This window comes from Bactrocera oleae, chromosome 4 (genome assembly GCF_042242935.1).
Source record: "Bactrocera oleae isolate idBacOlea1 chromosome 4, idBacOlea1, whole genome shotgun sequence".
NCBI classification, from domain to species: domain Eukaryota; kingdom Metazoa; phylum Arthropoda; class Insecta; order Diptera; family Tephritidae; genus Bactrocera; species Bactrocera oleae.
In genome coordinates this window covers 49,013,702-49,085,790 of record NC_091538.1, presented here as the reverse complement: position 1 = coordinate 49,085,790, position 72,089 = coordinate 49,013,702, and the positions used below count along the sequence as shown (strand labels likewise).

Below are 72,089 nucleotides of genomic sequence, written 5' to 3'. Positions count from 1 at the left end.
AATAATAAAAATTTCAAAAAAATTTGCAATGTGTGTGAGCGCACGTACGTTGCACAATGTCACCTATACGCCATGTTGAGCTCTCAAATTATCTGATAATTTTACATAAGCCGCGGCTACAATTGGATTTATTGATCTAACCATGAAAGAAATTATGTGTGTATATATAACATAAGTATATATATACCAATCTATATAAATCGGAAATAAAATTTCTGATTTAGAAAATAACTAAATTTTGTGAAAATACATCGTCAAATAAAAAAGTTTCCCATACAAGTATTACTTAATTCCGATTCAATTCAGATCGATAGCTTAAAAACTGTATATATTTTATAAAGCTTTGTGCTTAGGATCAGACAAATTGAGCTTTAGACTTCGTAAAAGCAATTTGCTTTGATTCATGTATGTATGTGAGTGCACCCTGAGATGACAAACATATATTATATTTGTATACACATAAAAGTTAATTTTAAGATGAAGGAAGCACTGTAATGCCATGGAAATGGAAAAATATTCTAATATTTTCAATTAATCTCAGTGAGTTATTAAAATGAAAAAACATTTGTAGCGAACATATATAATCCGACACAAATGCATTTCAATGCTACCAACAATTATTTCAAGCATTCGCAGCATACTTGACACTGATGGAAAGCGAAAAAAACTGCAAAAAAATTAAAATATCAATGACATACAAACATGCATACCTTACACATATAAACGCTCAAGCAGGCTTATGCACATAGCTAACGCGCCAAGTAAAATCCAGTAAAATACTAAATAGTAAACAGTTTGCAATTTAAGATCAAGTATTGAAAGTACTTCCTGCGCCAAGTAACCCTCAAACGAAAGTCATTTCAGTGGGCAGCTGTTGCAACTTGCACTCTAGAACTGAATAGAACAATTTAGACTATGTGACGCTACTTAATGCTTAGTTAAAAACCATAACCATTACGTACATGTCTGCACTTCACATTTTTGGTAGTATGAGTGCACAAACTGTTCAATACAGACGCGTATATCTGCCTTTTCAACACCAGCTCTTGTCTGCGTCTTGTGATTTTAAAGGCCGTAGTCGCTCCATAGGTCGCCTTTATCCCGCTTGGTTAACTGTTTTAAAATTAAGCACAGTTTCGTCGACTCACTTGTTCTTCACTTACTCACTTTTACTTGTAACAGCTTTTCTTAAAGTGGCTCCACAATCAGGAGGGAGATAGTTCTCTGAAGTATTAAATTTTCTCTGGCTTAGCGTTTTCCTCTAATAGTAGATCTAAGTTGAATCATGACTTCGAGCAATAGTTTTAGACAGTGCTTCCTTTCTATATGTGCCCAATTAACCAGGAAGCTATACTGGCGTGATGCTCTAAATTTCTTTAAATGAAAGGGATGCGGTATTACTGGACTTAGAGACTGTTACCACCAACATTTCGTCAATCTCATTAAAAATTAGTGTATTATCTTAATGAACTCATGAACCGCAGTTGAATTTAGTTTAACATTCCAAACCTTTGGTTATAGTGTGAATTTAGAAGCATCTCTTTTTTTGCATGGATTTTGGAATAGTAGTGTCTTTTAAAATTCAGTACCGCAGTCTCATCAACAGAAGTATGAATGTATTGTTTCATGAATGAGTCAGAGCCAGAATGTAAGTTCACGCTTTTGATCTCTCAAGTGGTGTAAAAACGAAGAGGTTGGTGTGTAGTGTGGTTAGTTAGTTCTATGCTGTATTGGTGGGTGGTTTGTGTGCGGTGCGTGTTGTGATGAGGAAGGTGTGCTAAACTGAGAAATAGTCGGGAAATATCGCGACATTAGAGGTCACAAAAACAATAAATATAAATACTATAAATAAACAAATGAAGCAGCTATATATTATCAACAATGCCGAAGAAAGCGTAGAGAGGGAGACATATGGTCAATTGTATGGCTAAGCGTATTTCAACCCAATAACGAACATAACAGTATATACTTGTAGAAATGGCAAGACCAATAATCACTGGATAAAAGCCTCGTGATTACGTGAAGCCGAGTCATTTGAAGGTCTGCCATGCTGCGAGGAAGACAAATTCAGGAAGTAGATAAGAGTATGAGGGAAGAAGAAAGACAGATATAGAGACTTTAGAAAGCTTTCTAGTGCTGGTAATTAACATTGGCTTTGGAAATATTTCAATTGCGTGATATATGCTGATGAGTTTATTGCCACGACTTAGGAGCAGCAGCAGTTTTAGTGACGTTAAATACCATAAAAACCTAATTGAGACACCTGAGAATGCTGCGCGCAACCAAAAAGAATTGTATACAAAAGCGGTGATAAATATTATTACAGCAATGTGTGTGTACAAAAATGTTCAGAAAAGTAAGAAGTGGAATATTCTGTCACACTTTAATGTAAACATAAATAAATACAAGGAATTCTCTTATAATGCAACAAATTGGTATTTCAACTAAGAAGACTGTGTTCAGTATGCCTGGAGATTTCAACAGCTCTTTTATTCCTTTTTCCCTAGCAATCAAGGGATGAATGTGTAGGTAAAGGTTAGTAAGTTAATATGGAGTAATAACTATTTACAATACATGTACTAATTATATTAAATTTAGTCACGTTTCGATCAAACTGTTGGTACGGATTTTGTAAGAAATATAATACTTAGTTCAATATCTTTACATTTATGAAATATATATTATACATATGTATCTGGAGGCTGGCTCACCGTAGTGTGAGAAGATGCATTATCGTAGTGCAAGAGCTATGATTTTTTTTCCACGAATCCGGGCGTTCTTATTGCTTCACGCAATCGTCGTTGAACTTGCAGATAGTACTTCTTATTAACTGTTTGACTTTGAGATAAGAATTCGTAAGCACAACTTTCACGTTCGAACGCAATTGTCGAACCTTTTCCAGTATTGGCGAACCCCGATGCTTCCACGACTGAACCTTACTTTTTGTTCAAAATTGGTGTGCCAACATCCTCAGCGACTTCTCTGATTGTGATTCGGTGATCATTCATAATCATCGAGTTTAATTTTTCAAAATTTTTATCCGTGTTTCATGTGCTGGGGCGTCCGGAACGCTCGTCATGAGTCACTGAGAAGAGACTCACCATTGACCTTTGTTAACATCTCACAGATTTTGTTGTACTTTATTAAATTTTTAACCCATAATTTTATGGAAACTCTTTGATCCATTTCTTTTAACAAAAAAAAAATAAATATAAGTCTAACCTTAGCGGCTGCTACAGACAAAGTAAGGTGCACTCACTTGTATATCAACATAATAAAACAAATTGTCAAGTGGATTCTTCAAACCGCGAACTTTTAAAACTCCAGGTTTTCCTGAAGATATTTCGTATATTATTTGTACTAAAACTAAACTCTTTGACTTTCGGCACAATAGAACTTAGGTCGCGGTGCATACCTCATTTTCTTATAGAGACTTTAGTTGGGAAACGACTACACCATATCAAAGCTCTACCAAACCAATTGTCTGCTATTAGGGAGGTTTCCTTGACTCTCCATAAAGCCAGTAGTTATGTGGTTAACATTATCATGAGTTTCCGAATAAATAAGTATCTTAAAATTTAATCTTTTATTTTGATTCTTTCCAGAATTTGAATCTTCCACTGACCTCCATATGATATTATATATGCCTTTGGCACCAACACGCGCTCTTTATGGAATCACTTACCTTTTGTTTTGTTAATAATTCATCGGTGGATATATTTTTAGTAAATAATTGTATAAAGTAACAAACGCTTCAATCAAACTCAACAATATCAAAAAATTCACTAAAACTTTTTATAAAATTACGTTTTTATATGGCTGTTTTAGCTAAATCTAATTTGTAATGAGACAAATTATAAGATGCTGTAATTAGATCACAAATTAAACAACAAAATGTCTTTGTAATACAATTACTAACGAGCATTCAGTATCCAACAAATTAGCTATTTTTATTTAATAATAAGCAAATGCCGGCAAGTCAAAGCATTTATTAACGTATTATATAACCAATTTTTATACCCTGAACAGGATATATTCAGTTTGCCACGAAGTTTGTAGCACCCAGAAGGAAACCTCGGAGACACTATAAAATATATGCATAAATGATGAGATGTCCATCTGTTTGTATATATACAAATTAGTATATCTGTTTTTAAGCTATCGACCTGAAACTTAGCACCTGTCCTTTTCTCACTAAAATGCTGCTTATTTGGCAGAACGGCCGATATCGGACCACTATAACATATAGTAGCTGCCATATAAACAGAACCATCGGAGTTAATTGCTTGTATGGAAAACTATTTCATTTGACGAGGTATCTTCATGAAATTATTCACGAGTTTTTGGTTAAGCCAGCAATGTATTTTCCGCAGATATTGTTCCGATCAGATCACTATATCATAAAGCTACCATAAAAATTGAACGATCGGAATCAAGTTCTTGTAAGGAGCATTTATATTTGTGATTTATAGCTTCGGTGCAACCGATGTTTACGTTTTTTCTTGTGTTAAATAAAAATGCGAGCAATAAACTTTAAGTAATCCTGATCTTTGAAATCGTTTTCGCAGCTACCAAAGCCTCTATGCAACCACAAGCAGCATTCCAAATTGTTAGCTATTTACTATAAATATACAACAAAAAAGTATTTGTGTGGCAACAAAAACGTGACAAATATATTTTTTTTTTGTGTTGTTTTATATGTCAACAATCACAGTGCAGCTCTTTGACGCGAAAACTTCTTCTGGTGATTTTCAACATAGAATTAAACTACGAACTTCCATGAAATTTGTGTTCCCAATGGACTCACGGCAACGAAATCATTGAAAATATTCTAGAGGGCAGAGTCTGCTTTATCATGATCACAAGTAGTTAAGATAAAATTGAAAAAGTTAAAGAAGCAGTGCTTGAAATATCGTCAACATCTCTTATGGATCGATTCAACCATTTTGGTTAATGTTTTCGATAGAAAACGTGTCAATATTAACATGATTGCAACTGACCTTTTGGTCAACAAGATTTGGCTCCCTATAACTTTTTTCTGCTTTCAAAACTAAAAAATTCGCTTCGGGATGTCCATGGACTCAATATATAGAATTCGGAAACATTTTTAAAAACAATGGCATTGGAAAATTATGTGTAAAAATTAGTTCTTTAAAATATTTTTTAGTTTTTTCTGCATTTAGTTCAGCTCAACTCTTCTGTAATCATTTTCATGATAAATACAAATAAAGATGAGAGAAAGAATAAGAATGAGATAATTAATAACACCAAAACCAGCATGAGGACAGAGTATCAAAGCCGCAATGCTCTAGTTAAGTGATCCTTATATGAAAATGCCATATTTCACATATATTTGCATGCAAGCTGAAATGTTAGCTTACTTCATATTTGAACAATGCATCCAGAAAATAATTCGTACTTCTACATCAGTGGCGAAAAAAAACAAAAAAAAACTTATTATAAGCCGACAATAGTTGGTTGCAACCGATTTATGAAACCATTGTCTGAGCGACAAAAATTCATGAATTGACGAAATGTCCATTACATGCTTCGCTCCCAACAAAAAATAAACCAAGCAGGTTCAACATAAAAACTCTCTTGTAAAATCTAACACCAAGCAAACGGAAAAAATCAGCACATTTGGTATAAAGTATCTTTAACAGCAGCATCAAGTCTAAAAAGCCAGTCGCCAATTCATAACGAGACATCAGGGATTCTACATAAACTTTTATTCAACTCCATAAAATATTTAAGTAAAAATCAGCAAAATGGTAAATATAACTTTTGCTGAAGCTCATGCTGTGTCTTATGAGCTTTGTGGTGATAACTAAACCATGAAAACCATTTTGCGGTAAAGTCAGTGTGGTTGAGAAAAAATATTAAAATATTAATATTTCTGTAATAAAAATGAATTGTTGCAATAGACAAAAGAATACATATTTTTTACTGGATATCTCTTCATCTAAGGAGGGCCTAAATATATGGATATGGTCTAACTTTATTTAATATGCTCTATTTGATTCTATATATATAGCTTAATCGTTAACTTGTTACCGTAGGATACTTTCTTTTCAATACTTAGTCTAATTAGAAAAAGTCCAAAATCGCCAATCACCCTAGTACTAAAATTGCCAAAACAACAGTAACAAAGAAAACAGTTGCCTCATGGAAAATCTAGTATTGCAGATTGTAGTTAGTTCATGAACTCATTTCATTGTGATGTTGACATGAATGACAAAGCGCAACCTTCCACACACCATTACACGCCTCCATTTGCAATATTTGTTACACAAAAGAAATGCAACCTTCTTTTTGGATTATAAGACCCGTGGTAAAGCAAAGTATTGAATATTTTCTGCTATTAAAAATAACTGAACCAATATTCTCAGCGTAGTATGATGAGTCCAATACCTTTTAGAATTTGTAACTACAAAGATTGATTGGTAATTATATTTGACTTGACACCACCACGGCATCTGTGTATGCAGTGAAATATTTCCTATAACGATAATGGATCATTATGGCTAGATTACTAACATGAACCTGATAAAAGTTGGGGGCAAATTTAATATACTCGTCCGTCATTCGACATTTTTTTCTACTTAATTGGAGGTGGTGGTTTACAAAACGTCTGGATGTCAAGACCACAACTCAGTACAGCGGAGAATGAAAATGTGCGTGCTATAACATATGTGAGACGACATAGATAAACATCAAAATTTAGTAATTAAACTGATTCAGATAGGCACTAGTCAACAACCCTTTTCAAACTCTATTTAGAGGAAATATAAGAATAGTATAATAAACTTAAATTGAATGCTTAATATGGCTTGGATTTGAAGCAAAAGCCGAAATTCACAAGCTATTCTCCTTTTAATTATTTATTATAAAAAGGACTTTTCGTAATAATATCGATAAACTTAGTTTAGTTAGGATAGAAACAGATCTTTATTTGTGTCATATATAAATTGTATATTTCCGCACTCGGTGGTGTTTGTTACCATTCTATATATATCATACATCCAGCTTTATTTTCATATTGTGTTTGCTGAGAACTTTGCTAGCTTTCATAGCTTTCTGTGTATACATATTCTGTATATACACACGCAAGTAAAATCTCTTACTGTAAGCATCAATGTAAATCAATTTTGTTATATACAAACACTGCCACATGTGTGTTCTTGTTCTTCAATTTCAAACATTTTTTTTGTTTCAAATGCAAATTACTTAGCCATTATTCTTTGTCAAAATAACAAATCAAATTTCGGTGTATCGTTTATCATTGGAAATACATACATACAATGAGTGTCATCTGAACTTCGAAATTGATGTGTTCATTGTATTGTGCAAAAATTTGAAGTCACTCTAAACCATTTTATTTTCGACTTTAAATATTTATTTTAAGGTAAGGAGCAAAAGCAATTTCTAGGCTTCTTTTGAATTATTTCCCCTCGAAATTTTTGTAAAAACTGAAAATTAAATTTCGCTTCATTATCAATTCACTTCGATTCCGATTTTTGGTTAAACCGTAAGAAAAAAGTTTATATATTGGTGCAAAGGTAACAATAAGTATGTTACATTAAAAATTTGTCATCACTAAGGGATGTTGACCACTGCCATAAACCCTAAGTTCGCATCTTTGCATATGTTGATGAAGTCCCTCTGGTCTACTTCTTTATCAGAGTCCGCAACTTCCTTCTTCATAGCTGGCTTTGAAGCATATTACGGAAACAGTCTCAGACCTTAGATTTATGGCAGTAACACAATAATAACATCGTATTGCCTGAAGTGTGGAAAGTAAAGATCTATTTGGTGCAGCTGGAGTCGAGCCGATTGCGGTTGAACTATGTTTATCTGTTAACTTGGGCTTCTGATTGATCGCCAATGATAAAGTTTTGTCCAATTATTAATTAAAAGAGCTTGTCGCAAGCATGGAATAAATTCTTGCTTTATTTGAAATCTAACAGGTTAAATCTGTATCATATTACTAACTTACTATCTCAATCAATTTAATTTTACTTAACTGTTCTCATTTCATGGAATTTATATCCGGGGCAAGTAGTCAACATTGTTCCCGCCAATGATCGATGAGACGCTATCGTCGGAAAATAGTTCAGAATACTTCTTTGTTTTGGCTGATTTTCTGGCAGGCGTCTTGATTTTTGCTACTATTATGGTGGATATATGCTTGTAGACAAATTAAAAGTATTTAGTTTTACAAAAAGCAAAAGTCATCGCTTTTAGTTTTAGAATATTATTGTTGTTCATCTTCTGCATCTTGCATGTAACACCTAAAATAATGGAAGGCGAGTATTGTAAAAAGTATATCACTGAGATCTGAGAGATCTTTCTTTGTGTGGTCTATACTGTTCTCATTATTCAAAATTTGAGTAACTTATAAACGGTGTGTGCACCTTGCTCCTTGGGATTTTAAAAATGTTGGTATAGTGACTGACGCAATTCTACCTTTTTAACCGCTACATAAAGGCGGTATTCGAAAGAGTAACATAAGGTGCTATAACTCAGTTCTCAATTTATCTACTAAATTAAAATTTGGCAAACGATTATAATCGGGTAGAAAATAAATATAAATGCAATAAATATCACTTATAAATAAATAATATTTTTAATTTTTTGTATCTTGTTTGTACTTTTTAGTTAGCTGGAAACTTCCAACATGCAAGGAGCAGAGGAACAAGAAGCTATGAAAAAAACTCCCAACACTCAAATCTATAACGGATGCTAATAACGAGTGTATGAGCAGTGTGCAGAACGCGAAGTGTGAATTTGAGGTGATTGTGACTTACCTGAAGAAAACCTAATCATACAATCAATGCTTACTCAAACTGAAACATCACAGTGCAACCCTTGGAAAATTTCGTTAAGTAGTGATTTAAAAAGACATATTTTATAAATTTATGATTACATACACAATTCAAGTAAAATACATTTTTTAAGAAATTTTATTATAAATAAATTATTCCTTCGAATATTGTATATTGGGTTATTTGCATTTAGGTAAGGATGTATTTATTTTGAAAAAGAACTTTTCTTACACAACATATAAATAAAATGTTTCTGAATTTAGTTTTAATAACCTATGTTAGTCCGTTGTGCAACCGCGTTTTCCTACTTAAGTTAAATCTAGAGAAAGTGTTCTAATTTGATCGCGGCTGCTATTCAAGCAGCTGCAAGGCACTTGGCTGAACGATTAAAAAATACGCAATGCCTAGTTGGTTTAGCTAAAGTTGAAGTGCATCCGCCAAAACCCACCACTTCGGAGTACCTGTTGATGTTTTCCCAGTATCCTTTAAAACATGAAACGGAATTGCCTTATACCGGGGAATATTAGACTTTTCACGTCTTTATCAACTCATCGTCGATTTACCTCACAAATTCAGAGAAACTTCGCAAAATTCTGGATACAGAGTTAAAGTTTAAGTCAGGCTTTAGCCCGACATACGAAATGAGTATCATTCATGCAACTAACCATCCATTTGTATCGCCTCAATTCGTCTAACAGCTTTGTACTAGGATTTAGTCCTGCTCAACCACCACCGTTTCCTGGTCCATTCGTTAGATGACCTCGATAATATCGCCGGGTTTTGTATCACTAAACAGTGTGTAAATACCATTTTTGAATAAAACTTCAAATTTTTATAACTAAGTCGTCATCATGCGCTCACACATATTTTTTCTGTTACGTATTTTAAAAGTATAGGAAGCCTTTTCATTTGACTAAGATGAGTGGCTTCTTCTCTAACAAAATTATACTGATCACTTTCTAGCACAATATGTTTAATTTTTATAAAAATAAGGTAAGTTAGTCAAGCGAATTTTCTTTGAAATATTTATAGACGAATTTATGGAAGCCTTCGAAACGGTGATGCAATTACTGATCCAGGCTGGCAACAATGGTATGGCAAATAGTGAATGTCTTTAATGAGTTGAAATATCCGTCATTATATCCAGCAAAAGATATATGAAATACTCTGATATCTTCTAACTTTATCTCTTTTGAACAGACAATTAATTTAACTTAACAACAAATTTAACTTACCGTCTGTAACTACGTCATCAAACACATTATCGATCAAATTATAGCGCAGTCCTCAGGATTTTAATATATAATATAATTGGTCTAAAGTGGCATATGCATTAATGACTACAGAACGTCAGTATTAAGCCTAGAATGAAAAAAACTTTGATTTGAGGTCCCCCTCCTTTGGTGATTTCATGGTTCTGTCGATTTAAATATATTGAACTTTTTCGGGTTGGCTCCACACAGTGTTTTCATAATTTAAATGAGATGATTAACAACCCTGGTAGCTTTATTAGTAACTCTCGTTCTTATTGTAATCCACTCTTTTCATAGCATTAAATATTTCAAAATATACTAACAAGTTTAAATAGATATAACGTTTGGTACCCTGTAGGCTCCTTACTAAGTTGAACCTCCTTTGTATAGATTTATATATTCCAGAATAGTTGGTTCCACAATCAACCTAAAATCTTACATAGATCTTTTAGAAATAGAAACAATTCCGAAAAAAGTTCACATTCGCTCGAAAATGCAATGCACATTGCAGCAAAATGAAACCGAAGGCAATTTTTTTTTTTTTTAATTTTGGATTTAAAGAGACAAATAGAACTTCGTTGCTTTTTATGTGAGGTTCCCCACCGCAGTGGTCAAATACGACCAATATCTCCACGAGGAATGCAACCATTATTCAGGTGCTAAACGATGGTGTCTTTGTTCGTTCAATAATTTAAATTCAACAATATTTATGAAACTAATATGCATCTAAATGCTTAGTTGCTATATAATTGAGCAAGAGGATACGTGTGGAGCTAAAATGCATAATTGAAACAAGTGTAAGAAAATAATTTATCATTTAGCTTTCTCTCGTCAAAATATCCTTACTTCGTTTATAGTACGATATAAAGAAAAATGTTTGATTTAAAATGTATAATCCTGGCAGACCTGACTAAATGTCCCCAAAACTGGAATATTTATACCAACCAAAAAATTCTAATCCCTCCAAATTTATTATTATTGCTCATCACCCTTTTAGTGTTTTTCTGAGATCATCATATAATTGTATATTACATTTGATTACACAACAATTAAGTCAATTAGGATACTAATCAAATACCAAGTCTCTTACTAATTTATCTAATAAAGAAACACGGTCTTGTCATGTCAATAATCAATAACATCCCTTCACCTATGTGATATACACTGGAGTTTGTAATATACGACATCGCAGGAGATCATTCGTTACACCAATTAACAAAATTATGAGAATTGTACAGAACATTAGAAGCACACATATTAATTCATGAGGATAGTTGAAATGAATGTATTCGAATCATATCATACCTTTAGCCACCATATGTGGAATAGTAATCCTTTCCTACGGTTAGTTTTGTCTCATATATGTACAATACATACAATGTATGCATATCTATAATATAATGAAATGTAAGGCGTAAATCTTCTCTGGACAAAATATAAATCGGTCAATATGGTTCCAATCTTCTATTTGTCTCAATAAGCATACTCCATTAAACAATATCTAATATCTCGTATATACAGTAAGAAAATAAAAGTTAATTTAACCTTGCCATTAAATAATGCTGCTAACAAAAATAGGAACGATTGGCTTACAGCTTTGGCATTTCTTACATAACATGTAACTATATTGTCCTTTCAAACAAATTTTAGCAATATTCTCTTGTGAAGTAACAAAAAAGTTGGTTCTATCAAAGTACAAGTATATGGTATATCCGAATACTATTTTTGTCATGAATATATTTATACCTTGTTAAGAGATATTTTTGGACTTCACTCCATTTACGTGTACCCTATTGTTAACGGTACCCAGCGTTTTTTCCTGCTTGGAAATGCACTGACTTATATAACCGTATTGCGTGACGCATGTATTTACAGAACCGATTGCTGCCTATAAACGTATAGAACATGATTAAACGCAGGTTTCTGCGATCGACGAGGAGACCGGTACACCTAATGGCGCTAGCAGTCATAGCAAATACAACACAGTGTAATATGTATTGAAGAAGGGGTAACACAAACGTGGTTTCATGCTATGTGGCATTCGAAAACAAATGTTAATTGAATTAGTTTGGCTGGGAGCAATTATGTTGAGTTCTTAATTGAAAATGGCGGCTGAAGTGTCATTATTGAAATAAAAAATAAATACTAATTTATATTTGGACTGAATCTAAGTGAGTTAATATGTGATAAAACTACCCAAACAATTTGATGGCTTAACTTTGCTTAGTGTTCCATATGTTTCGAATAGACATTAGGTAACCCAAATGAGTAAAAATTGAACAATCGGAACGAAGTGCTTACGTATATGGAAAACTTTTTGATTTGACGAGATATCTTCACCAGACACGCCGTGGAACTGACATGTAGAAATCAAGTTCTTATTAAAGCTTGGGTGCAACCTAAGTTAATGTTTTTCTTGTTTTTATGTTATATCAGTGAAAACATCAGGCCGAAATTGGTGGCAGCTAAATTGAGTTTCAAGAAACATCATCATGAGTTTCATCGACACATCTTTGTCGGGGTGTCAAAGCAATTTGAATTTATTCAGAGTGGCTGCAAATTTTATAATTCCATATCTATTCCAAATATAAGATGTTTTACATACATTATGTGTAGTTAAGAGTATGAAACTTTTACGATTTCTGTTATCATTTATGATTTCATGTTACAAATCTTGCAAGAACGTAATAACACAAACAATTTGTTTCATACGTACTATCTTCTCAATATCACGGTAGTTATTACCGTGACAATACCTGTGGGTACGTAAAATAAATGTGATCTTTTGGAACCTGTCGCTGTCATGGCTGCACCATTGTTAGAGATTTGCCCAGAATGTCATATATAATATATACGAATGTCATTGTGTCGACACTACAAAATTGTCTGTTAAGTCAATGTCAGGCTATTAATCCTTCAAAACATTCCTATGAGCATAATTGCACACATAGATAAGGGGAGGCACATACTTTTTTATATTATGTATTTTGTTAGTGTCACATGTATATATGTACGCATTGGTTAGCAACAGGTCGTTTTTCCACTACACGAGGTATCATGAATCTCTTTAGTCTAGCTTTCACTCTCTCGCTCTCCTGTACACTCTTTCTTCTAAGAACCTATTGACGCACTCATTTTATCATTATTGGTGTTAACAAGTATATATATACCTAATATTTACGACACCATATGTGAAAAGCTTTTTCCTCCTGCCTTTTTCTATGTTTGTAAGTATGCGCATTGAGTACACCATGTCGTATGAGTAACGTGAGTATTCGTGATGAAGCTTTCTTATCAAAATCCATTGAGTGAATGAAATTGTATATAAAGTGTCCATTGCAAATGAGAGAGAGCTAACTGAAAGTATTGTTCCTATGAAGTAAATAAACAACAACAAAGTTGCACTTAATGGTGTGTGTGAAAAAGAGCAGCTGTTCTTTTGGCTATAAGAGAGCAATACCAAAATAGTAATTGTCTAACATTAAAATTTCTTCCTTCAGATATCTGCGCCACTTCATACACACGTATAGATACAAACACACTTCAGATTCGGCTCTTTCCTTCATTCATTCATTTAGTGCGTTTACATTCACTGACGCCAACTAAATGAACGGGATGCTCAAATGGATGCGCAGTTTGGCGTCGCTGCGCTGCTCTGTTATGATAACTGCGACATTTGCTCGGCAGCTGCGTTGATGAACTGCTCCTCAGCGCTTTGAGTGCGTTCGCAAACATCATTCCGTCGCTGACCGGACAAAGTATCGCACGCGGTCGCGCGTTTCTTCTTTTAGATTAAAAGGATATTCTAATACAAAATATCAAACTAACGGGAATTGTGAGTGATTGAAAGTCGTGCGTGAATATAACTATAGCTGCTCACTAGCATATGGCCTAAGTGAATTTTACTGGAGAAATTTAAATGTTACAGGATACAAGCAGTGCTGTGCTTGAGTGCAGATTAATAATAATTCATATTAAAATTTCCGTCTGCGTTTATATGGCGACATTTTGTCCCTTCGTATGTGCGCGCAACTGCAAACTGCGACTAAATTCCCGTCGCTACTTTCACATCCACGCGTTGAATAAAAAAGTCATTACATTTGAATTTAAAGATCTAAATTACTCGCTACAATTGTTTGCGTCGTATCGCATAAGCCATTACGCAAATTAACACTTGCCGCGCATGTTAAGACAAATGAAATAAATAATTCGGAATAATTATTTGCATTTGTTGCAACTAAAACGATACTTAAAAAATATGTATTTCATATAAAAATTCATGTTTACAAAGATTTCAGCAAAGCAAATTTATTCGCATTAATTAACGCATTTCTCGCTATCATGAAGTAAAAAGTGTACGTGTGCGTGTGATTGTGGAACTAAAATTGCTGCTTGACATCGCAAGTCGTTCAAATTAATTTAATGGTAATGTAAAATAATTTTTTACGTTTTAATGCTTAGCAAGTGGAACATTATTTGTTTCAACTGCGAGAAATCGAAAAAATATTAAACAGGGCGTCATCATAAATATTCAGTAGAAGGTTTAACTTTCATGGAAGAAGTGAAAACTCAACAAATAAAAAGTGTTGTGAATAAAAATTTAAAAATTAACTTACATGATTTACATCCGCACAAAATTCAAAGATTGACGGAAAGATATAAAAGTGTCAGTGAAATATATTTGGAAAAATCATTTAAAGTTTTTACCAGTGAAAATCTAAATTTATTTGAATTGCTGTGGTGCAGGACTAACAAAAGGTTGGTAAGAAAGAAAGATATATTTTTTTCTTCTTTAAATATATTTAGTGTTCCAAAACAAAAATTCTATAATATAAATATTAAAAATTATCAAGTTTTAACTGTGATACAAAACCGGATGTCATGTCCTCGTATTTGATTGAATTAAGACAAAACACAAAAAAGGAATTACCTTCGGCTGCATCCAAGCTACAATATCTTTCACAGGTGCATTTAATAACAGAAATTACTACACAAAATCGTTATTTTAATTTGGATCGGTCAGTTTTAATATCAGTTTCATGTTAGTAGTCCAATTTAAATTTTCTCTACGATTGCACCATTTCCTTATATATAATAATCTGTGAAAATTTCGTCTAGATATTTTATCAAATAAATGAATTTGCCACACAAAGACTGTTTTTGATCGTTTTGCTTGTATGGAAGCTATATGCTATAGTAGTGCGATCTGAACAATAAAAGTTTTCCATAATTGAACAAGAAATCAGACCAGATGTGTCATGGAGCGAATTAGTTTTCATTATCATTTAATAGCCACCAAAAGTTCTGTTTCGTCAATGTGTTTTCAGTTTTGTCTCTAAACGAAATGTATGTGTTGAAACGTTTGTTTTCAGCAGTAAGTATTTTCGAAGTGACTACTTTGTTGTTAGCTCTTCTAAATATGTGAAAGATTATTAAGATGTTGTCTTCGTTTTAGATGAAACCATTTTTGTCTAAGTAGAGAAAGGATTCAGGTGGTGCAAGTCCGTTTGCAACAGCTAATGAAAAATAGTCATCACCTTCGTAAAAAGGAGCTCTTATTAAAGAGTTATTGTCATCATATAGGCAGCAACTTATTTGCTTTGGTGAATTATATGCTTATGGTGAAATTCGTATTATGTGGCCTATGTAGCGATGTGCATGATCGGAGTATTGTTCTCTCGAATTTTCTGAGTCTTTCCGTATATGAAGGATGAGATATTAAACCAAATTGAACACTGATATGAGTGTATTGGACTCACTAGTGAATGATACATGATAGTTTTTAGTCTGTTATATAGCAGTTTTGATGAAAACATTTTTAAATAAAGGGCTCTATTTGTTTTTAGGATTTGTATGTTGATATGATCATTAAAACATAAAAACTTATCGAGGTGAATACCAAGATATTTGATTCCCTCCTTGCGCTGTATTTGAATATTTGCTACACTGGATTTTTTATTAAACTCCTTCCATTTTTTTAACGTTTGAGTTACACTAATTAATGGGAGGGCGAAAAAGAATACTTTCGCATTTGCCAATACTTATTTTGAGATGATAGTTTATTGTATAATCCTCAACAGTATTATATTTGAAATTCCGGTTACTATTAATGTTGTCGGAGTGGTAAAAGACAATGTCGTCAGCGAAGGCTGCAATGTTGACCATTTCTTGTACTAAGGCGAGGATGAAAAGATTAAATAGAATTGAAGCATTTACTGTCCCTTGTTGTAGACGGTTTCCTTCGTGAAATTCGCGACTGCTTTGTGTATTATTTATTTGAACTGAAAATTTTTTGCCGGATATCATGTTATAAATACGCGTAATCAGATGGAGAGGGAATTTATAGCTGATGAGCTTACATATTATATTAACCCTCCGATCCATACTTGATCGAATGCGTTCTCGAGGTCAAAGAAGCATGCACCTGTGACATATTTCTTATTCTAGTTCCAGCTTATTTCGGGACGAGGGGATTAATGGCATGTATAGTCGAATGCCTGTATTTTCAGCCGAATTGCTTAGGACTTATTAAATTGTTGGTTTTAGTAACTTTATTTATAGTTATATTAAGCAAAACTTCAAAAACTTTACTAATAATTTGTAGCAGGCTAATTGGCCGAAGGTTTTTCAATTTATTTTTATCCTTATCTTTCTTTGGTATCACAATTAGTTTAGCTGTTTTCCAGTTAGGTGGGAAGCAGGCACTGTTTAACATGTTATTGAATAAAGTGCAATATTCTAATATTAGTTCTGAGGAGAAGCTTTTAGGATAATATTGGGTATTTAGTTAAGCCGGATGACAATTTACCTTTTAGTTTATAGAATATGTCTCTAAGGTCATTTTAACTAGCAAAAAGGTTTTCCGTTTGGTCGATTTGAATAGCACAGTGATCGCTATCGTAATCAATGCATCTCAAGCAGTTAACAGTGTTATTGGATCTGTGAATATCTATTCTGTGATCAGCAATCCAAATATCTAGCTCTATATTAGCTCTTTCGTAGGGCTTTTTCCCTTAGGGTTGTTTTGTGGATTACCCCAGTCTGTGCGTTTACTGTTGAGATCACCAACTAAGATGTAATAGTGGTTGGGGCTTTGCAGGTTTACGGATTCAAAGATTGTCTTCAGTTCAAGTAGTTCAAATATTATTACCTGACGGGTAATAGGTTGAAATTATATACAAGACGTTATTCGGAGGCATATGTATTTTGATTACACAAGATTCCGAATAGGATAAGGCATCGATGTGTTAGTGGAAGACTTTCGTATATATTTTTTTTCACTAATTAGAATTGTGGTTCCTACCCCTCTCGATTTCAACAATCTATCTTTTCTGATTCAATTATACTCTACAAATTTTATTTTGTGCCTTGTGTTAAGTTTAGTCATATCGGGATTATTATTCGATAAGAATTTACTTAGCTTTATGCTCCTGCTTATATATATTAATATAATTTGCTAAATAAAAAAAAAAACCGAGAAAATTTATAAGCTCAATGCTTATATACCCACTTATATTTTAGTAAATAATATATAACATACTATTAGAAGCTCTATACACACAATATATGATTTCTACCTTGAATAAGTCACAAACCGGAAAATTTTCGCTACATTTATACTGATTGTGCGCATTCAATAGCTTATCCTCGCTCTAATCACAGATCGCAGAGATAATTCATAACGATAAAACAATACTAATCACACTCTATATTTCGTTTACAGATTGTGATAAATTCGAACTGTCAAAATAAGGAAAATAACAATGAAGCATTTTTGTGACTGTGTTAAACAATATATTTTTCTGCTGATAAGAGCAATAACACCGCACTGATAACACGACAAGTCAATTCTAATAAAAAATCGCACGTATATGTAGGTAGATAGATAATGGCTTAAAGGGAGAAAACCCAATATTTATTTTATCACAAATACTTCTAAATCAATATTTGATAAACATGTTTAATTGCAACTAGATTATTGCAAATTTGTTATTTGCTTAGTAAGCACAGGTGTTGGAAGCGGAGATGAGATTACATAGGGTGACTTAGTTGAGTCAGCAAGTGTATTACTAAACGAAAGGTGGGTGGATGGAATACATACTAAAACTAAACTAATTCTGATAGCAACAAGTGTTGAGAGCGACATTTTCTCCGACTATAGGCCATTGCCAAAGAGAGCTTTTGAATTTTTTTCATTCTTATATTTAATATTCGATTTTCGATCGTTAACTTGATTAGAATTGTAAAGGCTGCTTGAATATTGCTATATACGAGTCCATAATTATAAATGAACCCATTTTTAGAAAGCAAACTAATCAAAAATTTATAAACGGTGCCAATGTTTTGTCGACTTCCTCTGCGACAAAATGACAGAGGTCGTGACAGATTGGGGTGGTGCACGTGCCCGGAGAAATGTGAATATGGCACTGCGTATGTAAACAATGTAGCACTCATGACCCATGTAAAATTTCTGAGTACCGTGTACGAGTTAATGCAAGAGTACCTCAGCATCGTGACTAATTTGACTGCTGGAAGTGGCCTCGCCAACCAAATAAAATTAAAATCTTATATTTACTAGGATATACAAGATCCTGGAGGCACCACTGCCGCCATTCGGCATACAGTGTACATAGATATACCCGAGTGAAGCACCTTGCACGCATTGACTTCGTCCATAACGGATAATGAAGTCACCCAACCAAACTATTACGGTATTTTCTCTACCCGCATATCTCCGAGTGAGTTGTGGATGAGTAGAACTCGCTGGAAGAGAGGGCTTTTACGGATGTATCAAAGCTTGGCAGAAAGGTTGATGGAGGGTTATATTGTCATGTACCCTCTATCAACTTCAGTTTCAGACTTCCTGACTACTGAAAAATTTTCAAACCTCGGTTTCTGTCATTAAGGTAGTGGTAAATTTAGAGATCCGGAATGCAGCCTCTTTCTCACTAGTCGTGCAATGAAAATTGTTTGAGGAATGCCTAACCTCTTTATTAAAGGCAATCAAAGGAATCATTTTTAGATAAGACTTAGTATTGATGTCAGGCCACTACTGAATCGCAGGTATCTGCAAAGCGGTGCAATGGGAACGAGTCGATGCTCCACTCTACTCATGTGTTCTACTACTGAATAGCTATGCTTAACGGGAGCTGGTCCACTGCTAAGCTGCCGTCGAGAGGATAGTTCGCCTAGTTCAGTCCAAATCAGCTCATTATCCACATTAAAGCGTAAATAGTCTTTCCCGGTGTTTCGCAACACACAACTATTCATTCATATTGTATTTCGATACCTCTATCTAGTAGTCTCAGACAAGTAATCTTTCGCAAAACTTTCCGCTTTATAAATTTCCTTAATAGAAACTTTGTATCTCACGCTGGTAACTGGATAGACTGGGATGAGCATGGCTACAATCTTGGACCTATTACTATTATATAAATAGTGAATAATTCAGTCTTACTTGAGTTGAACAAAAATTCATTCCTAGTCACTCAATTTATTCTTAAATTATCCTATGTTATTATTAAAAACAAAGCTAGCAACTTGTGACAAATAATCTTTTTTATAGGGAAACAAATGAATTGAGTTAAAAAGTTGTTTACAAGCAAATATCGTTTTGCTACACGCTCAGTGGAAGTGCGTTCAAACTCAAATGTCGAATAACGTCTTCATAATTGATTTTGCACTTGCACCAAAGCGCTAACGTATTAGTGAACTTTTTGACAACACTTGAACGCACAATGTCTACCATCTCTACAAGGAAAGCTGAAAATATACACAGAGGCATCACTCATACGCCACGGCGCGCGGAAAATTTCCTTTACGCTAATCAATTGCATTACATGCACAATCCGGCTTTGTAACATCCGTGGATGCGAGATAAGTCATGTCACACCGAGTGCAAGTATTACTTAATTATAACGGCACACATGTGTGCACACAACATCTGTTGTAGTTGTTTACAAGCATTGCGACCCCTTGTGACAATTTGCCACACAGCGTAGCATCACTTGAAGTATGTGTGTAATATTTAATATGCTCTGTGTACCCCACATGGTGACACATGACAATCATTCCTTGGCCTTTTTGTTTGTCATTATTGAATGGTTCGATACCTATTGTAAACAACGTTGTTCCTTTTCGCTTTCACTTTTGCAACTGTTACTTGCTGATTGCAACGTTGCTGCGTTGTTGTCCGCGGTACCTTATTTTGTATTACAAACCTTTTGTGGTTTTTTATTTTTGGTACTAATTTTTGTGGTTTCAGAAGAATTTCCCTATTTTTGTAAAAGAAATGTTTCATAACTATACTTCATCGGGTTTTATAAATAAATATCATACATAGTAATGCTTAACATATCCTTATTTTAAATTTACTGTGAAATATATTTCTCCAAGTATCTCGCCGACAGTTATTACTATTCCAACTAACCGCATTTATATGGCTGCGGCTCTATTCAGCTAAAGATTGAAAAGCCAATGCAAAAAACCTTAAATATCCAACAATTGTACTAAGTGGACAGCAATCGAACTCGTGCGGAGTTGGAAATTTTCTTACAGGGTGCACACATTTCAATTAAAATTTCTATGCGTTTTATTGACCAACGTTCATTAAGCTGTTTGGCGACATATTTTATGGCCTATTGAGAATAAGCAAATAAAACATTCACACGCCCGAATTTATAAGACTTACTTTTCGGGGTGAATTTATTAACCGACAGACCTACACACTTGTTGTGTATACATGCGTAATAGAAATTTGATTTGTACACAAAATTATTATGAATGATTTCATTCCAAAAATGCGCAATACACATTGATGAGTTAGGCACATTTTATTGCGCAATTGTTAGCTAACTGACTAAAATTGTCGCTATTGGGGTGAGTCTAATCCCCGCACGAGGAAACGTAATTGCATCCTCAAAAATTTACTGTTAGGTGCGGATTGTGTTATGGCGGCATCATCGGACCTTATTTCATTCGAAATAAGGAAAGAAATGCCATCATTAGCGAGCGTTATAACGCGATGTTGACCAAATTTTCCCAGATATGCAAATGGAGCCATGGTGGTCATTTGGCCAACATTTTGTCAAAATAATAAATGGCATAAAATTATCTGCATAGCAAAAAACAGAACCCATTTTGACAAAATTTAAGTGTTTTATTTCAGTTTAACATCCCGTCGTTCTTGTTGGTATACCTTATACACAAAAGTTTTCGCAGTATCATATAGTACTGAGCAAACAACCAAAACCTATTGTCTGCTCTCCCATGCACCCCGTCGTGGTCAAAATAGAAGCAGCTAACTAATCAGCAGATTAGGAGCACTTGGTATAGTGTAAAGCGGCTCAGTAAAGGTCGTCTCTCGGTTTCGTAGCGCCACCGAGATAGTTGAAAAAGATTAATTTGGGCTTGCATTTTACCAGCTTGCATTTTACCAGCTTGCATTTTACCAAAAAATTGTCCCAGAGTTTCGATACAAGACTTCACGGATTATCCGATATGTTCGGTGAAAATTGACCTTATTAGCTACGGTTCATATATTTGGGGTTTGGGTCCTTGAAAAGTTATAGTCCGTTTTCAAAAGTTTTAGGGCGTAAAATTAAATAACTTGAGAGAACTACTTGTGTGAAGTTTTATGTTGATAATTTCATTGATGCTTGATTTTTATACTATTAAGTAAAGGAACCTGCTGGAATTTAAAAGTTTGTTACAAATATAAGAAGCAGGCGTGATTGTTAGCGCCCATTTTCACAGTATGTAATAGAAATATTTGGGTACGCAGTTCAGGGATTTTACCTAAAGTTAGGCGATGCCACGCCCATTGTTCAATTTTTACACCAACTCATATATCAACAAGTTCTTCTCTATCTTCTTGGTTGTGAAATTTAATGCTTGTGGTGCATTTATTTAGTAAGTTATCGCACTATTAGTAGTTTTCAACATAAGAGTTACAAGAAAAGTGGGCGTACTTATTATCTAATTTTACCCATATTCTTAGTGTATGAAGAGGTACCAGAAGAACTTTTTCTCAGCAAGATTGGTTGAGTTAGCTTCAGAGGTTTGGAAGATATGCATATTAAGGGTCATTCAAAGGGCGGTGCCAGGCCCCACTGTTGTTTCTTTATACTGCGATCCCTTGTACCAAATTAGAGTTTTATTTCTATATTTAGTGCTTAGTTATGGCACTTTATAAGTGTTCGTTTAATGATGTTTTGTGGATGTGATTATGCCCATCTACAATACCGACCTCCCTTGTGTGCCAGGAAACATTTTTACAAAGTTTCATTAAGATATCGTAATTTTTACTCAAGTTATCTCTTTTACGGATTAAAAGACATCCGGATTTCAGATCGTCTCGTCAACCTGATCGTTTATATATATACTTATATATGGTAAGGTATATAACTCCATATCAATCTCGATTAGTTTTAGGTAATATAAACAACCGTTAGGTGAACAAAACTAGTATATTCTGTAGCAACATGGTAATTATAGTAAACTGGAATTGATCAAAGAAGCGAAGAAATTGAGTAGTACTAAGTGACGCCACACAAACTGACAATCCGAACGAGCGACTTACAGCAGCTGCAAGAGACAAAAAGCATGAAGGAGATAGAAGAACTAAAGCAAAATACTGGAAAAAGGTAAAAAAGCTTAGAAATGAAAATACCGAGTCTAGCGCATACATCAGTAGAAGACAGTGGAACGTACGACCACACACATAATATGGCAAGGCGCCTTAAAGCATGCTACCTGAAGAATGCGCACAAGTGGGAAATGGCGAAGGAAACAAGCAAGGAATATGGCCCAGTTTGGCCTACGAAAAAAGAAAGAAGCAAAAAAGCACATAAATAAAAAACATATTATTACTTCTAATTATAATTACTACTAGACACAAACAAACACATACACATACAACTAGAAAATTCGCTTGTATGATTTAGAGGCGTACTTGGCGTGAACATTTAACCACATTGTCATGTGAAGAAAATATATTATATGTGCATGTACATATTTGTGTATGTACTGTAGCCATTTCCGTAATTTACTAATTTTCGTCATTCATTGCATTCAGAGAAAGAGCAGATTAGGGTGTAAATACCGGCTGGCGCCTTTAAGTGGGCTATATTATGCTGTCATAATCTGCGTTCGATGCGAATCAATCAGCTAGTGAAGTGATGAATTCCCAAAAAATCTGTGACACACACACAAGAGCAACTGAACTGTATGGAGCGAGAAAGAGGATGAAAATAATAAATAAGAGGGTGCAGTTAGGTAAGATTGCTGTCATTTACTTCCGTCGCCATTAATTTCCGGTTTCAAATATCAACAAAGCATACAGCACATATGACAAAATGTCCGAGCCGCCCCAGAACTCGCGATAGCTGACAAGCAACAAATATTATAATAATGTGTTATCGATCTTTCATTGGTCTGTGGCTGTCCGGAAGATGTACATGCATTTACTTTATACTGCCGGCCAAAATGTTTCTTTAAGAAATTCAAGTAGAATGATTATTTTTTATTGAAAAAATATACAAATGGGCAAGTTTTGTTCAATTTTATCTCTGCTCACATGTACATAAAGTTTAACATTGCAGCTGTGTAGAAAAATATATATATTTCTTCTACTTCTTAATGTAATATAAAGATATTTATACAATCAAATTGAAATGGCTGCCAGCTATATCAAATTTTGAAATAAAAAAATTATTAGATGAAAACCTATTATATTTTGGTTATTTTTTTTTATTAAATTTATTTGATACAATATTCAAAATATCTTAATAAACATGCTTAAGAAAGTGACGACCGTCAATAGCAAAAATATTTCATACAGGGTGCTATAATAGCTCTGCTTTTATTATAAATTATTTTCGATTTGATAGAAGCTTAAAGAGACAGTTACTTTTATATATAACCGTGAATATTTTATCAATTCATGTCTCCAAATATCAAGTTTGTATGTGTGTGTTTGGCAATGCCCGATGTTCGCTAAAGTAAGAGCACAATATAGTTAGTAGACAGAGTATCTAAAAATCAACTGAATGTCAAATGTTGTTGATAATAAATTTCAATAACTTTTTTGTGACGCTTTGAGTGAATGCTTAAACTTACTAACTTCAACATATTAAATTACAATGTACCCACTTAGGTATAAAAAAAAAAATAATTTAACTTCAGCTGCACCGAAGCTATAATATTCTTTATATGAACATTTTTTAATAGCATAGAAGGGCATAACAAACTTCTTATCTTGATTCTGAACGGTAACTTTGAATGGCAGCTAGGTGCTATAGTTTGATATTAATAATATGTACGGATATTATAGCGATGCCGTGAAGAATAATCTACGCCAAATTTCGGGAAGTTATCTTGTCTAAATAAAAAGTTTTTCATACAAGAACTTGAGTTTGATCGCTCAGTTTGAATGGCAGCTATAAGCAATTGTTTATCGATATTGGCACTCCCGACAAATAAGTAGTATTTTGGGGAAAATTGGACATGTGAAAAATTCTGGTCGATATCTCAAAAACTAACGAAACTAGCTCGCATATATACAGACGGACATGGTTAAATCGACTCAGCAAGTCACTCTGATCATATATATGCCACTTTGTGAGGTATCCGACATTTCCTAATATGCTGGTTATAATATATATTATCTGAATTTACTTACTGAAAGTCCTTCGGTGAGAGTGTATTAAAACTGATTGGACTTGAAATTATAAATTAATCATAAAATGCCAAATACTAAGGGAAAAAACCAGTAGATATATAAAAACCAAGCACTTGTAGTATGGTTCAGGTTATAAAAAGTTTTAAAACGTCAACTAAATAATAATAACCTAGAAGAATAATACAAGTAAATCGTTCGTCCAAAAATCGCTTATCACTATGATAAAGACATGCTATATTGTAAGATTTTTAATATTTTGACAATTAAGCTGGTCGATGTGTATATTGAAGAAGAGAATTCATTTGTTTATATGTTCTTGTGTTCATCCAAATCTTGCTAAGCTTTCATCTTCTGACTAATACCACTCGGATAATGATCAGAAAGGCACATTCCATACTCAAACGTATCATATCAAAGTATTTTGTCTTCCAGACTATGGAAACAAGTTATGCTGTTAGTTAGGATATACAAACTTGCTTTCATAACGCAATTCTTGAAAATAATAGACATATGAAATAATCTTGAAAATTTTTATTTATTAAAGAAGAGTAAGGGAATTTGTGTCTAATTTAACTAAGCTTTATGGAACAAAGTTTCATGTAGGTTTGACACTAACGACGACACGATAAATAATCTATATGTTAAAATTGTTAATATATATACAGTTACTTATTTCATAATACCATTTGCAATTATTGTTATTAAAAATTCTTATTTAACACTCAGAATTATTTCACTCCAATAGAAATTACAATTTGCGTATAAATTAATAATGTATGAAGCTGTTTTATGAACAGTGCCTGCGTACACAGAACCTGCAACGCTTTATATATTATATATAATTATGTGAAAAGAACGAGAGTATATGTGTTGTCTAGCTGTATACAATTAGAATAAATGCCGCCTAAAGTTATAGCATATTTACACCTTAGCGACACAATGGACCTCGCGGTGGATGCGTATGTCGCAACAAACGCGCTGAGTAAGTATGTGAAAGAGATCCCTAAAGGGCCGACACAGTACCTTTTGAAGAAGAAATTATTTTCACATATTTTATTTATTACATATTGGTATGTGTATAGGTATATGTTCGAGAAGTTTATATGAGTATATTCTTATCATGCGTAGAACTTTTCCAAAGCTCAATAGACAATTTAATCAATTTTGGCGAGGTAGGGAGTTGATTTTTTGGTTCAAGGGTTTCTACGCCTAAAAGTATGCCAACAAATGAACGCTGTGTTCTTTACACTTTGGTTGACTTTTGTGCCTTGGTATCTGACATATTGACAACATCACGCATTTAATATATATTAGTATGTTTAATATATAAAGTTGGGTTTATGTCTATGTTAGTATATATTTGGTTTTTTGAGTTGTTTTCTCATGTTGTTTGCTTAGCGATTGACGGTTATATTGACGTTTAAATTTTTGTTTGTTAAGAGCATGCAAATACATGTGTATCTGTGTATATGTGTGAGTATATAAGTTAATATTGGCTACAAGCTGTACACAGAAAATACGTATGGGAGTGGGTTGCTACCTTATTTGGAAAATTGCCACACCGTTGACATTGGCATCGTCTCAGTTGAAACCGAAGAAAGAACGCTAAGAGTATATTGATATAAGCAAATCCAGTCAATCAACAGCATTCCAGATATTCTTATGTACAAATTTTGTATATTTTTATACGCATAAACAACTAAAGGATATGTCGCAAAGGGTACTTGAACTGTCACCGTAGTATTTATTCTCCGCCGGATGTTCACTTTAAATAGACATGCAAAAGCGCTTTACAGTATGAACGGTATGAATATTTTCATATGCACATGTCTGCACATTCACAACCCTTTACTAAATAAATTCCGATTTTATTTAATTTGCCTGGCAAGTCAATTCAGTCACACTTTAATCGGCTTCCGTGTTTCAATTAAGTTATACACATTACACATATAGAAATTGATAGCTAATATTATAAATGTTTGAAAACATTTTTTTTTGTATTTATGCCAGCCTAGAAAAACATTTTCCTACAAAATGTTAGAATTTTCCGAAATAAATTATTTCTCACTGCACTCAAATTTTATAAGCTAAAAGTGTGCTTATTGTTTGTCAAAACTGTTTTATGAAGTCAAAATATTTCTAGCACTAACTTTTTCATAAGGACTATTCTATATTAAGGAGTAGATAAAACAATAACCGAATTTTTCGCCAATGTGTTTGATTAAGTAGATATTTATGTATGTGAGCACGATACAATTTATTTTCTCAATTTTTTTTAGTTTGAAAGCCCTCCTAAATAAATTTCTTTGAAGATTTTTAGCTTGCAACTTATTGAAACCTTTTGACATATTACATTTTGGATATATATTTTTTGCTAAGGCCAAATAAAAATAGAATACATATGTTATAGAAAAAGTTCTCATTAATTTAAGGAAAAAGTAATCTGTAACACACTTTTAACCAAAATGGTAACTTATAAGGTAAAAAGAAATCTACTATAGCGATTAGTATACGTTTGCGCATATGGCGTCTTATTCCTATTGTCGGTTGTCAGGTAAACTAATCAACCAGTTGGCATATAAGGAAGATCATGATTTTTCTTTTTGTTAATTAGAAAACAATTCTCCATAAAGACTTTCTGGGTATAATTAACGAGTGATTAGGATTTCCAAAGATAATAAATGGGCTGCCAAATAGTTGCATATCCTCTAACAAATCTACCAAAATATGTGATACGAGGCCGTAACGTGTCGGAAAGTGGACAAGTCTCGTTCATTCAATGAGTTTAAAGTTTGTCTGGGCAGCACAAAATACATTGGAAAAAAATTATAAAATGTGTCGATAGTAATGCTGATAATATTATATAAAAACTAAGAGCTCTTGAAATAAAAAGTTGTACTCGTCGTATACGCAACATTTATATTAACATAGGAAGAGTAAAAGTACCCACTTATTCACAACTACACATTCCACAATCAGTTTATTTCCTTTACCAACAATTTATATTTAAATTAACCGCAATAACGATAATGAATATTGGAAAAAAAATTCACACACAGTATTAGTGACAAGTGAGATAAATGGCAACGTTTTGAGGGAGCTTACATTGGCTGCGTCACATTGCAACTTAACTCAATGTAAATAAGCAATTTCAGTTATAAGAAAAGCTTGGCAATATACATGTGAATCGGAGTAAATCAGAAAGAAATCGAATATCAGGAAATGCAAATAAACCTTAACAAAATAAGGGCGTTCAACAAAGCGTGTGACCTCTTTCAGTCTATCTATATTTCTCTTCACTTTCGAATTGCTGCGTGTCCTCAAAATGTCACTCATATGTTACGCAGATACAAATAATTTGTACCCTTTTTAACTTTCGCTACGGTTCAGAGGGAGATTGCGGATACACTAAAAAAATAGAGGGTATATCTGCAAAGAATTATGCAAAGTAGATTATTTTGTGATTGGCAAGAGGTCTCTCACACTTATTACTGAAAGGATAAACCTTAAGAAAGTTAGCTGTTGTTTTTTTCGAGGTCATTCAAATTTAGAGTTAGAAAAATCTGATAACCTTGGTCTTAACGACCAAGTCGCTTATGTTGAAAGTGGTCGAAATTTGAGTTGGGTATTTTATTTAGATATTTTTTGTAGATGGGTAATTTAAACATGCATGTTCAAGCATTTTCATTCTATTACTTAACGCACTCAAGATAATTTATTCTACCACTTAACATATGTACTGATCAGGCATGATAATAAACCTTTTTTCTAACTGTTCTTTCATTTAGAAACCCACTTCAATGTTTTTTTACATTTCACTTTAAGACTACATATTTAAATGTTCATCTAAATTGAATGTAACACATGATTATAACTCAACAGCTGGCAACCCTTTACAAAGTTTACACTTCCATGCACATATTTGCTTAAATATACAATATGATAAAACTCCCTTTCTCTATAAAACACACTCACACATATTGGCTGTGCAAAATTGCCAGATTGAAAAAGCAAATTGCATATTTCGTTATAAATTTCTCTCTTGATTTATTGTTTGGGATTTATACGGTTATTGATACTAGGAATGGCTTGAAAAATCTTTGACTATTTATCAAGTTATGAAATAGAAACAGATTACAAGTACTACGAAGCCGTGAATTTACAAATGATGACCAATTTGAACAAATTAAATGAAGTTTAAATCAGCGATGATCGGAGAGGTGTTTTCAGTAAATTAGTGACTTAAGTAGATAATATTTATTCAATAGATTATAGTCTGGGATTAATAAGAATACTAAACAAAAACAAGTTTCTACGCAATTTCTCACACATTGACTGATATATTCGGTATAGAGTCTACAAGAATAACGAAAGTCATTATATATATTATATGGAAAATCTGGTAATTCGTTGAAAGATTGTTCATATATTCGGGATTCTACCTAAATAAGTATACGTTTACTTTTTTTTGCTAATATATCTTACATAATAACCGAAAAGGACGGTGCGTATATTAGGTATATGGGAGCCATGAATAATATTGATCCGATTTTACTCATTTTTGGCACCAAAACTTATTATTACCAGAAAATGATTTCCACTGAACTTCAATAAGATAATTCACATATTGACTGATATGTATGATATAAATTCAACCAGAAATTGTTCTTATATAAAGTATATGTGGGCTATGCTTTAAACCGATTTTAACTTTTTTGGCATCGGGTCATAACTAGGTTGAAATTTGGTTGAAATTGGTGATGTTTTGTCACCGGTTCTTAAGAGGCCCTTCTGGAGTATATAACATATGAATCGGATTCCTTCGGACAAAAGCTTATTATAACAAACCCAAAATAAATTAACATGCATTGTCATTGATAATATTGAAATATTTCTTTAAGCTTTCTTGTATTCTAAAAGGAAATATCTGTCAGTGAATCAGTGGTGAAGAACTGTATATCATGTTTCGTGGAAAGAAATTTCAAATACTTTGGTCTTATAAAACTAATTTTTGCTTGCATCGTGGCCTAAGCAACCCACTTTTACTGTAAACCTATTCCGGAAATGTATTGGGTCATATCATACTTCGGAAAAGCCTTACGGATTGGTTTAGAGTCAATCAACAGAAGTCGAATACTTAAAATTAATTTTTATTAGAGACTCAGTATATTCCTATCACACCCCATTCTTACATAATAATAATCACTGACTATAGTAATTTTTCAGCCATGAAATACTATGATAATGATGTTCATAAAACAAGTCCTCTAGTTGAATTTCCTGAAATCACCTGCAGTAACATTTTCATTAAATATCACAGCGATCCAACACTTTCGTAACATCTTTATCAAATTACATAAGTCACTCATGCTCAACTTTATCTTGAATTCTATATGTCAAACATAATTGAGGCATTTTATATAATTTGCAAACAAGTCACAATCAAAATTCGTCATAGAAGGCTACACTATTTAAATCAATATTTTAAGTGCATACCAAATATTTACCTACATCGCAATGCAAATATCAAGTAATTACAAAATCTATCCGTTTATTGCTTTACAAGTGGTAGACACGTGCCAACGAGAGCAATTAAATAGATAAGGGTCACAAGGGGAAAACAACAGTAGTTTCACACAATATGATTGGTCTGCCGATGTAAATCAAGAAAGTCAACAAACAAAACAAAAACAATAATTTGTACTGTGCAACAGCTGAACAACAATTTACACAGTTTGCACGCCACTATTTGGCTCAGGTCAGCTCAGAGGGGCTGTTTGTTCAAGAGAGTATGAGAGAGAGAAGGAAGAGAGAAAATATAACGTGTTTACCAGCTTTAGAAGCAAGCGGTTTGAAAAACTAAAAATTGCAATGCATTTGCTTCTATTTATAAGACGCGTGTGTTTGCGTAGAAAAATTTTCGTACTTTTCTAGCTGGACTTTCACGCTTTCGTTGACGCGTTGCGCTTTTCCTCAGAATACAGGGGTCAGTTGGATAGCAACTCTTTATAGTATTATTTTTATACTCTCGGAACACTGCACAGAGTCTAATAGTTTTGTTCACCTAACGGGTGTTTGTATCACCCAAAGCTAATCGAGTTAGATATAGGGTTATATACATAAATATAAATGGTCAGGATGGCGAGACGTGTTGAAATCCGAGTGACTGTCTGCTCGACCGTCTATCTGACTGTCCATCTGTTCGTGTAAGCGATCGCCTGAGTAAAGATATCTTCATAAAACTTGCTATATATGCTCCTTGGCACACTAGAGAGGTTGGTATTGTAGATACAATTGCCTTCGGATCACCAGACACCACTACTAAACGAAAGCTTATAAAGTAAGGTGGGCGTCACCGTGCCCCCTAAATGGTCTTATGTTCATATCATCCAAACCGCTTGAGCTAACTCAACCAAACATGCTGGGGAACAGTTAGTTTAGCACTACTTCTTACGCTGCGAAAATAATCAAAAAATCAAATAATAACCACGCCCATATAACGGTTATGTTGAAAACTACTTGAAATGCGATAACTCACTGAATAAATGCGCCACATTAAATTTCTCAACCAAGATGGTGGGAAAGAGTTTTATAGGAGCAAGTGAAAAATTGAACGACGGTCCTGGAACCGCCCTCCTTTAGGTGATAACCTATATCTAAAGAACTGCTTGACCAATTTCAACCGCGATTTAGCGTGGGTTGAATAACCCCATTCCAGACTAATTCTCTTTAGTTTACTTAGCACTAAATGCTAACAGTTATGCACTACGATATTTAAACTTGTTCTTTGACTTTTCTGTAATCGTAAGTGCTTGTGTTTCTATGTATGAATTCATGTAAGGACATTTGGAGAGCTATGTATGTGCGGTGGCTTCAGACAATTGCAGGCACATATATTTTTGTGGTCACTTGTAGACAGATTTACACATAAGATATATACATGTCCTCTTAGGAGACATAAAATTGTTGAACAGCAGTTGACACTTTGCAACTGAGTATCCCCATGAGCTGGACGCCATCACACTATTGTGGTTTCGACCCTCATAATTTGTACTTGTATTGTTTGACCCTTGTTCTTAAGCTTTGTTTTTGGTTCGTACCGAGCTCATTTTGTTATTTATTTCAATGGGTTTTAGCACTTTAAGGTTCACTTTTACTGCTACGCTCTGTTAGTGGATGCTGGGTGTAGGCAAGTTCGCCTTCGAATTAAATTTTAAATGAAATTAAGTTGGTGTGCATTTTAATTTATTTAGTTTCTTCTTTTCGCTATACCTTTTAGTTTAATTACAATTTACGATATATGAAATAGTTAGCTGAGCTTTTTGCTATAATTAAAAAGCTTTAAAATAACAACAAAACTATTGTAACTGACTTCAAATTGAAGGTTTTTGCTGCTGCATTTTATTTCAGAGAGAGGAAAAAAAAGTTTGTTGAGGGCATATTTTGCAAACATTAGAACTAAAAGGTTTTTGAAAAGCTAATTATTTAATTAATTATCTTTTTAATTATTTTTAAAGAAAGTACCAAAATTGTAGAATAATTAAAAGCGGCAAAGAGAAGGGTGGCAATAGAACCATTACATATTCTTGATCGAGTTATTATCAAATTCTTTAATTAAATAACATATATTTTTTTTAAACGTGGTTTTCACTAAGATCTATTGGTCTTTTTAACAGCTCTTACTCGATTTATAATAAATTTTCTATTTTATAATGCTGTTGAGCAGAACATCGGAAAAGACAAGCATGATTGGTCTTTATGCATTCAACAGTGAAGTCGGCCGAAATGTAACAGTCAATGGGGAACGCTTTAAAGTCATAATTAATGACTTTTTCGAGCCTGAATTGGAGGATGTTGATGTGGACGATCTTTGGTGCCCGGGGTCGTTTTTAAAACATTTTCTAATATCATATCTTTTTAATATATCTGCTCGATATATGAAAAATATAGCACAAACCATCTCACGCTTTTCTCACAAAAATACAAGTATTTTTCGGTTGAAGTGCTTTAAAAGCATGTTTTCTAGTATTTAAAAATATACTTATTATGTAGTCAAACGTAGTGTTTTCACTTTCTTTAATGATGTGCTTGAGTAAATTTGTATTCAAATCACAGCATGGAAGTTTATGCTTTTAGCTGCATAGTTTTAGGGGCCTTTTTTTGCAGAATGGATAGTTCACGCATGTCTGAAAGAAATAGTATGCTGAAAGATCACTCGTTGTGTAAAGATAAGAAGCTACCCATTGATGAATTCTTGACTAAAAGCCCAGCAGATGAAGTTTAGGTATGAGAATCGAGAGATTTACTTCATTAAAGCTTTGCTAAAGTCTGTGTATATAACATCCGTATGTTTATGTTCCCTAAAACCCAATGATATAATATATGGTTTACAGTTTCAAGCAAGTTTGTTAGAGTCGATTCCCCTTTACGAAATCCATGCTGAGATGAGGAAATTAACGGAGAAATCAAAAAGGTTATATGGTCAGTGATGATAGCTTCAAAAAGTTTAGGTATAACTGATAGTTTTACGATACCTTAAAAGTGTTCAATGTTGGAACTAAATCCACTTTTATGCAAAAGGATTATAAATAACTATTTCCATATTGAAGGAAAGATAATATTATTCTCAAAGGCAAGTAAATATATTTGGCACTATTTTTTAGGAAGCATGAAGGTATCATGTCTGGGCCGTAACTACAAGATGGTTTTAACTTATTTAAATTAAGTAGGACTTGAAAATTTCTGCAAACATATTGGATATAATATCGATGTCACTTAAAATAATAGATTTGTATTTCATCGCGGACGGAAATTTGGAAATCCTGCGTTTGGAGTTGACGAAATCATAAATCGATTTTGGATTACGTACAATATTCTTGTTTGCCTTATTTAAATAATTATTATAACATTTTTTGTTCTGATTAAGATTAAACTCATCTACTTAAATTACTTTGTAATACATTCCACTCATATACCGCCAACTTTAAAATATATCGTCACATTATTACATTATTATAATACAAGTCAAACTTACTATATACCAATAGCATCCGTCCTACATGGCCTATGAGTAACATTGAAAATGAGCACATATTTCATGAAAACAGCAAAGCCAAGTACACATAAAATATTTAAATCCTTATAACTTCATAATCGCACAATAAATATTTTGCGGTTGATAAAGTTACAATTAGAATGAACGCTTACTGGTGAAGTAAGTAAAACTAGAACAACAACAAAAAAGACTGCCAGATTGAGAAAGAAGACAGGCCCAGACAAAGGACATTTTTTTGTATGGGTATTTATTAAATGGACAATTAAATTCATTATTACGCCTGCTATGAATTATATCGTTTGTTAAACCAATGGGAAATAAAAAACAATGCAAAAGGAATGTTGCGTACACCCCAGCATATGAGCAACATTCTTCGACACGAAGCCAACTCAGAAATACTGATGTGACTGATGTGACAATTTTTTTAAGAAATTCGGCAAAAAAGATTAGTATATAATATATTTATGTACATATATATTTATATCGTGGGTGTACACAGATACTCGTTATATAAATGTTATTGGGGAAGAAATATACATATAGGAGTATGTATACAATATTTAACGGGTGTTTTTTTATACGTGTGGTTTTCAGGGTCTAAATATTTTCTTCGGAGTGTGCCTTTTTGACAACTATTACTTGATTTATATTCATTTTGGCACTTTTTAATTCCGGTCACCATGCGTCGAATTCGCACCACGTTTACTATAGTGGATAATGCGGATGGCCACCGATCTCAATTTAGAAAAGAAAGTTCAGACGCCGTTGTATCCTCGAAAAGTCACTGTTTGGTATACTCTATGGGCAAAGGGATCTATTGGTCCCTTTTTTTAAAAATTGAAGCCGGCTATTACGTTACGGTCAATGGGGACTGTTGTAGAGCCGTGGTTATTGATCATGTCTTAAAAAAACACCCTTTAGATGAAGTCAAAATAATCTCAATGACAGACTATTGCAGTGGCGACCGAGCTAATGTCAACGAGATCAAATGTGAAACAGACAAATAAATACACGTGTACAAACACAAGCACACACAATCAAATTTAAGGAACTCAATCTGTCAAATATATTCTTCAGATGGCTTACCGCCATTAAAAAAAGATCAGTTAAATAACTAGATGATCCTTTTCTCCCCGAGAAGCTGCTCATACTTGTATGTCGAAACCGCCGATATTTGACCACGATGTTATATAGCTGCAATACAAACTGAACGATCGATTTCAAGTAATTGTAACAAAAACTCTTCATTTGACGAGATATCTTTAAAAAATTAGGCAGGGATTATTTTCTAAGGCAATAGTGTAATCTCCGAAGAAAATATTTAGATTGAATAGCCATAGCAGATAGCTGCCATACAAACTGACGGATCAAAATAAGAATTTGTTTTAGGCAATGTTGAGTATTTGTAAAAAATATTCTAGCTACGGCACCCGAAGTTAACGTTTTTTCTTGTTTTAGTTTCCTTTGTTTATTTTTTCTTAGTAAATTGTCTTCTACCCAGAAAAAAATGCAACATTTTCCCCCCTTCTCAAAACGTAAAGGTGATAGTGCCCAGTGGATATTTATTTATCGCTTTTAATATTAATTTTTTTAAATCAAGGTTTTCTATTAATTGTAATGAATCGGTCAATTTTGTTAAGTTCAATAATGGAAATTGTGAGTGAGCAAAAATTTAAAAATTTATAGAAGGAGCAATGGACCATTTTTATAATGTTGCCATATAATGAAGCGACGTTTTCATTGAGATAAGAAAACGATACTCCGGTGGTTCAGCTGTGCTAATAAATGTTGCAACCTGCACATTAAGTTTAAGGCTTATCAAGCCTCAAAAATATACTTTTTTATTAATTCTCTTTTCGTCTAAATTGGATTTATTTATACCAATCGTTTGTCACTCTGTTGAGTAATCAATGAATTTTAAGAGTCAATGTTGATATTGTTGTGATGACAGCATTTGGTCCGCTTAACGGGTTTAGCTTTATTTTCTATAAAACACAAACATTTTTACTTTGAATGTGGGAGGGAATATACAGAAGTTTTTTTGTCATTTTCGGTGCGTCTGGGCATTATGGCAACATTTTATAATCCAAATTAATATATTAAAATTTGTCACGATATTTGTAGACATAAATCTTTATGGAATTTAAATATACTTTGATTAATATGTCTAAGAAATATTTGTCTCTATATTCATTAAATAATGTATTTATATATATAGTTTGATATAAAAAAGCTTGTATTACCAAATATATATACACTTTGAATGCTTCCTTCTTTTAACCTTATTTTCGATAAGAAAATTTTATTAAATCTGAAACCCAATATAAGCTATTTAAGTGTTCTTTAAATATGAGAAGATTTTATTTTTATAAAAGTTTATCAAATTCGACCGAATAAACGCAGTTCGTAAATGTTAATCGAAGAGAAATCAATTCGCATTTTCCCTATTCAATTCCTGTCACATAATTTATCTTCAACGGTGACCACCAAACTATCTTCAACGGTGACCACCAACTGACCGAATGACCTTCCACACAACTAGAATGCCACAGATTTACAAAATTAATTTCATTTTAGTTTCCACTTTTTATAACTCGTCTTTGCTTCCGCCTTTAATTCACAAATCTGTATATAAATTTTCCTGGGAATTAAATACATAACTAATATGTATATGAAAACATAACAAGATGAGCCAATTTTGGGACTAAGGCAATTCTTCAACACTTCAAATGTGCAACAAGTGAAAAACTATGTAACTGGCGGCTAAAAAAGCAACTATTCGAAATTATTTTTAAATTGGAAGACTAGAACAACCAATCGGAGGCAAATGTAAAACTCTAGGATGAAAAATAAAAATGATTATTCCAAAGAAAACAAGGGAAGAACAGAGTCTCAATGACTCTACAAAATGTCTAAGTTAACTGAGTTGTGTTAAGAATTAAACTAAGCCTGCACTCAATCCCCTTATAATTTACATTATTTTTGATAAAGCATACTCGTACATACAATTAAGAATAGCCAAAGTCGCCTAATGTACAACTGTCAGTCGCTGTAAATAGCATTAAGCAATAAGAACGGTGGGTGTTTTTAATTAAAATCAACCACGGAAGTGCAATCGACAACCAAGTACGAAAGGAGTGAAGCGACAAATAGAAATGCTTATGTGTCAATAAGTGAATATCATGCAGCGAAAGCATGTAATTATTGGTTACAACCAACTAAAATATCAGAACAATACAAAGTGAGATCTCTGTGCATTAAGAGGCAATTTTAGACAAACTTAATTTAATTTAATTTAATTAAAAAGGTGTCGACAAGTGGCAACAAACGCAGCTTAGCCCTTACATTTAAAAATGCACCCTCCATTATATAAAATATATGTGTGCTTGTAAAACCTGTACAATCAAAGTGAGCCTCTGTGGCGTATACGTAATGCGTTTATAATAAGAGCGCACAGCAGCACTAACACCTCACGTTTGTTTTACATTGTTGTTGTTGTGTTTGTATTGTAAAACAACTGCCTATGTGTATGAAATATTCTACAGCAACGATATGCTTGGATTACGAGTCACAACGTTGTAACCGCTAAATATGTAGGCAGGCGCGCAAATAAATTCTTGCTTGCATACAAATACTAATGCACACGAGTGAACTGCATACAACCCCTACTGATGAGTAATGCAGCATTATATTGATACATACATACATATACATATGCACACTATGATTTTCACAATACAGGATACACTATGATTTTCTTGATTGTGTTTTAACACATATGTGTTTACAAAAGTGCTCGTAGAGATGAAGACACAAATTTTAAAGTCTCTGTAAGTACTTCGTAAGTACATTACTTAACATCACTAGACATTACTTAATTGTTGCTGGCGTAATTGCACATATAATTTTGAATGCTTTAAATCTCACGATAATTTTTTAGGCGCACTTCTAGACGGTGAAAAGATTCTGACGTTAAATCGCATTTGATCATTATCCCTAAAACTATGAAATTTTATTATTTCTCTTTAACGTTGACCAAAAGCCTCAAGCAGCGTAAGAGTGTCTACGCATTCGCAGAAGTCCCTTCCGAAAATAGAGAATTAAATAGACCAATATACCACAATAATAATGCAGCGGCGAGATAATGCGCTTACTAAAATATTCCTTTAATAAATTTATTACATGACATTTTGTTGGAACCAAAGGTGTCCTCATCAACACGCCCCAGTTCAGCACGAAAAATTAATAAATAATGGCTCAATAGCGTTCTCCATTGACTGTAACATTATGGCCTAATTCGATTTTCAAGATATAACACCCGTTTAAAAACAACACCCGTTAGATTAATTCATATTCCGAATTTGTGCAGAATCTTCTGAGCTATAAGTATTTGGAAAGCTTCTAAATTTCAACTTTACATTAAAGAACAGTTTTTTGAAAGTTAGAAATAGTGAAAGAAAGTTTTCCTGCTATGTTTTTATTAGTTTTAAACAAGTTAATCCAAGCAAATTCCAGTGTTTGGAAAACATTTTAAAGATATAATGTCATGTAAATAAATTTGATTTCTGCAAAAAGACTAAATTATTAGATATAGATATAGAAAACTTAAGACACAAAAATACCTTTATAATCAATGTATGAATCTTTTTTAATACTTCTAATACAAGTTATTGTGTTTTCTCAGGTTTTGGTAAACCTTGTGTTGCTTATTTGCGTAGTTTTTGATAATCATGTTGCTTGTTATCATGCTATCATTCACTCTAAAACAGTAAATTGTAATAGGGGGATAAAACCATGACATTGGGCATAATTAGTTTGCTAACAAATTCAATGCACCACAGTTAATTTTTAGTATATATTTATATATTATAGTCTGTATCTACTAACTGCAAATGCTTTAGCTTTTAAGTATATATGTATCTGTATGTAATAACAACGTGTTTTCTTGCAATTTATTTTCAGTGCTATTAAGGTAATTGACATGCTTCAATGGGGAAATGAATGTTAAATGAGTCAATGTATTGGAATATCAGCGCCTAAAAATAGATAACGGAAAATGCGCATATGCAAATAGCCAAAGCTAACAAATAATTCACAAAAGCAAAAAAGTGCTAAACGCTGGTAAACCACACATAGCTTTAACAGAATGTTGTGTATATAATCGGGTAGTGGTTTTGAAAACAGTTTGAAATAAATAGTGGTATAAGTGTGATGCGTTAGGAGAACTGTGCCAAATACGATCGTGAAGAATTTGTAAAAAAATTGTGTATAAAAAATAACTCAACATATAATTACGGCTTTACCAGACATTGTGACGTGCGTGCGCAGCAGAAAAATCCCTTATCTACACTATATTTGATATTAGCTGAACCTTCAACTGAGTTTCTATGCTTTTTTGAGTGTATGATTCGGTGACAGAAGTGTGATGCCGTAGTTTATCCATCCATTTGACATTTTACGGATTAGTGCGGCATAACAAATTGGACACGGCTTCTATTTCGGCCAAAGCTCACAAAAGAACAAAAGGATTAAAAATATAATATACTAGTTCACATTAAAGCTATCTAATTTACAAGCAAATAAAAAGGTGGAACTCCATTGGCACGTTTCCGAATGCCATGATTCATCATCATGTGGACATATATGATGGCCGCAAGCCGTGGAGAACGGGCGAATATGAAGATGTCCGCCTCGAGACGTCGCAATGAAAGTGAATCACCGAAATATGGTTACAAGTAAGTCACACTAATGGTAATAATATGTATATATAGGGCAGTGAAGTATTCTTACCATATTAACTGTGAACATCTATATTTCCTGCAATGAAGCATACCACAAAGCATCTAATTAAGTTATAAAAAAATAATACTCTAACTGAGAATATAAAATATCCATATTTTTCCTTCAGTTCATTGTTAAATTTATATATTTTCTCTGTCTGAAATATATATATATATGTTTGTTGGAAATAAATGTGTTTACTAGTTATATATCATTTAAGTTAGGCAACAAAATATTTGCGACAAAAAAAAACGCTAAAAGAAATTAAGTCAAGGGTACACCTATGAACAATTATATAAAAAGGTATACTTTTCGGATACTGGTTGCACGTGCTTATAGTATACCTTACGACATTTGATATTAAAATTTAAAAATTAAACTACAATACATTACTATTACAAAAAATTTCTCAGTATCATCAAATTTTCACACACTCTTACATTCCATTCCAAAAACAGCGTCGGCCGCTCAATGCCATATCGTTCGACTGCTCGCCACAATGTGCTGCCATTGCACTCATCAGCGAGCTCAACATTACCATCTGGCGCATATACGTCTTATCCACATACAACAACAACAACAACACCATACTACGAATCACACCATCTCAGCAGTAGCCAGGCCGCTGCCGCTAATTTGCCAAGCGCCAGTACCAGCGCCGCTTCCACAGCCAGTCCGCCGCCATTCCACACACACGCGGCTTCAGCGGCATTGCACAGACTGCCGCCACACAACAGCAGCCAACATCACGTCGCTCATGTGACGGCGACGATCGATGAAGATGGCACCAGTCTCTTTTCGCCACTTTCACCTTGTATGCCGCTCACCGCTGCCGTGGACAAGGACACTCACATATTCGTGTATAAGGGGGCGAAAGCGAAAACTGCTCGTAAACGTCTAATCGCCAATCATGTTGGCGAAATAATAGCGGACGTACCGCGCCGCATTTCAATGGAGATAAGCGATGAGGAGGACGCTATTGGTTTGGTGGATGAGGTGGAACGACGTCGACGTTGCTTGCGCGCGGCTAGGAGAAAATCCTGTGCTGAGCCGGAGATCGCTGGCGTTTCGGCTAGTGCCGGTGGTGGAAAGGGAAGTGGGAGTGGTCGCAATGACACTAGTGCGTTCAGTAGTGGCGTGGAGGATGACAGCGGAGAAGAGGATTATCTAGAGTTGGAGAGTGGCAAACGGATGTCACAGGTAAGAACTTTTTAATGTCACTTTGCTTTTAAATGCCTAAGAAGAAAACGCGTATTGGTGTAGTTGTTGTTGGGGCAGCTATACATTCAGTTCGAGTAAAGATATGCCATATATAATATATCTGTTGAAAATTTCAACATCATAGACTCATTTATAAAAGTATGTACATGTGTGTTCATACAGGTTGGTTGATAAGTTGGTTGGCCTCACCAAGAAATAGCACTACTAGCTCAAGTTGGCTCCTCTGTCTTCAGAACACATGCAAAATTATAAGTTATTCTGTCAGTTTATTCTTTGTTAAGAAGCTTGAAGTTGACGTGCCAGAGTAATGTTTTAATTTGGAAACAATTTAATATCTCACAGTGATTAGATTCTTTGTTTTGAAATATTTAAAAGCAAAGAAAATTCATGAACAAAAGTTCATAATATCGTTAGTGAAGATCCAAGTGTGACTAAGCGTGAAATTGCTGTTGCCATGGACATCTCAGACAAAGGAGTACTTCATATTTTGCAAAATTACATATGAAAAATCTGTTTGGAACTTTAGTGCCGCACACGTTAACAATACAACAAAAACTTAATGGAGCGTTTTAAGTAGAATAAAACCGGCTGGACTGAAACTGTTTGTTCAGCTCCAAAGCAGCAATCAGCAAAGAAAGTTATGGCATCAGTTTTTTGGGATGCAAACAGAACTTTGTTGATTAATTATCTGCAGAAAGGTGAAACAATGAACTCTGAATATTATTCCAGCCTTTTGGATCAGCCGGATGAAAAAGTTTGTGAGAAAAGAGCTCTTTAAAAACCTGAAACAATTTTTTTTGTCGAAAATGTTTTTCATCGAATGAAGAAGCTATTACAGCCGTAGACGGTTATTTTCGAAAAGTCATTACAGGGATGGCATAAAATTATTGGAGGATATTTAGTACCAAAACAATATTTTTTTCATTTCGAGCGTAGAAACTTTTCAACCAACCTGTATATAAAGTTTTGCCATTTTTCTATAAAAAGTAAAAAGCAGCAATGCTTCAATAACATAAATATTATATATTTTATATATGCTATTGAAGCGTTGCTATTTATTCACAAAGAAAAAGTGGCACATCTGGCCGCATTTTTTTAATTTTTGATTTCCTTTCTTGCCAACATCCTTAAAGTTTATAATTGCTTTTTAAACATTATTATATGTGTGCGTATAATACCGTGGCATTATTGCAGAACCTCGACAATGATTGACGTTGCCTTATTGGAAAGTAATTGTGAGAAAAGAAGTATTTTAAATTTGATTGTTTCTTTTGTGTATTGTTTGGGTAGTCTCTTAATGTTGTTATTATCTGGTTCCGGAGTAAATATTTCATCACCTCCGTTCTGCAATTCTGTATCTTTTGACCATAAACCTTTGACATTTATGTTTTAATGGCCACTCTATGCCACATGTAAGCGACTGAAATTTTGAACATGACTTTGGTTTTGCCTACGATGATGTCAAACTGACTGATCAAATTCAAGTCCTTATATATAAAAACTCTTCTATTTAACAAGATATCCCCACGAAATTTGGCATGGAATATTTTTCAAAGTAATAGTACAATCTCAAAACAAATTAGATCGAACTATTATAGCATATAATTGCTAAACAAACTGACCCATTAAAATCAAATTTTTGTATGGAAATTTTTATTTATGAGGGATATTATAGCTTCGGTGCAATTGTGGTTAACGTTATTTCTTTGCTTTGAACATTTTTTGAATGGGGTTTCAAAGAGAGAGACACAGGTAAGATTTCCTTCCGATATACAAGAGGTAATAACATTTAAAATAGTACAAACAATCATAAAAAAAGTAATTATTGTATCGCAAACCCACAATCCAACTAAAATACAAAAAAAAATCTAATGAATTCAATGAGTTAAGTTTGGTCAATAGTGACTACCTCTTTTCAATATGACTACGAATAAAAATAATAATAAAACTAAAAATCTCTGCTGCACCAACAACTCGTGGTTTTGGAAATGAGTCGTAATTTTAAATTAACTAAGAAAAAACTGCAAATGCTACAATTAATGAAAAAATTAAAAGACATTTACTCACTTTGACCTATTTCAATTTAAGAAGTATATATGTACGTCTGTATTTTGACTTTCCATACATATTGCCAAGTTGAATTCTCATATTTCTGTAAATTTTCCATGAACCTCCTCCGTAAATGTATAGATTGGAAGAAAGAACTGGATTGTTAAGAAAGAATATATATGGTGAATATATATATGAAAAAATTTAAATATATAAGTACGAAGTTATTTCAAATACATATATTCCTAATTTAACTAACATGTGTTGACACTAGAAACTTGAGTATATGAGACATGCTTGCGTGCAAGTAGGCGCTACTTAGCTAACCAAAGCCTTCAGGCAAAGGTTGCCAAGGAAAATAAATTGCTGTTGTTGATAAACTCAAAACTCTAGTTTGCCTAAATTCTGAAAAGATGTAGAGAAGATGGAATTCGTTTACCATACATGAAACAAAAAAGAGATAAATTTCTTCTTAAACAGCACAAGGTAAAGTCAAGCGGCTGTTTGCCAAAATAGTGTTTCTAACCTTGACTGCGTCCAAAATCTTGACTCTGGACAACACTCAAAGATATTTAAAGTTTAATTAAGTAGGCTTACGCTCCTACACAATACACATTGATACAACTTTTATTATTGTCATCCACCAAAAATTAAATTTCAATCAACCAAGTGGCTGCAACCATATAAAAACCACCAGCGGCCAACTATTATAATATCACCAAAGCAATTGGCTGGAAATTTCATTCAGAATATTGCACAATACTCATAGATTCAGCAAAAGTAGCACAAGCACGATATGGGCGCACCATTCCAAGGCAGCTAAATACCTAAAACGCAAGAGTAAACATAAGCTGCAAGTGCAGTCGTCCATTTTGTCAAAAACAGTGATCTTTTTCAAACGGAATTTGATATTTAATATACCGCTTTGTTGTTTTTAGCGCTGTTTGCAATTTCTTTCTATTCTTCTATTCTCCCACATTTAAGAACTTTTTTCACTCATCTTCAAAATCATAAATGCGCGAAGCTTACTGAGTGGAAGACTCCCCAATTTTTGTTGCCCCTCTCAATATTCAAGTTTTTCTTAAGTGCTCCTATAATGCTATTGCTACAAGTTTTCATTTCCTTTTTGATGTAATTATTTTCAGCACTTGACTTCTTTGTTCAGTTTTGGGTGATAAGTAGTAAATACAATTGTGGTTTTTATGCCGCGAAAAATGTAGATATTAACAGTGGTATTTATTTTATTGGAAATAGAAAGCAAGATAATCAACTATTCAGATTTACAAACTTCGAATTGATGAAATATAATATATGGCACAAGGCCACACGTAAACAAGTAATTGACCATCAATCCAACACACCCTCGAGAAAATGTTTATTAAGCGCAGTATAAATTTAAAAGCCTAACTAAGCTTATGATTGCTTTTTATTTAATTTTCTTTGAGATATATATTTATCCATACGAAAATCACTTCGATATAAAAACGATAATAGAACTTAAACAAGTACAGACAACCATCAAAAACAAAATAATAATAATTGTGTTGCAAGTCAATATCGTAAAAATCGTAAAACTCAATATATATTCATTATCACGTGATTTTCGAAATAAAAATTATAATGATAACGGTCTCTGAAATTTAGTGAACGTGGCTACTTTTTCTATACAAAACTGTGTCTAATCAACTAAAAACTAATAGAATTTTGAAATTTTATCATAAAAGATATCAATAAATGTTCACCAATAAAACTATTTTATTATAAAGATTTTCTTTAAGACGTGTGGCAATTACGGCTTTAAATAACGCATTTCATAGCTTCACGTAGTCTAAATTATCGTCTCCTTTCTTCTAAATGTTCCAATGTTAGTGAGAAGTGTCTTTAGTTTTAAGTTTACTTGACTGCGACAACGGTTTGCTTTTTGGTCTTATTATATTGCTTTTATTACCTTCATCTGTATTTTGTATGTTTGCAACTTTTTCTTGTGCAGGCGATAACTTGAGTATAAATTGAGATATTTTGATGAAATTGCTACATATATTCATTGGCACCCAAGAGAAGTCGGTATTGCAGATGGGCGTAATCGGATCACTGTGTTTTTTAGTTTTCAGGAATGTTGCAAATGCTTCAAATACTTAGATTTAATGTTGATTACTTTGAAGTGCCATTTCTCATGCTCGAAAAATTTTTATAGACCATTCTTTGGTGTTCTTTCCTACTCTATCTCTACCACCTTTGCTGCTTCCAGAGCTGTCAGCTTTAATATTTTCTCGTTCAGCCATATTCTTCTGTCAGTCTACCTACTAATACTCGTATAGTTATTTGTCTGGAAATCTACTCCAGGATAACTGTTGTATTTTGAAAGGAAATGCATGATTATTTTTATATACATGCAAATATGTAGGAGTCTGGGCATATGTATATTCCCTTTAAATAATTTTAATTTTAATTAGTAGTTTAAGGTCATTAAATGTTATAATATTTTTTCACTTCAATTACACTATATTTTTGCGACCTTAAGAATGATTTCTGATATATTCAATTTTATAAATTCATATGACTATGGACTGTGTGTGTCCTAATGGACTTTGTTCAAACACTCTTTTATACAGATATAGAGGGCAACAAAAAAAGGTAATAAAATACATACTTAATCCATGCTAAATTAAAGGATGTCAAATTGAGAGTGATTATATTATATTTATCACTGAAATATCAACTTAAATTAAAAAGGAGAGATAAGCATTTTAATTTATTTAAGTTCACATTTTGATTTCCTGCTTCTGAATATTTGACCTGATAATGATAATGATGATTTGCAATACTAGATTTTTTTAGAAAAAACTTTCAATTTGATATATACATACTGTATATTCATATACATAAATACGCAAGTATGTCCAATGGAAAACCACAAAATGCACTTGCATAAAAAAGTATTCAATTGCAATTCGCTATGAATGTTGTTGTAGATCATTTTATCTCCAAGCGCACGTTGCTGTGCCAATTTATTACCACTTTTTTCGATTTACTTTTATTCGCTTAGTGGCAGTGTGTTATTTCATCATAATCAATTGCTTTTGCAGTGGAAAGTTATGTTGCAGAGACACTTGATGTTTCGTTAGGAAAAGTCCTCACAAGAGATTAGAAAGGAAACAAAATTTATGTGAGATTTGAGTCCTTGGCCATATTCGTAAAGCACGAAATTTAAAAATACTTAAATATAAGGTTCATTACACAAGACATTTTTACAGTTTAACAGAAATATAATAAATAACTTTTCCTTTGCACATTTCATAATTCGATTGCTTTCTTTCTCAAAGCTTTGTGCTTACGGTTTCGAAAATTGAATTTTATATTTTGCAAAGCAGATTCCATCGGTCCATATATATTTATATTTGAGCGCACAGGATATGAGAAAGCACATATATATTTGTGTTCATATATGTCCATATATTTATTTAAAAATCACAACTTCAAGACCTTAGCATCATATGACATTCACAAATAAGCGGAAGCACTGTGTAATAGAAATGGAAAACTTAATCTAACAATTTTAATTTATTTAAGTTTTTAATTAAATTCAAAAACATTTGAAGTAAATATCAAATACATTAAAATTCATATAAAATACATATAGTTGTCATCTTTAACGGCAATAATGGAAACAGAAATAGAGCGAGAAAGGACACCAAAGTGTTGTCTTCGAAATATTCTGCAGAATGAAAAGCGCATTGAATTACAAAAGGGCTTCGATGCAACCCACAGTTATTTCAAGTATTTCAGGCATTTGCACACCATTGCGGACAGAGTTGAAAAACGAAAACGAACAGAAAAACATTATTCTAAGCGACATACATAAATAAATACATAAAGACAAGCATGAATATGCACATAACTGACGAACACCAAACTTAAAAGCAAACAGTTTGCAATTTGAGGTCAAATAGTGAGAATGCTGCCAAAGCAAAGAAAAAATAAAGACATTTCAGCGGGCAGCCGCTGGAGCAGTCAGACGACAACTGCAAGCGCCAGCAACTCAGACTATGTGACGCTATTAAATACTTGGTTTAAAACCATAATTGTCGCAACGTATAACTGCTGGTCCTCATCAATGTTTGTGTGTTGTTTACATTGCACCACTCAAATTTTACTTAGCAAATTCTTAGGAGCACACGCTTCCAGACTTCCTTACAAACACTCATGGCTGCCTTTTTCGCAACAGTATTTCTCTGCGTTTTTAGCATTTTAATAGACGTCGCTACTCTACAGGTCGCCTCTGTCACACTGAGTTAACTTTCGACACAGTTTCAACAGCTCAATTGCACATCGTTTGCACACACGTACGAGTATGATTATGTTTATGCGCCACGATTTTTACGCAAATACATTTTGCACCTTTTAAGCTTCTGAAAAATATTTGTTCTTGGGTGGCAGCCCTTTTATAGTTGTTTTGGGAAGTTACATGAAAATGAATTTTATAAAGTTGGACTTTGCAACCTGAAGATCTGGTAGTAAAACAATCTTCCTAATGAGCAGATTGGACCGAAATCCAACGACTTGCTGCTCCTCCCCATCAAACTCAATGACTGGTGACCATTATTACCAAAATAATTGTTCGGTTGCATCCTCAAAAATGCCATACAGTGCGAACCGGAGGCATTAATGCTGCTATGAAGCAAAGTATTGAAGAAGACCCGAATAAGTTGTCGCATTTGAATTGATGATAATACCAAACCCATTGTTGACATGCCCTTACATCCGCAAATATTACTGTTTGGTGTGCTCTATGCATCATTAGTCCATATTTCCCCAATAATGAAGCCTGCCATAGTGTTACAGTCGGTAAGAAACGCTATAGAGCCATTAATAAAGACTTTTTCGCAAACGAATTGGATGGTGTTGATGTGGACAACTATGGTTCCAACAAGGCGAAGCTACATGCCACACAGCCAACGAAACAATAAACTTATTGAAGGAAACTTTTGATAATCGCATTATCTCGCATCGTGGCTCTGTGTATAGCCTACTGGACTACTTTTTATAGGGCTAAGTAGAATCGCTTGTCTACGTAGATAAGACAAGACGATCAAGGCTTTGGAAGAGAATATTTCACGCGTTTTTGCTGACATACGGCAGCCACTTTCCCGAAATCATTTTTAAAACATAATGACAAACCGTTATCTTTCAAGAACCAAAAAAAATCTTTTTATGTATGTCTCTCTGGATCCAATACACTTCGTAACATACTCTGTTCAGGATATAAAAGTCACTGCTGGTGGGTAATTGGGGACTTAACATCATCTTAGACCAGACGGGTTTATTAAGAAGAGTAAAGACCATGAAAAAGAAGAATAGTGAAATAAAATATAAAATATAATAAGTTCAAAATTCCTGTCTATCATGATCAATCGGCCAATTAACATCTTAAAGTGCATATATTAATAAATAAACTAATTAAATGGTTTACCATATGTGCCAATCATTCCTCTGCCCAATGCTATGCGACAACTTAAACAAAGTTAGTTAAATTGTTATTACGCGTGTCCGTTAATTACACTGGAAGGAATTTTCGATAGCACACATTCAACGCAACAACAAAAGTACGTGTCTCTTGACAAATTCGTTCGCCATTGCAACAGCAGCCTGAAGACATAAGTCCGAAATACTCTTCAAGTTAATTAACATTTCTCAGAAAAATTTAATGTTCATTTAGAAGCTGTCATTTGTTATTTCTTGTCATTGATCTACGGTGTTCGACTAACAATTTCATTAAAATTATTGTCAACACTTATTGCCTGGCAAGCCAAATATTATTCCATGATAGCTATAAATAAGTGGAGAAGTTATAAATTATCATTCATGTTATGAATAGAAGAGAGGGTGTGTCAATTGTATTGACAATTACCAGCTGACACTTGATTGCGCTTAATACACACACACCTATTTATATCCGTATTAAGCGCAGCAGTGGCAAACTATTGTCCGGAGGTCAATTACACCGCTAATCGTATTTCAATTAAACGAAGAACATAAGAGTAAATATTAACAAGGCCAATAACCAATGGATGAAAACATTAATAAATACGAGTTCGCTCATTAGCACTGGCTTTAAGCGAGGGCGAAGGCGAAGGCGAAGGCTTTATTCTATGCATTCCCGATTAAGTAGCAGCACTGCACAGATGACGGTAGCACTGAAGATATGGAAATCTTTCATTTGTTTAATATACACTGATGAGTTTTGCACGGCTTTAGTGGCGTCGAATACAATGTGAGACTTCACGCCGAAATGTGAGACTTCACGCCAAAACTTGTGCGCAAATCAAAGTTAATTGTTAACACAATACCTAAGTATTCAGTGCGGAACATAGAACATCTGGGTTTGCTTGGAAATAAAAATTAGAAACCATATAATCAAGAACAAGGAAATATTAAAGTGTGCAATAAATGACGTATAGGATAATATTACGACAGCGCAAACCGAAAACTAGTTAATATCATGCCTAATAGGCTAACAGAAGGGCTTAAGCATCGTGGATATCTTACACATGCTTCATTGCTATAACAAAAAGTTAAATCAGTACTTTTTTTATAGCAATGAAGCACTTACTGAACAATACTTTATATCGCACCTTATGAGCGTAGACTACAGAAGGAATAATTTTGGATGGAATCGAATATACTTCTTATTCTTCTTCTAAATAACATATTCTTCATGCATCTTCTATTTTTGACTGGCCTCAGAAAATATGTTTTAAACATCCTACTGTAGATGTATTACTTTACTTTTTGCGCGACCTCTCTCAAGAATTAGTAACTCTGTTGGGTCACCATTATAAAGCTGAAACGTATATAGTGAAACTAAAGGAACTATGAAAAAAACATCTTCCGAAAGGAACTTCCAACCATGTGGCCCTACTAACCAGGTGGTGAACTTAATTGCAAATGACATTACGCTGATGTAAAGAGAGCGTGCGAGCAACTAAGTTGCATAAAATAGTTAATTTATTTTATTAAAAGAAAGTAATTAAAACTATCTAAAAGACATTGAACGAAGATTGCATATAATTCAATGAGATACACTTCTTTATTCACGGTCGAATTAGATGGCTAAAGACACGCATTCGAAGGTCATTATACTGTTTGCGGTGACATTGAAAACAGAAGAGATAAAAATTAAAAATAATAAGACTACTACGCTACTTTCCTTAGTGTCCTTACGCCTCCTTAACGAACATTATAAGCGTAACTTCTTCAGAATTGCTTCAGGTACGCGTGGCAGACATTTTGCACGCAAACAAATATGAGAAAAATAAAATTAAAAAAACAGGTAATGAGGGGCTAAGTTCGGGTGTAACTGAACATTCTATACTCTCGCAAGGTAAAGTGATATGCGAGATTTTCGTATGTATTTTAATTAAATGTAGGAAGTATTGCACTAATTATATACAACCACAGGCAAGAATATACACTTTTATTAGAAAGTGATTCTTTCTGAATTTCAGGAAAGTACTGACCCGATTATACCCATTTTTGGCACAAGGACACGCTGTCATCACACAAATACTCTCATCGTATTCCAATACTAGTTTTTGCTTTATAAATTAGTTAAGAGTGGCTTCTTTTTAAAATTTGCTCTGTTGAACATCTTTCGAAAATGATAATAAATAATTCCTGAAGACTAGAAGCTAGTGTACCACATGCTATAATAAAGTCACATTATTAATGCAGGAGATAATTGCTAAAATTACCGTCAAATGTAGAAGGTATATAAAGTTTACCACGTGTAACACCCATAAGGAAATGCATATACTGTCTGTCTGTTTCTCGCCCAGAACCTGCTCATGGCATTGAATCGGAATCAAGTACTTGTATGGAAATGACTTGGATTTGACGACATATTTTCACGAAATTTGGTGCAGGTTGTTGTTTAAGGCAACCGAGGTTAATATTTTTCTTTTTTCTTGAACCAAGGCTCAGGTATACAGAGAATTGCGATGAGAAGTTATACCAATCTGCAAGCCCTACAATTCCTACAACTTTTTAAGCAATACTAATGATATTACTAGCTTATAGATACTCGAAAGTACTTTGTGTGTAACTTTTTTCTAATTTTGTTTATTCTATTACTTTGCGTTCGGTCTTCTGCAATTTATTAGTTTGCACGCATGTCATTATGGTCGACCACATGGTAATTACCAGCAACCACCCACACACACACACCCATACACAAATACGCACAAAATAATGGCACACGGCCGCAGTTGGTTTAACGGCGCTTAGGTATTCCACCCAAATGACAGCTGAAAGAAATTGTTGCTTTTGCTTTTACTTTTATCATTCACTCGCTTTTCACTTATCATAAAATATACTTTCAGTTTTCTCACGAACTTTGTGGCGTCCGAGGTGTCGCTTTGACTTCCTCTTGGACAGTCACATATTTTTGTTAGTCCGGAAAGTATTTTGATTTTGCGGAACTGTTTCTAGACGGACGATTATATTATAATCTTTTACAAGTAAATTTTTTTTCCTGACCAAAGTAAATGTGCTAATACATAGCCAAGTGAATGAGCTAAAATAATATATACATAGCAAAAACAAATATAATTAAAATTTTTGTTTGTTATTTTTTTATACAATTTGTGTTTCTCCCTATGTCTTCGTAAAACAAAAAAATAAATTAACGAATTAAGATTATTTAAGTAAGACTGTAAAACCATAATAATATAAAAGCCTAAACAATATTACAACAAATAATGCAAATTAATAATTGCAGAATTAAGTCATACTAGTAAAATATAAATTATAAAAAAATTAAACAAAGATATTAATGGTAAAATCAACCTAATTAACTTCGATGATTTTATTTTCGTCTTCAAATTAGAATCCTGAGCCTAAACTTACGCTTTATCCAATTTTTTAGCCAATTGTTATAAGCTTCGACTGTGATGGCCTTCACTGCCTTCAGCGAATTTTGGTATTTTCGATTTTCGCAAATTTTTGGAAGAAATTCGGTAGATTGTTGGACAGTTTCGAAGTCATATTCATAGGGTTATCAGCTGTGTCAAGTATCTCCTTTCATATCCAAAACATTAACCGAAATGATAGAGCCGATCCCTAAAAGATGTAGAGATGCTCTACTATCTCTCTGATGCTAAGACGACAATTTTCAAACATTGTTTCCTTTTCGATGCTATCGTCGTTTATAGAATTGGATGAACCCATCGCAAAAAAAACTATCGATTCGGTTTTTAGCGCACACGTCTAGCCCGGGTCAAATTTGATCGTAAGTATGTGATATTAACAAAACAGGTGTTCAATTTACCACAATGGGTATATGAGGAGATATTTAACCAGATAACCAGACATCATTGTATTATTCACACCAATTTCGCACATTTTCGGAATTAGATTGTGGGGTATTCAGTATTATACCTTCACAAAATTTTGCCAAGACATCGTACATATGAACGGTATAAAATCAAGCGAAAGTTTGAATTTCTTATATTAGATATATGGGGACCAGGAGAAGTATTCCGTTTTAAGGAGGGCTATTATCAGGAAAATAAATCAAATAGTTTTACCGAAATTTTAAGTAAAAAATCTGCTTTAAGCCCTTGAGTCTACTAATTCGAAAACTATTTATGTCCCTCGGTTTATATTTTGAAAAGTGAAAGAATCAAATGAAACTTAATAAACTACTAAAACTAAATGAATCGCTCATTCTCACAATGTAACATGCGGCGACCAATCCGCCAAAAATACCAATTATTTTTCAACAATTACTGACGATCATTCAGTCTTTGACAAAAAGCTATTTATACCCTGAATATATGATGGGTATATGCCCCATAAGTTTTCCACCCAGATCTGTGTATCTGTATATACGCGAACTTGTCTCTCAGTTTTTGAGATATCAATCTGAAATTCGGCACAAGTTCATTTCTCACCAAGAAGCTGCTCAGTTGTCGAAACCAATGATATTGGACAACTATAGAATATATCTGCCCTACGAACTGATCGATCAAACTCAAGTCCTTGTATGGAAAACTTTTTATTTGACGTGATTATAAACTTCAACTAACGAGAAAATTATTAGAAATCATTGACCACAAACTCGATGACATAAAACAACCATTAACACAATAATACTCTTAACCGTTGAAACCACTTTTACGGCCACAACCGTCTCTGCGCATCCAGAAGATGCGTTGCGAGTCGCCAGCAATGCATTCGCACAACAAAAAGTGGTTATGAACCAACAACAATGTGGCAAAATATCTTTTTATAAGCGTATGTATGCATGTTTCGCTAATATAAATTTCGGTTAAGAATTTATCACTCTGATCTCTTGAGGGATTTTCTGAAGTGATGTGAATGAATGAAAGCCTACAAGCGGACATCGTTGACCTTACTTTTATTACAGCCGTCGGCAGTCGTTGCAATATTCCTACTTTATAGCCACTTTTTCATTTGCTTATTTCTTCATTCGTCGATTCAATTATCTTTCGTTCTTTATCGCTTTTTGTGCTTTCGAATATTTTTTGGCTTTCATTTGGTTTGTTCGCTGTTGTTTGAAAGTGTCTGCGGTATTTGTAAAGTTAATAATCCTATTATGGAGACTGGACACTTTGGGGTTTATATGAGCACAAATGTGTCTCTGTATTAGTATAAAACTGCTTTTTAAATTTATTCACTTATGGAGGATTATGGAGGACTTTAAATTTCGAAAATTAATACATTTATCGGGATTTGGATATCATTGCATGTGGTCTTGATCATAACATCTGAAATTAGTTTCCGGAACTATTAAAAAATGCAAAAAACATAACACGTATCGGTTCTGAAAAATTTAAAGGATTAGAGAATACGTGGAAATTATTCTTGTTTCACCTTTTTCTTACTGATGGGCAGAAGCAGAATCTCAAATTGTATGAACTAACTTAGGCAGCTTTAGTTTCAGGGATTATCCATTTGCATGTAAGGAATATTGTTTTTTTTTGTTTTTTAAAAAACCACTTTATTTACTATCTTATTGAAAATACTCTGCACTTACTTAGAATAAGAATTTAATATACTATAATAATCGGTGATTAATTTCGAAAAAATAATGGATTCTCTTACTCTCGTAGGCAATCTCTACAAGGACCTACAAGAATAGAAGCAATGATCACAGAACTAGTCGAAACTTTACTTTTTGACCAAATGGCGGTTTTCCAAAAAATACTAAAATATTGTAAAAAAATTTGCTCTTCAGAACGGCTTAAAATACTAAAAATTATTATCAAAAATCGTATTTTTTTAATCATTACTATACACATACAATACATCTTAAAAGGTCGTGTGAAAATTTCAAATTGTTCGGATCGAATTATTCCAAATTGGACGCTGTTTATCGAGAGATTTGAAATAAAAACACAAATGGCCGAAAGATTATCACAAAATCGACTTTACTCGTGAGATTTGATTAACTTAAGAAGTATCAGTGGTGCTTACTGCGATACTGTGAAATATAAAAAATATTTTTTATTAGATATGTGTAAATGGGTCGTCAATAAATATTTACAACTGTAGACAACCGGCCGGGTGCGGATAGCGAAAAAGCTTTAGATATAGGAGTTAGCTGCAAATAACCAATAAGCAGTTTCGGGCAGCATTCAGCGTCTAAGGCGGTAGAGATTAAAATAGTTTTTGGGTTGCACTGACTTCTTCATTAATCCTGTGTGCCTATGATTCCTCTAGCGAGCCATCAAAGATTAATATTATCGCCGAAATCTACCACCTCGAATAAGAGCTGATATCAATTCTCAAAATGTCACAATTGGAAAGCCGCCAAGGAGCAACCGTGTATATAGAAATCCCACTGCTCTGGCAGCCTGTACAATCGATTTGGAAGTGCAAAATTCATGTTGCAATAACACGAAATTTATATGAGGAACCACAATAACAAATCACAATAATCATCGAAATACACAAAAAATGCATTCACCTTTAAGTTACCCACAACGATGACGCCCTATGCTCCAGTGGGATATATAGGAACTGATGATCGATGATTTGTACAATGCCTTCGGCAAATTATTTCTACTTTTCATAATAAAGTAGGCAACAAAAACAAAACGACCTAATAAATAATATGACAGGCGTTAGTTGCAACCGATTTATGAACGAATTGTCTGAGAGACAAAAATTCATGAATCAACGAAATGTCCATGACAAGATGAGCAATAACAATGAACAAAGGAGTGATATATTTTTACGAATGTCCGACTAAGCAAGCAAGACATAATCAACGCATTAGCAGTAAGTAGTTACGAACATCAAGAATAACATAAAAACAAATTCAACTCTGTGAAATATTAAAGCAACAAATTCAACATAAAATTTGTGTTCAGATAATGCTAGCGATTATCTTAAGAGCTTTATAGTGGGGACTAAATGATAAGAAATCACTTTATGGTGCACTCTGTGGTTGAAACAGAAAGAATAAAATGAAATACCAACAAGTAAGGAAGAAATAAGTTCGGGTGTAACCGAACGTTTTATACTCTTGCAACCCACCAAGTTCAAAGCCGGGAATAACCTTCAGGTGTTAGCAAACCTTTATTTTAAAAACGTCACGAAAAATTCTTCATTAATTTTTCGTTGAAATCGTGAATGGATTGCAAAAAATGTTTGTCTTATTAACGTATATTATAGCTCATCGACTAAATTAGTTTTATACCTATATTTTATTTCTGGTCAGCGAAAATTTGATTAAAATAATTATAAAATACGATAGGAGCAAAGTCAACTTTGCGGTATAAAGGGAAATTCGAAAATCTTTTTATTTGGGGTATGGTGACTAAAGGAATTGTTGATTTGGCATACAGGCATACTATCATCATAAAAGAATTCGCTCCGAATTTTTGCAATATATCTCACAGATTGTGCGATATTTTCGCTACAAAGTTCCCAACATCAACTGGGGTCCATAACCTTCACAAATACAATGTACGGTATTGGTGCGTATTCGCAATGAGTAGCTTCTTATGGAGAAGATGATGTGTGGAAAATTTCAGATCAATATCACAAAAACTGAGAAATTAGCTCGCATATATACCATACAGACAGACAGACGGACTGACAGACAGACAGTCGGGCGGACGGACAGACAAACGGACATGCATAAATCGACTCATCTCGTCACGTTGATCATTTACAATCATTTAGTAATACTGTATTATAATAGCACGAATGTAGGCCTTTGCGTTCGTGTGCGTTACTTCGATGTGTTAGGAAAAAATCTGAGTGCGTGTGTTTGCAAAACGTTATTGGCAGCAAAAAGAAATGTGCAGAAAAATTTTCTGGTATTCAATGGAGTTTTATAGATTTCTTCTTTTTTATTTGCCCTCAAAAAGTTTATGAAATGTGGAAGGCAGCTAAGCAAATTCCACTTTGATAACGATATACAACAGCAACAAAAATAATTCTCTAAACAATTTCAAATAAATTTTAGAGATTATAAAACTGCGGCTTTTAGTCGCACGAGGTGTTGACAATTTCAGAAGCAAAAACAAAAACCAATTTATATGTATATATGCATTGTGGCAAAACTATGGTGATACACAAATTTACATTCGTTTATTCATGCAGATAATGTTTCCAATAACCAACGAGGCTGCTGGGGTCTGGAATTTCCGCTACTTCGACTACCTGTGGCCGACAGGCAGTTAACAATGCTACCAGTTAGTCATAACCACTATCAGGCCACTGCCGCCGCATTTCAAATTTAATGGCCCGTGCGTTAGTCTTCTGTTCTGTTTCTGTGTTATCGCTACTTACAGCTGTTCTTGTTGTTGGTACTATTGCGGTTATTGCTGTATTTTGGTGGCATGTTACCGTATCTGCACAATCGGCAATTTATATATGTTTACCATTTTGTATGTGTCTTGATATATGTATACGAGTACGTGTTTGCGCAATGATTACAACAGCGCGTTGATGCTTTGCAAAGCATCTAATGCGACAGCGCACTGAAATTTTAGTCTATTTGAGATTATTATTTTTAACGAACAGCTTGAAGCATATATGTCGAACCCTACTGGATCTCTACTACCTTCATCCATATTTGAACAATCCCTAAATTCGTACATTAAACATAACTCGGTTATTCTTAGATGAAATATTTAATGGAAGTTGGCTACAGTCAAATATTATATGTATATAATATATATATTTGTATATAAAATATGTTTCACACTTTCTCCCGGCTAAACTACTAACCGATTTCAGTATAATTTAGCACACTGTGTTCAGTTTGATTCAACTTAAAAGATAGGATCATGAATATGTAATAAGTAAAATAAATTATAAATAAATAAAAATATATTTTTAAACATAAGCATGTGTTCAAAATTCAAAAAACTAAAAAGTAATAATTATATTTCAATAATATGCCCGTATATATTTTAAAATTAGTTTACCGCTACCGAGTTTATTTTAGCAAAGGCAACCAATCTCATACTATATACAGACGTTTCCGTTGTCGGAAAATATCACCACATATGTACAACATAAGTTAAGTTTCTACATTAAGGAAACGGGTTTACAAACCTTACCGCAACCATTCGTGTAGGTTTATAGATCACAACAAACTGCAATAACTTTATTTGCATTAAACCTGAACTAAAATATGTAATAAGTAATGTATGTCATCTAAAGTACTAAATTATGCTGTGGCAGTCAAAAAAGCTGCATTTGACAATTCCCATGCAGAAATTTTACACTATTATTACGCTCTCATACCCACATAAGTGAATTGCGTGACAACTGAAATACAGCTTAACATAACTAAAAGTAGTCTGCTCCTAAGCATTAAAGTATGAAAGTGACATTTCATTGTATATAATAAATATATATATATATATGGTAAATACCTAGTACAAGTGCAAGCGTTATACATAATACATAAATATAATAATAAATGTTATACCCACGTTAAGCTTAAGAAGAATGGAAGACTATGCTGCCATTGTCACATATCAAAAGCAGTAACAAAGAATATTACCAACATACATCCTAAACAATCTATGCTAAGCAAAAATATTTCTCCACAGACATTTTTCGCGGCAGCTGACCTGATTACCTTCCGTTTTTCGTCACCCTGGTCGTCACCACAATGCGAATGAGCGTAATTAGCGAAAACTTAAATTCTCAAAAACACCGTACTTTGATTGTTGTTGTTTTTTTCAAAGCTGCTATTCTTATTGCTAGTGTAAAGTCTCTTGTCGCCCTTTACAAATGGTATTAAGTTCGAGTAACTATTTTGTTGGCCGTAGTTGCGTTTACATTCAGGTTGACGTTGCGTATGAGTGACTATCGTCTATATTTATATTGTACGTATATGCAGGCCTGCAATTAGGCTGATACTGTGCAACTCACTAATTAACCCTAACACCATGAAGACAAAGCATCGAAGCAGCAACGCCTATTCAGACCGCAAGATGAAATCTAACCTTTTTACAAATTTTCAAAGTCCCTGGGAGCTTATACGTACTTATAACAGTGTGGGACAAAACTAAAGGCAGCTATTACATAAGCCGGCAAGCATTAGTTTCAACCATCACATGAGGCGCACTTAACAAAAAGAGCATTAACAAGAAATGAAATTGTGAAAGTGAGTTCCAACATAAAAAAATGCTTATGAAATATACGACTGGACAAGCAGAAAAAAGTCAGCGCTTTCGATATGATATATCGTTAACACCAACAGCAAATAATAAAAAGCAAGCCGGCAAGTCATGACGGGACATCAAGGATTACACATAAAAATTGAAACTATATAAAATATTTAAGCAAAATTCAGCCAAATATGAAATATATATTTTTGCTGACATTCATATTGACGAGTGGCTTACGAGCTTTGAGGTGTGAAGTCAATGAACGACGGCGCAGAAAAAAATATTAAAATATGAAAATTTCTGTAATTAAAATAAATCGCTGAAATAGAGTGATTTCAAACCTTAGTTACTGTCTATACATGTATGTATGTATGCGAATATATATTATATTTTGACTGGCTTTTGCTTCTAGTTTTAAACCATAATTGAATAAATTTTATGAAATTTGCTTCCTGCCAGAAAGCACTATTTTCAGTTTTAGTGCGTCCTTTCTTGATTTATACAGAATCTCATACGAGTATAACTGAAATGCCTATTGATATTATATACAAACAAACATACAGACACATGAGCTTTGTTATCTGAAAACTGAAATTATTTTTTCATTTGTTGAGAATTTTATTAAAGTTGGGGATTTTACACCATGAAAAAAGTAGACTGAGTTTGCCATGAAGTTTGCAAACAGAAAGAAACGTCGGAGAATCTATTAAATTAATATGTTATATGATCAGAGTTACCAGCTGAGCCAAATTACTCATGTCCGTCTGTTTGTATGCACACAAAAAAGTTTCTCAGCATTTGGGGAAGCAAACCCAAATTTAGTACACTTCCTTTTCTATCCAAGAAGCTGCTCAATTACGGTATCACCGCCGATATCAGATCAGACCAATGGTGGATATAGATAAATTAAACGATCAATATCAAGTGCTTTCATGGAAAACCTTTTTTATTCTCAAAATATCTTCACGAAATTTCGAATTTTTTTCTTCTGTTTTTGTGGCTCTTTTCAAATCGATTTTGATAATGATATCTAACAAAGACAACAATCCTATAAGTAATGTCAACAAATTCCAGTGAGTACGATAATCGGTGTCAACTAGTCGAGCAATGTATTGTCATACAACTATCAGAAGCAAAATCAAAAAAAATATAATTGCATATATACTCGTAAATACTACATTAGGGTGTCCGTGCTTTCCCAAGTTTACCTATATTTTTTACATGCACACCCTGAAGTTTCAGTTTTTGCCTAAATCATTTTACTTTCCATATGTGGAATTTTTTACCTTTTGCAATAAATGCTTTACCTTCAAAAGAAATAAACCTACAATTTAGAAAAAATGATATTCGAATACAAAGTTTTCCGCTCTGCAAAGAATATCCTATGATTGTTTATTTTTTATAAAAAATTTCTATAAAAGTTATGTGTAAATAAATTACGCATTGAATGTATTGAGCATTCATACAAGTGCCTTGTAAATCTTAGGAAATGGAATGCTTAGTTACTATATTACTAAGCCTCAGTGCATTTTCTGTATAACTTGTAAATACGTTTAACTTTTAAGGAAATATTTTAATGTCTGTGGTCATTGTCAGTGCCATTGCTTCTTCGTAAGCACTGCTCTGAATTGCTCTTCTTCTTCTCTATTATTATTCTCGTTATAGCTGTAGTTTGGTAATTTGTAGCATTTCCGCGTCTACACAGTCGGGAATCATATAAATGAATTGCTCTGGGAAACGATCACGTAATATTGCTTTATAAGAGCTAATCGCCATGCGTGAGTTTGAGTCATGGACAAGAGTGCCTGACTGTGTACATGTATGTTGGTAACCGCACATAATTACAAATTTTAAATTATTAAACATAATTACGTATATGTGCAAGAAAATTTGTGATGAATATTTGTAATGAGTTTTAATATTTGGCAGTAAACCTTAAATTAATAAATTAATTACCCGTTAACTGATCAATAATAGCATGGTAGCTAGAGCTCTTACAACATTTTACAACAAAATGTGCCTAATATACATTTTACCAACAATTCACCAGGATTAAATGTTTTTGCTTAAGTTTAAGGTAGATAAAAGACATTAATAGTCAAATCTCTTTTTTAAGTGATGATGATTAAAGATTAAATCCGTAATCTTCCAAATCCATTAGTTAACGCATTGCTACAATTTTGTGAAAGTAAAAGTACTATGCTTGTAAGCATTAAAGTATAAAAATTATGTATATCAGTCAAACTCCAGCTCATTCCTAGGTAAATACATGTATTTCATATATATAGTCCTACAAGTATTATATGTACCGGAAATAGCAACGTGCAAAAATTCACAAATCTAATCTATATATATATTATTATTATATTATATTATTTTAGTTGAAATCCAGGTGACTGTCTGTTCCGTCCGTCTCTCCGTACAACCGACAAACGTATTGTGCAAGTAGTTCTTGGCATAATTTGGAGTTTCGTAGTGTAGAAAATGACTGGTTTCGCCATGCGCACAATGTTAATTAAGATATAAATCCATCTGATAGGTCAGATAGGACAAAGGAATTAAATTTAACAAACAACATGGTTCATAGTGGCCGTAGTAGTAGTATGAAAATTGGACGATGGTGAAATCCGATATATCAGAAACTACTCAACCAATTTGGTGAATATCATCATAACAAAATACAACCACGACTACTTTCCTTATAACAAAATTTTAAATTACATCACGTCAAAAAATGTTCGAAATCAGATAATAACTTATCAAGTCCCCATATAAATTGATCGGGATTAATACTACCAAATAAAAGAATTTCAGACTACGTGTTAGAGTTTTAGCGTATATATCAGTCAATGGTAAGATATTTTAGTAAAATTAAGTTTAATAATCGATATACTGTAGTTTAAGGTCAAAAACTTATGAAACGGTTGATCTGGTGGTAAGTGAAAAATTTTATTGTTTAATTCTTACGCAACATATTTCAATACAAATCTTGTCAAATTCTAAATATATTATATATCACAAATTGCAAGAGTGTAAAATGTTGGGTTATATCTAAATTTAGCTGTCCTTACTTGTTGGTTGTTGTTGTGATGGTGCGTATGAGTGACTTAAGTAGATAAGTTGTATCCATATAGAAAAAATCTGCGTTTGTTTATGCGTATGAGGGTCTTTGTGTTTGCATAATAAAGGAAACCATGTAATGACTTTGTAATTTAGAATAGTAGTAAAAAGAACAAAAACAAGAATGGAGGCGTAAACGCAGTTATTTGTACCGAAAGCGCACGCGTGGTTGTCATTATAGGTAAAGGAGACTTACTAATGACAACTGTGTGGTTAAAATTATTTTAATTTGAGTGACGAGTACGTTCTGCCAAATAGAAAAAAGTAATTTAAAAAGAGAAGAATTTCTTTAAACTTTAACACATGTGGTATAAATGTTTAGTAAATTTGTCACTTGGTGTGTTTTCGACTTATATTTTATAATAAATATGATGCAGTATATACTTGTATCTTAGTAGAAATAAGTATGGATATGTACATTTATGTAAATATACATTGTAGTTATTTAATTTTATTTATCCCTTTCTTATGTCATTTTCAGTACCACTTCATTATCTCCGTAGGACCAAATAGTGCCTTCTATAATGCCATTCATACTGGTACCCGATTAGTATTGCAAAAATACGGCTACAGTCTATGTGTAATCGGCTTTGATGAATTCGACACAGATATCCAAATACAGGGTGGGTATAAGAATTATTTTAGAAATTTAAATAATGTAAGCAAAACAATGTTAATTTTTCCTATACTTGATAATTTTAGCTGTTTTCTGAGTATAGCAGTTTTTAAAAAATATAACAACTTTATTATCAGCTACTACTAGATCTAACTTCTTTTTATTTCTTTTATCTATTTACCATTTTTTAGCGAATTGGAAGAGGAAAATAACTCTTACTACCCAACTTCATATGAGGTTAACAAACAATTTGAAGTGACTGTTACTGGGGTGAAGCGAACCAAATAAAAGGTGCATTCGAAATAAAACGAGGAACACGCGGCCTCACACATTCCAAGTTCACTGCAGCGTTAATATGCTAACCACAAAATGCAATAACAAACGTACTTATTACTATATAAATTAATATTTTATACTTTAATACAAAACACGAAAATAAAATGTTTCACGAAATTTAATCATAAATAGGATATTCCTTCGAATATTGCAGTTTGTTTTCACTTATATAAAGAAGTATGTATTTTAAAAGAATTTTCGGAAGTGACATGTAAGTAAAAGATTTTATTTTGTTTCAAGAACCTCTGCCGATTTACGACCGTTTCTCATATACCCCAACTATGTCTAGAGAAAATATTTCAACCCTTTCTCACTAAACCTTCCATCTCCTCGGCGCAATATTCAATAGCTCTATTGTACCAGCTGCTTGATGTTGAAAAATTGCCACTATAAACAAAGCAAACTACTCGGGTTACTTTAAATAAGTTTAAACTACATCAATATTATTAAATCGCAAAGCAAAGAGAAGCATCCAACGCTACTGGCAAGTAAACAAGTATAAGATACTTGACTGAATGATCATGTCGGGTTAAAACAAGAGACCAGAGTGCTTACTATTAAGAGTAAAGCGAATTTCTGTCACAAGAATGACCACTGCAGAAACTTGTTCGAAATATAACTTCAAGGATTACTTAAAATTAATTCATAAATTATACAGACAATTTACGGCTTAATCTGCTTTTTCTTTCAATAGATATCCTAAGAGTCTAAACCAGACATTGTATACATTAAGTCGAATTATCCCCGAATTATTAGATATTAAAGCAACTTTCACAAAATTTTATTCTGGAAGCTTTGTGTAAAACTTCACCAGACATCTCATCAATTTGCATTTCCCTTACACGCCTAACAGCCTTTTATTAGGGTTCCGTCCTGCTCAAACTTCTTTCCTGGTCAACAGAATCTCGATTACATCGTCTGGTTTTCTATTATTGCAACAATATAATTTAAATTAGCAGCAGCCTTGAAAATACGATTAACCGATGTCAACTATGATATTTGAAAATATTTTTCATTTTTAACTAATTATAAGTTCAATCATGTTTTGTAGATATTTAGGAATATATAAGTGTATGTTTGTACTCGAATATAAGTAGTTGGTAACAGATTTAGAACGACTCACACACATACAGGTAAGTCAGAATTGTCGCCTATGTCATATTATTTATGAGAACGTCAAATTAGATATTGGAATCGCATTCCGACTGGTAGACCACACAAGAGTAGATCATAGCAATTAAAGAAAGCCTTCTTACTCTGACAAAGAGCGTGCTAACCACAAGATATATCTTTATATATATAGATAGTCAAGCGACGTTGAAACCATTAAAGTCTTTTACGATTTCTTAGTGAATCTAACATCCTATCTGACGATAAACCGGCAACAGTGATATTCCTGGCAACTGTGAAACAGATGAACTAGCAAGAGTAAGTACTACCCTACAATCAGACACCGAAAAAGAGAGAATTTATATGCCTCTGGCTGCTTGTAGATATTTAATCGAGAAACAAATTTATAGATATAGCATACATAGATAACCAAATGTGGCATTAATGAAATATGGGCCGTATATGCCGACTGTTAAAATTCAAAAGGAATAATAGAAGAACTCTATTAGTAGAAGCGCTAACATGTTACTGTCATATTGGCAGACCCGTTACCAAACTGGGGATACCATACAACAACTATTGTAGAACCTACTGAGAGGTAGAAAAAGAAGATACTGTATGGTAGAAAATTTTCTATGCGAATGCAAGGCTTTGTAAAGGAAAAGATCTGCAATTAAAACTTTTTGTACTGATGAACTTCCACTGGAGCACAGGTTGGTTCAAAGAGGTCATAATAGAGTGAAGGAATTTTAGCACCGATGGTAATAAAGGTCTGGTGTATAGTCAGACATCCATCCTATCTATCTACCTACTATTACGGCGTATGCATTTCGGGAGAAATCAAGTTTTAGATTTTCACCACGGAGTTATTTCAATAATATTACCAGCCACTGCGGCTAGTAACCAATGTAAATGTATTCTCAAAAGCCATCTAAATTGATATACAAACTCTAGATTCAACTATACATTCACATCAAGACATCAGAGGTATAATACTGTATATATTAGCATGTGAGAAAGTTAATATTTCCGACGGCATTCACGATTGTCCAATATTTTCGTTTACATAACAAAATAAGAAAAAAGTAGTCAATTAAAATCTAGCAAGTAGGGTGTCAAAGGTGATGCCCCGCAATGTCAGGTAAGTCCAAATGCAGCTATTAGAGGGTCGATTCGGAAGGACCACCAGCTCTTCAAACCGCCTCTACTCTCTATACAGTATGTAATATTCTCCAAAATAAGCCAAATAAGATAATCTTTTTACTTACCCACTTTTATTTCGTGAAAGTCGTGTACACTGCAAAATTTCTATTAATATAAAGTTTTTGTTATTGTAGAGAACAATTATCGTGTGCAAATAACTTACGCATGCGTGCACATGCATTTGTCAATATATAAGCATATATGTTTAATAGAATAAACCGAGACTTAAAAACATACGATATATATAAAATATGTCAGGATATGTTTACGAGTATATGCAATTTACGTCTTGACGTTTAAAACTATGACATTTTGAGTCAACAACTTTGTGATGTTATGACATACCATAAGCATTTTATGCATAAGCCAGGGTCATCAATGCTGCCACGTACAACGTATATGGTTATAATATTGAACTCATTTACAGATATTCATACATATACTTTATGAATGCAGTGGTATGTGTTACCTTCCTCACTGATATAAGGGTATATATTCTACATACATATAAACACATGTGTTACATATTAACTTTTAATTGTGTGTTTTTACACTCCCTCTTCTGTACAAGTATACATTCTTCACCCAACAGCTGTCTCCACTTCAATGTCATTTGCCACGCTTAGCCCTGTGATAAAAAGTTGTATTCGTAATGTGATATCTATTGAAATTTAAGTTAAAAGCTTATAAAATACAGACATTCTGGTAAACAGACATATATGCCATAAAGTATTTCTTGGCTATCGAGTTGAAATAAATACTTTTCTTTACTTAGAAATTAAAGTTTTTATTTGCATCAGCAAAATATTTTTAAAAACTGCAGGGGTCTCGTGGATGTATATATTTCTTTTTACTTATTTGGAAAGGAGAGTTTAATGCTATTTTTTCATCCATTTTCGATTAATATAGCCAAATATATTTTACTCGCTTGTTTCATATCTCTATGCATATAATTCAAATCAATAAGCTCAAGTCTATTTTCGATAGATAAAATTTCAAAGAGTAAGAGTGCAGATTTAAATGTCAAAATTGATATAATAATGAATTACGGCCTTTCTGTTCAAGAGGTTTTTCAAATATTAACCAAGTTATTGTGTTCCCTATATTCTCAATAACGGGCTTCCCACTTTGTGTCCTCCATAATTAGGAGTATCTTATTTATTGTGATAAGCTTTTATATCACCAAGTCCAATTTTATGATAACACGAAATGGTCCAGTCGAAAGTGATGATATCGGACCACTAAAAAATACAAAATCTAGTCTCTGTATGGAAAACTTTTTTATTTGACGAGATATCTACACAAAATTTGGCTGTCATACAAACTAATCGATCAAATTAAGTTCTTGATTGGAAAATTTTTTTTATGCGAACGGTATTATACCTTCGGTGTAGCCGAAGTTAACTTTTTCTTTTGTTTTTGACTAAATTTTGCGTTTGGTACGGAGTCATGGCAAAAAGTGAAGTGATTTTAACTCTTTCAATGGAAATATATTTTTATAAGTGCATATTTGCTTGCTGTGTAGAGTAATATTTATCTAATCGCCTCTAACTCGTCCGGCCAAATCAGCTAACTGAAGCGCACGCCAGTAAGACATCGAACTGCTATTAACATAGAAATTCAATACAATTCGTTAAATTAAAGGGAAAACCCTCAAAGCTTAAAATTTGTACATGTGTATGTAGGTATAAATATGCGCGCATGTGTCTCTCATTACTTAATTCTAAATAAATTATATAATACATAAATCAATTTGGCAAATATACATATATGTGTTCATTTTTATGACAATCCTGTGAAAGTGCCACAAACTGATAAAATTTCTTGACAACTATCTAAGTTTTTTTGCTTTCTCATTATCTAATAATGGACCGCTAACAGTATGCTTTATGATCACATCGTATATTTGGTACACAGATTCGTCTCAATAATATCGTTAATTAAATTATGTACATTCTATTTAGGGCAACAAAACCACTGTAGGCCAGGGATCTATTTAAATTACGGATACACTCTTTAAAGAAACGAAAAGTCTAACAAAACAAATAGTGTATTTCACGAACGGCGGGGTATACAGTATTTGTAGCTATGTCCAGAGCATTTATGGTTTTCCTCCATAAAAACTTGAGTGGAAATCCAAAGAATTAAATTTTGAATTACAAATCGAAATCGTTAGATCTTGTCATCTAAGTGGACATAAAATCTCCAGTTGTTTTTATATATAACCATTTGGTAGTAGTACAAAGAAAGGTTACATATAAAAAGTAACATAGCAAGAGAATCATATGTTGCATGTGTACGCAAAGTCAAACTCATGTATATATTTGCCTCGCTATATCTTCCCTTTTGTTTCTACATAATTTTCGTCTTCATATATGGATTAAATTCTGTATGCTATGGTATATAAGTATAAATACGCGTAAAAATTGAATTAACATATGCAGTCGGTCACTTGATATTTTGATTTTGATTTTGTGATGATATTTTGTCTTCCATTTGAGGATAAGTTTTATTTTTGCTTCATTCAAGTCAATATTTACTATTGACGATACCTAACAAACTGAAGAATACCAAACAGAACGCGTAAACATGGAAATTGGATAATGCGAGTACCTTCTTTGTTCTGTTTATACTCACATTATTTTTCATTTGTATTACTTTTATGATTTGTGTAGCGCAATTATAGAAATAGATGTGTGCAAAATATACAACTACAAGGAAACTTTGGGGTTTACTATTAAAAATGTAAGCATTGATGCTGGAGACTGAACTACTCTATGAAAATGATTTTGTGTACCATATCAAAATAGATAATTTCTAAGTTTAAAGTGGATAAATATTTTTATTAATTTTTTGCATTTCGAATATAAGCTTTAAATAATTAAATACTACTTTAAAATATCCTCACTTTAATTTCTTAAGATATATGATAAACTCAATCTTTAAAAAATTTCATATATTTTCAATTGGTTTAACACAAATTCATAATAAAAGAATTGTTTAAAAACCTAAACTGAGGAAAGGTGTCTATTGCAAACAGACTCAAACAATATGGTTGCATGGTGTGATAGAAATGATTTGCCATTGAATCTGAAAAAATGTAAAACGATGTGCTTTTCCCGTAGATCTGTGCACCCTTCTTCTTATGTAATAAAACACCATATTCTAGAGCAAGTTTTTAACTATGTTGATTTGGGAGTTAATATGGGCCTGGGCTTAATTTTCGTCTTCATATTGACCCCAAGGTCTTGAAAGCAAAAGCTGTCCTCAGTTTTGTTAAATGTTGGTCTAAAGAATTTAGAGATCCGTATATTACTAAAACACTTTATGCAACTTTGGTTAGACCTATATTGGAATATGGCTCTGTTGTATGGAACCCTTACTACCAAATCCATTCTGACAAGTTAAAGTCTGTTCAAAAACAATTTTTACTTTTCGCCTTGGCGCATTTCCGATGGGATTCTAGGGTAAGTCTACCTCCATACACTAGTCGTTTAAAACTTATTAATCTACCTACACTTTCTAGTCGTAGGGAAATGCTTGGCATAATATTCTTAGTGAAAATTTTGAATGGAACTGCTTGGGGTCCTTTCTTCCTGTCTGAAATTAAATTTAACATCCCGATTTGCTTTGCGAGGCAGTTTAGACCTTTACTGCTAAAATCCTGTAGATCAAATTTTCAACTAAACGAGCCACAAACATACGGCGGATATGTCATGATTTTAATTCTCATTCCAGCACATTTGACTTATCTGACTCACTCTTCAAAATTAAAAAGACTTTATTGTTTTCTCTTAATTAATGAAAATGTAACAATTTATTATATTGTAACTTTAGATCTTAGCTGTTGAAATTTTTGTTTCTGTAGCTGAGCAGTTTTAGATCTCAACACTTAAAAAACTCTCTTGCCTTTTCTGACTCGGCTAATTCCGCTCGTATGCGGATTGCGCCCCACGCGTTGGTTGGGCGGGAGGAGGGTAATCATTGGGTTATTATGAAAAGAAAATGAAAATTTCCAAAATTCTGTTTGTAATATTCTAAGTCGAAATGTGCTTAACTGCCACAAATTTAGTTATATAATAACGTCGTCATATTTGTATATTGTTCTTTTTCACGAGAGTTTACGGATTAGTGAACTCTATGACAAGACTTATGCTCACATATTCTAGTATTTCTACGAACGAAAATGAAAGCATACTTATATACATTATCCATTAGCCACGGTGTGCGAAAATTTTCGTTGCGTTTCTTAATTGTATTACGTGCACAATCCGTCTTTGTAGGATTTGTGGGTGTGCAGCAAGCACGTCACATCGAGCGCATATATTAAATAATTATCTCGGTGGTGCCGCTTGCGACAATTTGTCACACAGCTGCAATATCCATTCCAAACTCACCATAACTGCCTATATTAGTATATGTGTGCGTGCGTAAATACTTAATATACCCTTCCGCCCGCCACGGTGATACTTGGTTGTTATTCGATGTGCTTTTTGTTTGGCATTATTTTATTTATTATTTGTGCGCAATGCTGTTTCATGATTTGTTGTTTTCACTTCTACAATTATTTCCTGCTGAGTGCAGTGCTGCAGAGATATATTGAATTTACCATGTATTACCTTCACCTAATCGTGAAGTCTTTTATCTGTCATCTCTTCAAACTTTTCATACTCATGAATTTTGCGTCCTTTTCTTGCAATGGAATTATGCACCCTCCTTACTTCACGCCTGTTAGAAGCGAGGCTAGCACAATAATTCTCTGTGTATCAGTTGCTTTCATTTAGCACATTTTTTGGTCACTCTGCTGTCAAATCGAGGCATTAATTCTAACCTAACCCTATTTAACATAAGCTGTATCTGCCTTCTCGACATGATATTAACTGGCTAATGCAAAATACAGACTGCTGAGAATTTTGCGAATTAAGTCTTTTCTTAGACAAGTTCTTAAAGTTATTTGATAATACCTGATTGAAGGCAAATATCAACTTTATTGTAATATTTCATTGAGACAAAACGCGAAGCGACTAAACTGATCTCTACAACCAAACACTGTACAATATTATTCTCTTTTTGACTCGAATCGAGAACATGTGTGATATTCTTTTGGTTGGTAGGTAAAGAACTTCTGTCCTAAATAAAATAAAAACAAATACATGAAATTAATCAAATTTTAGATTATTAGCATAAAAATTGTAATGAATTTAGTCATCACGATTTCATCTTATACGAGTAAGTACCAATTCGATCAATTTTGCACCACTTTATCCATCATAAACATACGGATATCGACAATAAAGTGCAGAGTGTTGTTTTTAACTGGTAAGTAGAAGCTAGTTCATCGATATACCATTTACTCGAACTAACCTCACGAAGTGCGGTCTTATCTCTGACCAAGGAGACGGATTAACATGCTCATTTCTTCACATGAATCGTTTACCACAGGCTTGTTCTAATAAGGTGTTGGTTTTCGTAAGTACTGCCCCTTATGGTGGATCAATACAAACCTGTTAATAACGAATAACTGTTTTAAAGTTACAAAGCAAGATCCCTGTCGTGTTTTTCAAAATTTGAATTTTCCATTCATCATTAATTCAACGTCGACAATGAAATAACTCATTAAGCGGTAGTTTGGAGCGGTTCCTATATACCTTAATCGTATATATACCCACAACTCCTAGAAATCACATATATTTGTTATTGTAAAGGTACGAGTGTAACTAGAATTTTATTTCACAAATACTTCATTTGCTTTTGAGTTGCCACCGAGGGAGATTTCAAAGCGATTTAATTGGGATTGTGATACCTCACTTGCATATGTAATGAATTAGTGTATATGTATGCATTGGCATTGAGACAAACTTGTGCTAACGCATGATGCAATAAGGTTAATGGCTAGCTACTAAAAAGCTGGTTTTGGAACGATGGCATGAATGGCACAATATGATTTAAAAATTTTAGTTTTGAATAGTCTTATAGTATACAAAGATGATTCCAGAAATTATATTCTTTACTATTCTCTAAACACTTTTGCTTACAGCAGCATGTCACAGATACATGTGTCACATCTCTCTATTCAAAATTCCTTTTTAGTGCAGAATCTTTCCACAAGAACGGAGGTATATATATATGACCTCGACATTACACCCAACAAAGGTAGAAATTAATAAAAAGTTTAACTTTATTAAAAAATTAAAACGTCAACTGAAAATCTGTGCAGAAGGTGAGCCACGCCGGAGACAAGCCATTCGCACATTACTATGTGTAGTAACTGCATACTACATACATATGTATATAGTATGTACCAGCTTGTCAACATTTTGATCATTTTACATTCCTTAATTACAGCAAATTCTTTTAGACCTGTACAAATATTATCATGCATATGCATCATAAACTTGACTAAGCAGTCAGAAATGCAGAGTGAGGGAGAAAAGGAGTTAATATAAATTGAAAACATGACTGAAATCCACCTGCCGCATACTAATGTAAAAAATATGGTATCACACACATGTGCGCATGCAAACACAAATGATCATATGTAGGTATCTTTGTCAAGTGTGAGTGTGAGTATATGTGGATCGAAATGCGATTGTAGGCGCTTCGTGTACGTTTCTTCGTCAGGGCGGATGACTGGCATATTTTAAATACAAATTATCTTCTCGCTTATCATGTATTTAGTATATGTACGAGAAGATTTACATATGTATATACGGTCATGAAATAGAAGCATGCGGTATATATTATATTATTCTTTGCTAAAAATTGAATTATGTGCCAAAAGATTATACGAAAAAACAATAAATTTAAAGTAATTTCATGTCACTAAAACGTTGACGCAAAATTATCGTTAGATTAAAATGTTAGCTAGTAACGAAGTGTAATTGAAGCAAAATTTTAACGATTCATGGAATTTGACAATAACACTTTGACAATTTAATTGTCGACTAAGATAACATAAAATGTACAAAAATGAAAATAATTAGTGGAAACTATCCCCGCATTAAAAGTGAAATGTTGAGTTGATAAGTCATTTACATGTCACTTTCATCATAATAGATTGCCCAGCACAGAGATATGTAAACATATCACAAGAGAGTACAGCAAGACAGAGAGTAAGCAAAAGTTCAAATTATAATCCTCTGATGCCACTCGCGGTCTTTGTTCCACAGTCATGATTT

At 33.3% G+C, this 72,089-nt stretch overlaps 1 protein-coding gene across 1 annotated transcript; it reads left to right on the top strand.

Moving 5' to 3' along the window:
• Positions 1-38,779: 38,779 nt before the first annotated feature.
• LOC138855680 (uncharacterized) lies at positions 38,780-62,685 on the top strand. Its single transcript, XM_070108146.1, has 4 exons — positions 38,780-39,548; positions 40,053-40,794; positions 62,150-62,269; positions 62,454-62,685. Exons 1-3 carry the CDS (start codon positions 39,445-39,447, stop codon positions 62,195-62,197), a joined length of 894 nt encoding a protein of 297 aa, XP_069964247.1. The 5' UTR covers positions 38,780-39,444; the 3' UTR covers positions 62,198-62,269; positions 62,454-62,685.
• Positions 62,686-72,089: the final 9,404 nt, after the last annotated feature.

Excerpts from the sequence above, each read along its gene's own strand:
- LOC138855680 (XM_070108146.1), top strand. The coding sequence starts at position 39,445 with ATGTGGACATATATGATGGCCGCAAGCCGTGGAGAACGGGCGAATATG. Across the intron at positions 39,549-40,052 it reads TCACCGAAATATGGTTACAA|CGTCGGCCGCTCAATGCCAT; the intron begins GTAAGTCACACT and ends TTCCAAAAACAG. Across the intron at positions 40,795-62,149 it reads GTGGCAAACGGATGTCACAG|GACCAAATAGTGCCTTCTAT; the intron begins GTAAGAACTTTT and ends TTATCTCCGTAG.